This window comes from Mus caroli, unplaced genomic scaffold (genome assembly GCF_978045245.1).
Source record: "Mus caroli unplaced genomic scaffold, Mus_caroli_1 scaffold_9, whole genome shotgun sequence".
Taxonomy (NCBI): domain Eukaryota; kingdom Metazoa; phylum Chordata; class Mammalia; order Rodentia; family Muridae; genus Mus; species Mus caroli.
This window is the reverse complement of record NW_028227264.1, coordinates 11,813,043-11,885,131: the sequence shown is the minus strand read 5'-3', so window position 1 is coordinate 11,885,131 and position 72,089 is coordinate 11,813,043. Positions and strand designations below refer to the sequence as shown.

At 38.2% G+C, this 72,089-nt stretch overlaps 2 protein-coding genes across 3 annotated transcripts; both read left to right on the top strand.

Moving 5' to 3' along the window:
- Window positions 1–7,953: 7,953 nt before the first annotated feature.
- Window positions 7,954–9,693, top strand: Gje1 (gap junction protein epsilon 1). 2 transcript variants are annotated; one of them, XM_021175343.2, is made up of 3 exons: window positions 7,954–7,992; window positions 8,682–8,864; window positions 9,298–9,693. In XM_021175343.2, exons 1-3 carry the CDS (start codon window positions 7,954–7,956, stop codon window positions 9,691–9,693), a joined length of 618 nt encoding a protein of 205 aa, XP_021031002.1. The 2 variants fall into 2 exon arrangements, with proteins under 2 accessions (XP_021031002.1, XP_085699460.1); XM_085843334.1 differs by lacking the exon at window positions 7,954–7,992 and having other exon boundaries at window positions 8,610–8,864.
- Window positions 9,694–17,035: 7,342 nt separating this feature from the next.
- Vta1 (vesicle trafficking 1) lies at window positions 17,036–69,900 on the top strand. The gene is made up of 8 exons (XM_021174648.2): window positions 17,036–17,199; window positions 34,783–34,877; window positions 37,488–37,615; window positions 39,716–39,791; window positions 47,828–47,936; window positions 55,718–55,894; window positions 61,015–61,101; window positions 68,330–69,900. Exons 1-8 carry the CDS (start codon window positions 17,088–17,090, stop codon window positions 68,473–68,475), a joined length of 930 nt encoding a protein of 309 aa, XP_021030307.1. The 5' UTR covers window positions 17,036–17,087; the 3' UTR covers window positions 68,476–69,900.
- The last annotated feature ends 2,189 nt before the right edge of the window (window positions 69,901–72,089 follow it).

Genomic DNA, 72,089 nt, shown 5'->3' with positions numbered 1-72,089 from the left:
CATAAAGATCAGCTACAGTCCTCGTTTTCTATTGCTAAGACAGAGCACATCACTTCCTGCTTTGGAGACTTTTTCTCCTCACAGTTTCTGTTACCTTTGGTTAACCACTGTCCAAAGCTATTACATGGAAAACCTGAAAAGGAAACAATGTATAAGTTTTAAACTGTGAAGCCCCCAGAGTAGCATGACAAAATCTTTCTGGCCTCATCGCTTTCTGCTCTGTAAGCCAATCATCCTTCCATCTGTGTGCCTTCTCTGTGTGTGCTAACTTTGCATTAGTCACTTAGCAACTGCCTCTCCTACCAGATTGACTATTGTGTCAGTATCTCGGTGCTTATGCTCAGAATAACTCTGAAACAGACACCTAACTCTAATGCGCATGCCTGAATTGTTTCCCACAACTCATCCCATCATCTAGGAGCTGAATTGTCCCATGTAAAGAGCACTGAGCACTCTACATATTTTGTGAGAAATAATAACCACATCACAGAACTTTTATCAAAAGATCTTACTACATTTTCTATTTGGTTAGAAGTTATTATGTTCAAAAAAAAAAACAACAACAACAAAAAACCTCTCACTGTGCCTAACTTGTGAATTAAATTTCTTCATAGACACTATGTTTAGAACTGAGTTTAAGAAATAACATATCAAATGTAGGACCATAGTCCAAGAATGGAACTGTGAGGGAATTCTGAGTGCTTGTAAGAAAACTCCAAGAAAACAGGAGTCTATTGACCTCAGTCTCTTCTACCTTCGGAGTTGTTCTTGGAATGTGCTTTCCTGCTTCTCCCTGGCATGGTAAATGAGGATGAGTTTACTTCAGATTGGTCATTACAACTGGCTATTGTTATTTGTTTATATGCTTCTACATTTTTGCCTCATGCAGCTTACCAGACAATCACCTGTAGCTTGTCCATGTGACTGTATACTTTATTCATGTGACTCTCATTGACCCACAGAGTATAAATTGTCTGATGCTCTGAATAAAGTGGGCTATCGAATGAGACTTAAGTCTGCATCATTTAGCTCCATTCTCCTGGGTCCCATACAAGACATAGGTCTAGGTTCTATCTTAGGTCTTAGAGAGGTAAATATCCAAGGACTTAATCTAGGTTCTATCTGTGGTTTCAGGACTCTAGAGTGGAAAAAGTAGACCAACGTGCCACAAATTACCTAAATTACCATGTAGTTAGCTCATAATACTACAAACTTGGTAGTTTAAAAGAATGAATCTGGCATCAATCAAGGGCCTACACCCTATGCTGTAAACGTGGTAGAAAACCAAGCAAGTATGCCTGAGATAGAAAGAAGAGCAGAGATGTGTCCTTGTCATCTGAGACACACCCTCTAAAGAATTCACTCCCTCCCACTATACCCATTAATCCATTTTCAAGGACAGAGATCTCAAGACTACTTAGCATAATTCCTGCTAAGCTTGATAGAATAAGGAATTACCTCCAAAACAGTAGTTGAAGTGTTGTTTATTGAGAAACCAAGTATGTATCTGACAGATACCATTCTAGACAGTACATAATTCACAATTCTAACCATAGCATTTCTGTTAAGAGTTGCCTTATCCATTTTAAGGATGAAGAAACAAAAACTAAAATTTCAACATAGATAGTTAAATAATAGCAATAGCAGGAAAGTGGTATAGACTTGTGTCTTCTGGATTTTTCCTTGGAGTTTGATCATAATCATGAGGAATCCAACAAGGAAGAGTTGCATGTGTTATAAAAGTAGAAACCAGATAGTCGAGGAATAGTCAAAATGCACACTCCCCAGAATGATGGGAAACAGGACCTTCCACTTCAGCCTTAGAACAAGAAACTATTGGCACCAAACAAATAATTGTCAATAAATCTCAAACATGGAGCAAACATCGTACTATGGTAGTAAATTCTTAGGCTCATAAAAGCACAGCATTATGAGATTACTTAGACTGTAGTATCCAGTCCTTTCCTACTAGAGAAATGGAGGCGTACCCCAGAAGGTTAAATCAGTTCCCCAAGATAGCACTGCTGGTTATTGGCCTTTCCACTAAACCATCCCCAATTACATTCCAGAAAATATAAATTATTCATGTAGAAAGACAAACCCAATTTTGGCAGGTCAGAGATTTCAGTGAGATATGAATTGGTTAAGGACCATGATTTATGAATCTAGGCAGCTATCCAGATTGCCTTATCTCAGCTGTCCTTCTGGGAAGCACACTATTGTGAGTACCTAAATTGATCTCTATTCTACCCTATTCAACAGTCACTGGCTATCATGTGAGGGGAAATGTAAATTACTGAGACACAGTGCAAATACTGAAAGTCAAAAAATGTTAGAAGGGAAATGTATATTGAGATTATCTCCCCTTGTTTGCTAGATACAAAATTATCCCAGATAATTCATGACCATATTCTGAAAGATTAAATACAAATCATGTCTATTTTAAGCAAACCATCAGCATGTTTTTACACACACACACACACACACACACACACACCCTAATATATACATAGCCATTCATTCTTCATTTAAGATTTTTTGTTATGTGTGTCAGTATTTTGCCTCTATGTGTATATGTGCACCGCATGCATTCAGTGCCCATGGAGGTCATAAGGGTGCATGCGATCCCCTGGAACTTACACTGGGCTGCTAGGAATTGAACTGGGATCTTTTGGAAGAGCTGCAAGTTGTTCTTAACCACTTAGCCATCTCTCCATCCCTGACCCACACATTCTTATATCCTTTTAAGTTCTTTGATTTCAAGGAACACCATTTTCTCAGATATTCCAAACACCTCACACAGCAGCTGACACTGTAAGTGCTCAATGATTACTGAATGAATGAAAAAGATTACAGAATAATCACAAACACACACACACACAAAATAACATGGACAGACAGAAAAACACATTAACAACTTACTTTTCAAGGAATTTGGGAACTAATAATATTTATTTAAGGTGAACAACATGATGATTTCATATTTACATTTATTGTTAATCACAGCAAAGCTTACTAGTGTATCCATGCCTGCCTATAAGACTGATGTGTGCTAACAAGTTACCCTGTTACATGTGTTTAACTTCTGCATGTTTGTAGTTACATTGCTATTAAGTCACCTTGTTAACCTTGCAGAATAGACATTGTAATCTTTCTTTCCACTTTCCCTTTCATTTCCCCCATTGGCAGCCACCATCCTACTGTCTATATATTTGACATATAAGCTAACTATACATATTATTTTTAAAATTTTTTTCACGTGAACACCAAAAAAAAAGGCAACTCTTGTTGTCACTATTATGGAGTAAAATAATCAGACATTCATAATTATCTCTCTTTTCTGTAGCGTCTGTGTTAAAAATACTTTTCTTCCTGTTATAACGGATTGTACAGTTTTATTTAAAATATGCTTATGAAAATACATCAAGGTAATGACATAAATGTAGCCTCCTAAAGGAAATAACATTTGAATAAGATCTTTCTGATCACATTTAGAAATGCACATATATTGAGCGAAATTGTCTTTTTTTCTTCATAAAAAGATAGTTATAATGTAGTCTAATATGTCTAATAGCTATATACACGTGAACACCAAAAAAACCCAACTCTTGATGTCACTAGTAGAGACTATAACCATTACGCATTCATGATCAACTCTCTTTGCTGTAGCGTCTGTGTTAAAATACTTTTCTTCCTGCTATAACACATTGTACAGTTTTATGAAAAATGTGCAAATGAAAATACATTAAGGTAATGACATACAGTGTAGCCTAATAAGGAAATCACATTTGAATTAGATCTTTCTTGTCTCATTTAGAAATTCACATCTATTGAGATAAACTATCTTGTTTTCTTCATAAAAAGACAATTAAAATGTAGTCTAATATGTCTAATAGCTATATACATGTGAACAGCAAAAAGCAATTCTTGTTGTCACTAGTACAGAGTATAACAATCAGGCATTGACTATTCACACTCTTGTTGGTGTGTTACCACTTTCTGGTTTGACTTCACTTGCCAGTCTTTAGTGTTGCATCCAAAAATTCTTGGCCAAAGCTATGCCAAGAAGCTTTTCTTTGGCAATGTCACAATTTCTTTTAAGATCTTCCACCCATTGTAAGGTTGTGTATTTCTCAAGACAAGGTCCCTGACTTCTTCCTTCCAAGTTTCTTACTCATAGTGAAGACTTCTATTTCTACACTGTATTTGCTTGGCATCCGCTGAAGATTGACATGTGTAAAACCCACAGATTCTGTATTCTGGCCCACTGGTTACTACAGATATTGTTAATGCCAATTCATGCTGCTCTTTTAACTATTAACACTTTGAATACATTTTGAAATCAAGGAATGTATTGCATCTGGGTGTGTTTCTGTTGCTGTGGACTGTTTTGGTATTTAGTGCGCATGGTCTCACATTTCCATATTTGGTTATTTTTTTAGTCTTACTGAGATTACACAGAATCTATACAGCAACTTTGGTCATGTGGATATCTAAGCACTATTAATTATTCTAGTACCTAAATATACGTCACCTTCATTTATCTCCACCATTTTTAATTCCTTCATTGGTATTTCGTATTTCTCACATAATTTTTATTTTTACTAAACATATTTTATTTTCTCACATAATATGTCGTGATTCCAGGTCCCCTCCATCTACACTCTCCAGTTCCTCCCAACTGCCCCTCCCATCTGGATGCATCCTCTTTCTGTCTCTCATTAGAAAACAAAAAGACTTCTAAGGGATAATAATAAAACATTATGAGATAAAACAAAAACTAATACATTGGAAGTAAACAAAACAGACAGAAAAGAACAAAATAAAAGGCACAAAAAACAGACATAAACACAAAGATTGAGTCATTTGCCCACACAGAAATCCCACAGAAACACTACACACACACACACACACACACACACACACACACACACACCTATATGGTAAGAGAGAGAGAGGGAGGGAGAAAAAGAGAGAGAGAGAGAAAGAGAGAGAGAATCCAGATAAATAATAGAGGGATGACAGTTAGATGCTATTATTATTTTTCAAAAAGCTCCAACATGAATTATAAAACAAAGAATGTCCAATGACATCAAGTTCATTTTCTGTTGTTCATCTGGTGCTAGGTTATGTAGGCTCATTACTTTTCTTAGGGATATTTATCACCCTGCCCCGAACCAAGTTCGGTAGAGAGTAGTGGTCATGTCAGTTAGACAAAAGATTGCTAAGAATCTTCAAAGCATGGTCTCACAAAAAGTATATTTCCACAAACACAAATACATATAAGGACAGAAAAGTAAGAATTTAAGATGTTATATGACTTATTAAAAAGCTAAGCTACTGCCAGACAGTGGTGGCAGACACCTTTAATACTAGCACTCCAGATGCCTACGTAAGCAGATCTCTGTGAGTGTGTGACCAGTCTGGACTACACAGCAAGTTCCAGGACAGCCAAGGCTACATGGAGAAACTTTGCCTTGAAGAAACAAAAGAAAAAAAATAGCTAAGTGTATAAATTTGATACACACATACACAGAATCAGGGGTGGGGGAATTAAGAATGTAACAACAGAAGCTCTCTGGCTTAGCAGGTTACAGCACTTGGTACTCTTGTAGAGAACCTGGTTTCCCTTCTCAGTACCCCCATGACAGTTAACAGTAGTCTATCTCCAGTTCTGAAGGGTCTGACACCAGTTCTAGCCTATGCAGGTGTCAAGCATGCATGTGAGACACATACATATGTGCAGAAAAACATTCATATATATATAAAGAAAAAAAAAAGACAGTAGTAGGTAAAGAATTGCTAGTATGGGTTAAAGAGCTAAATCTTGGTCAAATTATAAGACTATTTGTTCCCTGGTTTTTTCCTGATGGGAAGCAGTTAAGAAAACACAACCACTGTTTTCCTAATAAAAAAGGAAAGATGCTTTCAGCCAAGAACAGAGTACAGAGTTATAGGCCATTGAAGAGCTACAAACCATAGCTAGCTGTGGAACTGGGAACCATTTCTGTTAAGCAATAAAGTCTCCAACTGGCAATATTTTCCCATGTGCATTCCAAACTTGTGCAGCAGTGATGGCTGAATTCTCCTGCTCTTTCAGGTGGGGTGGAAGAATTGATAGATCACAGGCCTGCTTCAGTGTTCTCTGTGGGTGGTGAATAAAAGAAGACATTTCCCTTTGCATCTTCAGACTCTAGAATAAAAAGAGTAATCTCTAAGCCACATCCAGGTATAACAGCTCAAGTCTGCTATTAGACAGGACATTTAGCATCCTGGCAAAATGTTGAAAACAGTAAAAGAGATGTAAGTATCTGTGGTAGAATATTTATAATAGAATATGAATTTGGACATATTTTTCCTTATTTTAGTACCCATACCTCTGTCCCATGACTTAAGATGAAACAGTAGAAGCTATTTCTCACATCTGGGTTATTATAACTTGCATTTCTTAATTTACCATTAGTAACCACCCACTGATCAGGTGCCTAGGCACTGCTTAACCTGTGTTTTTAATAACCTGCATGTAAATAAACCCACATGAGCACCCAATAAACAACCCTACCAAGTGTTGTCATCTGTGTGAGGCCCTCTCCCAAGAAGTGCTCTTATCTGGTGAGTTTAATATTCCTCTGGAGGGTACGAGTAAATATATAACATTTATAGATCAGGATGTTCCCTTTGTGAACCAGTAGTCACAGAGGAATGGCAGTGATTCACAGATGACACTGTATATATTTAATGAAACATTATCATTTATTTCTGTCCATAGATAGAATCCAAAGCCGGATATCCTTCCCAAAAATAACCATACAAGCTTTTACACTTCTCTTTCTAGAAAGGAATTAAAGTATACCTATATTTTGAATCTGAAGACATAAGAATATGAGCTAATTTTCTAACCAATCATTAAGCTGCTCGTTTTGGTTGTTCCTCCTAGAACAGCACTGTTACTCAAGAATGTAACTGTCTTTGCCCATTGGTTATAATTCTATATAATGTCATTTCTCTATTGTTAAAAAAAAAAAAAAAAAAAAAACAAGCAAAGGGCCTGGAGTTAACCTTCAGAATATCACAAGAGAAAAGAAGATGAGTAAAAGAAATAGCAATGAGCCATCCCAGGCTGTGCATTGCTCCTGCTCTGGAGAAAATAACAGCATCTGGTTTAGATAGACATAGTTACTTGTTTAGGTCCGTACTGTACCCCAGCACCAATAACCATAGCTAGTGGACAGGGTATCTATTAAAGAACAAAAGGAAAAGGTAGATTGTTATGATTTAAGCTAGACCCTAGTCTTATCTTGATTATCACCCTACATATGACTCTTTAGAATAGAGACCTAATAGAGACATCTTTTTCCACATCCCTTGCAAGTATTCAGCAGAGATACATATAACGACTAATATTCAGCATTGGAATAATTATCATAAGCCTGTATTTACAAATTCTTAGACCTCCTAGAAATGAGCAATATATTCTGAAAGTCAACCAAAAAATATCAGAACTATTTCCATGCACTTTAGGACACACCATGTTAACACTTTAGAGTACACGGTGTGCCAATTTACATCTAAGCAATTCTCAAGAGACTGTAGGGCCCCTGGGTGCTCAGGGCATCTGTCTGCTGGCCTGCTTTGCTAGCACTCCTGGCTGACTGGCAGACTTTGCTGATCTTGCAAGTCAAGGGATTATTAGACTGACCACATGCCCTCTGCTTTTGTTTCCTTGTTTTTGTTTTGTTTTGAGATGGAGATAGGAAAGTTGACTAGGGCCCCAGAGATCTATGACGGAAAAAAAAAGAAAGGAAAAGGAGGAGGGGAGAGAAATTTGCAGACATAGGTGGTTTCTGTTGAACAAGTCAAGAGAGAATGTAAAAGTTTGGTTCTGGTAGAAGCAATCTGACAGCATAGTTCAGCAACAGCCCACGGGGATGCCAGGATAACATCTCCTGAAAGATGTCTCTAAATTACATCAAGAACTTCTATGAAGGATGTGTAAGTAGCAAGCAAGAAAATCAATTGCATGAGTATTTGTCTGTGTATTTTAAATCAATTGGCATGTGTGGCGATGAATATATTTACTGTACATTTACTAAGAAAATAAAATAACAGCCATCTGCTGTAAAATATTCTGAATTCTAAATTACAGGTAGATTTAACTCTGAGGTACATTCATCAATTGATGCCTTAAAGTAGCTTATACTCTTAATTCAATATTAAGTATAAAAAAAAAAAAAAAACACTTGCCAAAACTAAATAAATACTGTTCTGGCATTATGATAGTATAGTGTTCTAAGTTTAATGTTGTATTTGTCACCTAATCTTCCAAAAGAGGAAATCAGACATTCTAAGATCCTTATGGTTTTATTTTAAAGGGATTACAAGAGAAGGAGGTATTCCTCACATTCAAAGCTGTTTAAAGCATTTCTAAACTTACCCATGTTATTGGCAGTAGATCACTATTTGATGTCTGTACTTTATAATTTATGAGTAAAGTGGAATAATGATGTCATAATGAGGGCTTAACCGTGAACTTGACCATCTCAAAGAGTCTATTTTGCTAAAAACGTCTCAGATCTCAACCTTTTAAAAATTCTTTTTAAAATGTGATCATGAATACATCCTCCCAATTGTCCTTTCTAAATGTTTGTTTCCAACTAATTTTTCCCCTCCAAAACCAACAGGTTAAGCCTCCAACTGTGATCGGCCAGTTCCACACTCTCTTCTTCGGCTCAGTGCGGATGTTCTTCCTTGGAGTGCTGGGCTTTGCTGTCTACGGGAATGAGGCTTTGCACTTCAGCTGTGACCCAGACAAACGAGAGATAAACCTGTTCTGTTACAATCAGTTCCGGCCAATAACTCCCCAAGTAAGCTTTCTGGCACACACACAAACATTGACTCTCCAATACTCATAGTTTCTTCTTCTATAGTTTTGAGAAGTGTATTATGTTTTTATTGAATGGATAGTTCAGAAGATGTAACAAATTGCTTCTAAATCCAATATTCTATTATCCATCAGCAATATGTAGCATAAAGGCATTAATCAGCTACTATAATCAAGTACTTTACCATTTCTTTACCAGAAACCAATGATAATAAAATATGATTTCCAACCGCCATTATGTTTAAAGTTCTAAAATCTTGTCAGCACCAGTATATTTGTTCATCATATTTCATTTTTATAAGGTATTTGCAAAAATGTACAATTTTTAAATTAGCCCTGGATTAATTTGTCAATACTCCATGTGTCTTTGGTTTTTGCTTATTTGATTTGACTAAAATAGTTCTGGTATGCTTTAGGTGTTCTGGGCATTACAGCTAGTGCTTGTCCTGCTTCCTGGAGCTATTTTCCACCTGTATGCTGCATGCAAAAGTATCAATCAAGAATGCATTCTTCAGAAGCCCGCGTACACTGTGATTTACATCCTCTCAGTCTTGTTAAGAATCAGCCTGGAGGTGTTAGCATTTTGGCTTCAGATTCACCTCTTTGGCTTCCAAGTGAAGCCGATATACTTGTGTGATACTGAATTGCTTGGTAAAAAACCAAATATTCTAAAATGCATGGTTCCAGAGCACTTTGAAAAGACTATTTTCCTCATTGCAATGTACACATTTACTGTGATCACGATGGTATTGTGTATTGCTGAGGTTTTTGAGATCATATTTAGAAGATCATGTTTTCTCTTTAAACGATGACTGGGTTGATTGCCTATTATCATGCCATAGTTCCTATCAATCATTTATACTTAATTTTCCCATCAAGTATTTCAATTCCAAATGTTCTTTAAACTTTAATGTGTCTATAATTAATGTATACTAGAAAATAGGATACCAAGTTCTAAACTAGGTATTTTTGAGCAAATATTTCCTCCTATTGTAATTGTATAACTTATTATGAAATAATGTACATGTAAGCCTAATGATAGCTCTTTTTTTTTTCCGAGACAGGGTTTCTCTGTATAGCCCTGGCTGTCCTGGAACTCATTCTGTAGACCAGGCTGGCTTCGAACTCAGAAATCTGTCTGCCCCTGCCTCCTGAGTGCTGGGATTAAAGGCGTGCACCACCACCACCCGGCGATAGCTCATTTTTTAAAATACTAAATGTACAGGCTTCTCTCATGTACAATACTTTAAGTGATCACATTATTTTTGGCCAAAGAGACTTCTTATGTAGGTCAAAGACTGGAAAATTGATATTCAGAGATGATATTTATGTGCCATGTCACACAACCAAACCAGAATTTAGCTCTTTCCCTACACACTGAACCATGTGCCTTTAACTCCAAAGACATAATTATCTTTGCATTTGTGTAAAATGTACCTTTAAACACAAAATATAAATTAATTAAGTCATATAATTTAAACACTAACTCAAAGAAGACAAGCAATTGAATTTTTAAATATTAAAACCCATATTGTTTTGCTGAAATCAATATTAAATGATTATGGAGATAGAATAAATTAGAGTTGCTATGAATAACACTGTGTATGGCTTCCTTGTTTTTTGTTGTTTCCATACATCCTCTGCAACAGTTAACCTTCAAATTAAAAAGTACTGAAATGGAAATTTTGTTTCCATGAAACTATAACTCCTCAACAGTTTTGGCCTCATGCCATAGGAGATTTTACAGAGTATCAGAGTACTTCTTTCTATTGCCTGTACTATCAACAATCATCCTCAGCTTGTGTCATTTAAATCCTGTATGTCCTAATGCTTTATGCTGGCCAGCACTTTGGTAGGGAGCCACACAGAGTCAGATACTGAAATTTTGGAATTTTTATTAAGCACTGTTTAGCTTATACTTGATATTTAAAATTCTGTATTAGGATTTTAAAAACCATTGATTTAGCTCCACATACAAGCACAGAAGCAAAACCAACTTTGTTTCACTGAACAAATAGCTCCTGAGGACCTATTATTTAATACGTACTACATTGCTAGGTCAAATTTAAAAGTAAAAATTGGTAAACAAAGGAGGTCACATTCTATTGTCCAATGATATATCTAGAGAGTAGTGACCTGTCATAATGAAAGTAAACTGTAAGTAAAATAAAAATAAGGTGTTTAGTGTCTAAATATTTCAGAAAATCACTGATAAATTTATAATAATCTAATGGAATAAGGAAGACAAAACATCAGAAATTAAAATATACAATAATCGTATGATACTGAAAACAGAATTTACTGGAATTTGTTTAAAGAATTAAAACAGTGTTTGGAAGCCTATAAAAATTTTATATTATGTCACTAAAAATTTATCTTCTCACTTTAAGAAATTATCAAAACAACTAGCTAAAAAGATTAAGTGGGATAAGGATGAAACTAAACACACAAAACATAGAAAGATGAAGATGAAAGTTAGGAGAAAACGGGTTAAAAGAAGCTTGCTAAAACTATTACGTTTTCAGTTACACAGTTTTAGATGATGAAGGAAAATAAATCAGCCTTATAATAAATGAAAAGGGATAGACAGCAACGTGATTATAAGAGTACTTGACTAATTAACAGTAAGTTTGGTGAGATGAAGAAAGTCTTTGAAACCCATATTACTTAGACAGGAGAAACTGATAAAATTCATAAAATTACAAATATACTTAAGTCTATTTTTAAAGTTCAAATTCAAGTCCCTTCCATAAAGAAAACTCCACATCCAGACGGCCTCTGGTGGAAATCGTCAGATGTCTGAAGAAGAGCGAACACTGCAACATCTCTTTAGGAAGAAAGAAAAAGGAGCCTCCTAGCTTCTTAAGCATGATTGTGTTGGGATGATTGGAAAATATTTTTATTAGCAGCTTAATTTTGTATCATAATTTTGGTGTCAAAATTCCCAGCAAAAAAATAAGCAAATGTAAGCCAGCTATGTATGTACAGATTAAACAGGTTGGGTTTATCCTGGAAAGTAGAGACATTTTATAAACACTCAAAGGAAATTGATGTGCTTGACCTGTAGTAAAAGAACAAAGAAGAAACCACATAGCCGTCTTAGCAGATGCCAATGAAAGAATTTGATTATATTTAACAGTCATTCCTGCTAAAATAAACAAAATCAAACTTTTCACTTAATATAAAAATTACCTAAATTTGATTACATGTATGTATATATATATATATATATATATACACAAATACATATACACATACATGAATGAATCTTTGGAAACACCACATAATATTGAAAGAATGAAAAATTTTCCTCATGATTTCAGCAAGAGAAAAAATTCCCCTTTTACTGTTTTGGTTTAATTCGAACTGTAGCTCATTAAAGCAAAAAAACAAACAAAAAAAAGTATATATGCTGAATGATTTCTTCGATAAATTTAATAAGACCAAAGTAAAAGATGTGCAGATATACAGCTTAGAAATCATCCCCACTCATGCAGCAGTACATAGAAAATTCTATTTTAAAAAAACCTACAAGAATAGTGAAATGCATCAAGAAAACACTGTAGCAACAAAAATCAGTAACAAAATACTTAAATGTGTAGAAGTATTACCTTTTTGAATAGACTAAAAGGCAGGAAACACACAGGGGGAAAAATCACACAATATTTGCTAGACAGGTATAAAAACAATGTAGCAATCCTGAAAGAATTTTCTAAAAAAAAAAAAAAAAAAAGCATGGCATAGCCATAATTATGTTGATAGCCTTAATCACTTAGAACTTCTGATACTGACTCAAATAGTTCTATAAGCCCAATATAATTTCAGCAAATTTTTATAAATATCTTCAAGTGGTTTCTAAATTATATGTGAAAATACAACTGAAAGCAAGTGATAGAATAAATTTCCTAAAAGGGAAAAATCCATAAAATCCATGATTTCAGTACAGTAAGCACCCCCCTAAAAACAGCAAGCAAACAGACAAAAGGTACCATTTCTAATAGAGAGAAGAAAAAAATGACCTAACGCATCTCTCAGAAAATCGCATAGAGACTGAGACTCAAAGAATATTAGCATAAGTAATAAGTAAATAGAGACAAATCAGGTTGCTGTAAGCAAGCCAAGAGACTTCAAGTCAAAATTTAAAAAGACAACCATTATATACTAGTCAAGTGACCCAATAATGATTGGACAATTTTAAGTGTATCAGTGCACTTGCTGAATATTTGAGCCTCTAATTTCATAAATTAAACAGTTACGTGCATTAACGGTCAGACATATGCTGAGACAATCAATACCCCAGATATCAATACCCTATTTTTAGTCTCAAAAAATCCACCCAAAGTAAAAATTAGCAGAGAAACTTCAGACTTAAATTGTATCACAGACCAGTTGGAATTAATAGAAAGTTACAGAAAATTCTACCCAATGTATCTGAAGTATACATTCTTCTACTCCTCCTACAGAACTTTGTCTATCATAGCACATATTATAGGTCATAAAGTGAGTCTAAATAAATACAAGAGAATTGAAATAATTCCTTGTATCTTGTGAGACAATGGAATAAAACTAGAAACAACCACAAATATTTAAAGACTGAACAACACACTCTAGAGGGAGCAGTGAGTCATTAAAGAAATCAAGGAAGAAACTTTAAAGTTTGGGGAATCAAGTGAAAACCACAGCACAACTTACCAGAACACTGGGACACAGATAAGACAGTTGTTATTGGAACATGTGAAACTATATAGTGGAGAGTCTAAAGCTGTGAATGCCCACATTAAAAACAAAATTCAAGGAGATCACTAGTAAAAAAAAAAAAAAAAAAAAAAAAAAACCTAGGAGTATCCTTCAACCATTCTAGGAGAAATAGAACAAGCTAAACCCCAAAGAAGTAGGCACTGAGAACCAATGGAGGGCAGTGCAGGAACTAATGAAGCAGAGGCTACAAGAGTACCATTATATCAGTTCAAACGAGTGTGGTTCTTTGAAAAGGTACAGCAGACTTAGAAAATTCCAGTCAAACCAACCAGAGAGAGAAACCACAATTAGAGACGTAAAAAAGGTTGTTAGGGGACCATCCAATGAAACTCATGGAATCATTAGAGACTATTTCAGAAACTATCTTCAAAGAAAGCAACTGAAAAATCTAAAGGAAACAGTTTCCTAGGTATATATAACTCACCAAAATTAGACATAAATTAGACAACTTAATATTTGTAAGGTTATTTTATTACTTGACAAAATCAAATTGTTTGGGGAATAAGGTTCCAAGTATTGGAAAAGAAAAATACCCTTACCTTTATTACACGGAACAGAGAGGAAATCAATATGCCGGCTTCATGAGCAATGCATAGCACTTTACTACCTGAACTCAGAATTCACCTCATGTCCCACAGATGTTACGCAAGATATTACTCTAATCATTTGACTAAATGATGCAACTTGAGACACTCCAGAAGAGTGAGTCAGATCTCGTTATGGATGGTTGTGAGCCACCATGTGGTTGCTGGGATTTGAACTCAGGACCTTTGGAAGAACAGTCAATGATCTTACCCGGTGAGCCATCTCTCCAGCCCATACTTTTGGTTTTTTGAGACAGTGTTTCTCTGTGTAGCCCTAGCTGTCCTGGAACTTAGTCTGTGGAGCAGGCTGGCCTTGAATTCACAGAGATCTGCCTGCTTTTGCTGCCTGGGTGCTTGGGTTAAAGGTGTGCACCACCCCAGTCCAACAATGAAATTTTTAAGCAGTCATTAACAGTCTCCCAACCAAAAAAGTCCAGGACTAGATGGCTTTAGTGCAGAATTCTATCAGACCTTCAAAAAAGATCTAATACCAATACTCTTCAAACTATTCCACAAATAGAAACAGAAGGAGCACTACCCAATTCATTCTATGAAGTCATAGTTACACTGTTTATTTTCCCTTGGAAATGAAATGGTTTCTATCTAAGCAGGAACTTTTCACAATTTCCTTTCATAGACGACTTCATAAAGAATTTCTTATACTTCTATCATGTTTAATGTTCCAAATAGATTTTTTAAATGTGGTTTAGTGCATATTACTTTTAGCTTCAGAAGACATTATGTATACTTAAGAGGCATTTAACTATTATAAATTATTTTGATGACTTAAAAATGTCAATATTGAGTTGTATATTTTAAAATAAATTTTATTAGTTTAATAAAAAAAGAAAAAATGATGCAACTTGGATATGTACGTCAGTTTTTAATTGCTGTAACAGGATATAGCAATGATAGATTTCTTCTAATCAAAATGAGCCCTTGCCGAGTTTAAAATAAATGAATGAATAAAGGCAAAAGAAAATTAGACAACTTAAAAAAGTTTGCAACCAAAAATTAAAATGTAGCAATATGTTTTCAAAAGTTTGTCCACAAAGCAAGAATGAATGAATGAATGAATGGATAAATAAGCTAGTAATGTTTACTACTAGGTGTTCCTCCACTTCCCCAAGACAAGTTCCTGGCTGTCCTGGAATTCCCTCTGAAGACCATATTTTCCTAGACCTCAGAGATTCACCTACCTCTGCCTACAGAATGCTGGGATTAAAGGTATGCACCACCATGCCTGACACTATTGAATTTTAGTGAATCTTTATGGAAGAACCTATAACAATACTTCTCAAGCCATTCCATGTATAAAAAGGGAAGCAACACTACCAATTTCATTCAGTGATACTAGTATTACTCTAGTGGTAAACCACCCAAGGCAAACTCTATATACCAATATTGGCGATGAAAAAACAGGAAAGTTCAGCTGGGCGGTGGTGGTGCACGCCTTTAATCCCAGCACGTGGGAGGCAGAGGCAGGTGGATTTCTGAGTTTGAGGCCAGCCTGGTCTACAAAGTGAGTTCCAGAACAGCCAAGGCTATACAGAGAAACCCTATCTCGAAAAACAAAACAAAAATCAATCAACCAACCAAACAAACAAACAAACAAAAAACCAGGAAAATTCAAATGAAATGTAAGTCCTTAAGGATGATATTATGCAATGGAGAGGTGGCAATAAATAAATAAATATCACTGCTATAAAGAAAAGGTGGGGTGTGCTATAAAGTCGGAAGTGCAGAATCTCCTGGACTCTATCTTGTCAAGTAGTAAGACAGACTAATATTTTCCCAATGTTCATCATCTTCCTCCATTAATCAACTTGCATAGTTCACTAAAACAAGCACTAGCTATATCAGAGAAAGTATTCAATTCTTATTAGTTTGCATGTGTTTACCTTTCAAGTTTGATAAGGACTGTCTATTCAGTCCAATATTTGGACATGCAAATTTTAATTTAGTATTTAAACATAGTATTTCTCATATAAGAATTTAAAACTTCTAAACTAAAAGCAATGGTTGTTTCCAGTTCCAATCTCCTTTAAGTACATGTTTCCAGTATCTCTTTACAGTTTCTAGAAAGGCTATAACGTGTACTTCTGTGTGTGTGTGTGAATGTATAAAATTTTATTTTGTGATCATTTGCTCTATTAAAACTAATGACACCTCCACCCCCCACTCCACCACCACCCCCCCAAAAAAACCCACTGTGGCCCATCTATATGCATATGACTGTAATCTCTAGTTTAAGCCCTAGGTAAAGGATTTCAAGTCCAAAGCTTGGTTTGGCAATTTAGTGAGACCCAGTCTCATAAAAAGAAAGAGAGGGGAGGGGAGGGGAGGGGAGGGGAGGGGAGGGGAGGGGAGGGGAGGGGAGGGGAGGGGAGGGGAGGGGAGGGGAGGGGAGGGAAATTTGAAAGCTGAGAAGAGAAATTTGAAAGCTGAGAAGGTAGCTTAGAAGTATATACTGCTTGCCAGAATATTCCCAAAAAACACACACGCATGAGATAAAAGAGAGGGGAGGGGAAGTTTTCCTTTCTCGCAGTTAATGTCCTTTACGTTATTTTCCCCTTTCTTCTCTTTCCTTCATTCCATGCAAACAAACAAACAAAAACAAAAGTTAAATTTAAAACCTCTATCTCCGCTTACCAGCAGAGAGCGCTGGAGCCGTGTGCAACACAGGAGACTCTCATTCTCCAAATAATAACTGCCTTAAGCCAGGCAGTAAGTTTGTCTCCTTCGGGCACCCGTCGCGGACAAGCGTCTCAGCAACGGACGCGTGGGTGAGAATTGCCCGCTCGGAGGCGGAAGCGGAAGTATCTGTGACCGGCGAGTAGGAAGTAGCGCTTCCGGGAGTGGAGATGGCCGCGCTGGCCCCTCTGCCGCCGCTGCCCGCGCAGTTTAAGAGCATACAGCACCATTTGAGAACGGCGCAGGAGCATGACAAGCGGGACCCCGTGGTGGCCTACTACTGTGAGTCCCTCCGAGTCCCCGTTCTCCCGCCCGGCTGCGCCCCGCGCCTCCCTCCGCTCTGGAGGCCCGCCCCGCCCCCTGGCTTCAGACCTGAGCCTTGACCTCTGGCTCGCCCAGGAGGACCCCAAGTACTAGACTCCCTCCACGCCGGACCCCTGTCTCTCCAGCTTAGAGCCTCGGACACGCCTCCCGGCTCTTCTGTCTTCTGGGAATGAGAACCTCGATAGGCATAGGTTTCCCAGACATGGGTGGGAAGGGAGACTAATAGAAAACATAACGAAAACTGTAAATTAATCACGAGAGCTTTCAGGTCCCTTCCAAAACTCAGACGGTTCAGTGAACAGTGTCTACTACTGAAATGTTGAATTTGACTGTTCTTGACATGTTTTTCGTACTCCTCATTACCACCAGTAAGAATTTGGAGTCATCCTTAGCTATCCTGAAAGTTAAGAAGTTTAATGCTAATATTCCTAGTTTGAGATGTATATACTACTGAAGAGGGCACAGTTTGAACTCCGTTCAGACATGCAGAGTTGGTGAAGTGGGTAGGACTAGTAGTTTTATGTAAACTATGATTTGAATATTATACTCATATCTTTGTTGCAAGAAATGACTGTACTCTGAGTTTCTAAAGAACTTTCAGAATACAGAAATGATGTGTCCTCTGTTGTGGACATCGTTAGCAAAAATCTGGACCAAGTCAAGCCTTCCCTTGTGGACATGTGTGTACCTCATTTCTCAAATGTGTGTGGATGTCCCCCTACCACCACCAATAATTGCCCTTCTCCACTTGATTTAAGATCTGAATTCCCACCTCTTCCGCAAGCCACTCGGTGACTATACTTCATTTTTATAAAAATCATACCAGTATTGTTCCCACCATGCTTGTTCTTTTGATGATCTTCAAACATATCCTAATTATTGAGCCTTTTTACCTATTGACGAGCATTCCTAAGTACTGGGAAAAAATAAAAAACCCATCTCCGGTGGTCCTGGGACTACTGAGAGGAGGGGCGTTTGAACAGTACTTATGCATTTTATAAAGTAAGTCAGGAACGGGCATAGAAGTGCCACGGTACTCTAGAGGGGACCTCATTTTCCTGTGTTCAGAAACACATTGCTCAGTTGACAGTAGAAGCCAGACCTTTGTGCACAATTGCTGAAGAATATACCTTTAAAAGGAATAGAAGTCTGAAGGTCCACAGGCAAGTTTAAAAGAGGAGGAGTGAGGATATGGAGAGTATAGAGCCAGAGAGAAGTTGGTATACAACAAAGAGGCTGACTCTGGATTGTGAACCAGGGCCCTTTGTTTCCCTCTAAGCTAATCCTTATTCATGAACCTGTAACTGCGCACCTTTGTCACTACCCAGGATCTTTTCCTTCCTGTGTCATTATGTTCATTCCTGCCCTTTGTTCTAAGCTTGTTTCCCCTGTTTTCTTTGTATAAAACAACAAAAACCAACCAACCAAACAACAACAACATCAACAAAAAACAAGAGAAGTGCTACTCATGTCAGTCCCCTAAAATTAAGCCTTACAGCTTCCTGTCATAGGTAAACTTGAAATGGGAGTCCACTCTTGTCCTCACCTTTTTGCCTGCTGTCATCTGGTTTTTATGGGTGTTTCTATTTCAGTAGAATTACTTCTCCCTAGTCATGAATGGGCATTTTTATGACAAAGTCAGTATGGCTGTAATGCAGTTTCTGTTATGAAACCTGCATAATATCCATACAGAATGTAAGGAGTGACAGGAGGTATGCATGTACTCACATTTGATGTTACTGAAGTTTTAATTTTTGCTAACTTGGTGGCTGTGGATGCTGTCTCTTTGAAGTGATATTTGCAATTCTCTGAGACTTAATGAGGTTCAACATCTATTCACATGCTAATTAAGCAAGTGCCTTTCTTTTTAACTGCCTTTTGTTGCTTTTGCCCAGGCTTCTATTGAAATGTCATTTCCTAATAATATATACTAATCCTTTGTTGCATGTATTGCAGCTATTTTCTCCCAGTTCACAGTCTGGTTTTTCTTCAAGAAGTCTTTTTTCCAAAATGCTTAATATAAATTGTCTGTCAGTAGCTAGGATACATTCCAGTTTGCTAGGCCTTGATTTCTTTTGTGTTCTCACTTGGGATTTTTCTTTCTTAAGACTATAACTGGATCACTTATCAACTATAGAAACTTTTGTTGTTGATGCTATTTTATTATCACTATTGTGAAGTTTCTATTACATGTGTGCTATCCTTTTCCTTTTAACTGTCTTCTCTTAAAGCTTTCATATATTTCATTTGTGGTATGCTGAGTAAATCCTTAAGGCCTTTTCTTCCACATATCTGTTGCTTAACACAGCTATTGAGTTGACATCAGCATTCATTTTTTATTTCTGAGTACTGTTTGTTTTCAAATCTTTCTGCCCAGTTCTGGTAGTTTCTTAGTACTAAATTCCATCTTTAAACCTTTTAAGTTACATTCCTACACACATAACCTATATGCTGTAAAATCCAAAAAGGCTATTAATGTCACCATGATGACACAAGTAAAAAAATTCTCACTGAGAAATACTATCACGTGCTCCAGACTATTGAAATATATAACTTTCCTCCCAAGCCAGAGAGTTGGGTTCTGGGGAGATTGCTTACTATGCAAACATGAGAGAGAACTGAGTTCAGACCTCCAGCACCTGCATAAAAGATAGCATGAGTCTGGGAAGCGGGACCTGTAGAGACAAGGAGCTTACCTTCTGCCATATGACCCAGCCAGTGGGGATAAACTCCAGGTTCAGTAAGAGACCTTGTCTCAGAAAATAAGGCGGAAAGCAACCGAGAAAAACTCCCATCTTTTATCCCTGCCTTCATAGATGCCTGCAGAAGGATATACACACAAAATTATCTGCAGTCTCTGTGTATAAAATACTTATGAAACAAAACTATGTATTGACTTGTATCTCTAGTACAGATACTATTATAATTAGGAGTTTCTAAGAATATGACATCCAAAATACGTTATGTGTGTTATATTTATTACTGAGTAATTTTTAAAAAGTGATTCCTGGACTTAATAGGAATTCTCTTATTTTGTTTGGTTGTTGTTACCTTAGTAGTCTTACATTTCTAGGTTGCTTGCTCTTTTGTTCTCCTTTTAAATCAGAAGTTAATGCTAAAATATATATTAGATTATTTTTGTCCCTCTTTAGCAGTACTAAGGCATTTATTGTTTACTTGCTCGGGCTATTTAACATACTCATTGTAAAATAGTAAATACACCATAATTGAAAAATCTGTCCATTCCAAGAATGAATCTCATAAGTTTGTGTTGTGGTGGTGTGGGTTTTTCAAACATAGTCTATAGCTCTGGTTTCCCTCCAACTCAGCACAACTCACCTGAGTGCTGAGATTGCAGGTGTGAGAGCCCACGGCCAGCAAGTTCATTTTTAATTATGAGTTTTTCTCTTGAGGTCAGTTTTGATCCATGTGCAGGTGTAAGAAATAATACAGAGAAAGCCTGTTGTTCCCCAAAATGCCATATGACATCTCAGCCAGAATATTGAAATTGGTACAGTCCACCAATGTTTTTCTCAGATTTCCAAGTGTTACACATATTTATTTATGTGTATATACACTTAATTCTAAGCAGTTTTGTCAGTATTGGTTCCTATTCTTATCATCACAGTCTAGACACAACAGCCTAAGAATTCATTTCAGAAAGTATGACCTATTGGCAGTAAGGTGTTTGGCAAGAGAATGTCTAAACAGGATTTGTCCTTGGAATGCACTTGGTTTATTCACACAGATTCCTTATAAAATCGTGATAGTATCGAAGTTAAATAGGCATCTTCCCGAGTGGTGGACAGTTGTTTAGGCAGAAATGCTGCTGCAGGGTTCCAGTGCTGATTCTTCTCCAGCAAGGACTCTGAGAAGCGCAAAGCCTCCACCCACATCCACCATAAAGTCCTTCAGTGGTGGAGCACTGTAAGGATGGCACTTGATGGAAGTTCTGGAGGTCCTTGAAAGCATAGGCCAATTGCTAGGACTGACAAGTGGGCCCAGTGACAGAGCTGGAATGTTCAGTGGTCACCAAGGCCAAGGCCAAAGTCTCACAAAGTCTGCACAAAGTCTCAGGTCCTTTTACCAGTGGTATCAGCACAGAAGCTAGAGAAGCCATGTTTTGGGAGCAGTGTGATCCTAGAGACAATCTGGTAGCTTTGTGCTCTCAGGGCTCAGAGCTTGGGACTGGCTCACTAGCACATCAACAACACCTTGGAGTCATGTCATTAAAATATCAAGGCCTGTTCTGTGCTAGGCTCCTGTGTTTAAGGTATCTGAGCTGCCCGGTAGCCTGCCTAGAGCTGGCTTCTGAGGTAAAGCTCTTAATAGAGATGCCTAATTGCAAACTCAGTCATCATATTATTTCAAGTCACATAAAATGGTGTCTAAGTTACACAAAATGGTTTATATATTCCTTACATCCATCATGGTACCCTTTACCATATCTACATTGTTCTCCATGTATGTATGTATGTATGTATGTATGTATAGGCATATAATCTTTTATGTGTTTACTACAGCTTAGTAATTTAACTGATGAAGGACATTCAGGACATTTCCTATTCATATTATGAATAAAGCTAACAGGTCAACAAGAATTTCTCAGAGATAAAAAAAAAACTGAAATTGCAATTCTTTTATCATCTTAATTCCCACGTACAAGCAGTCTGAATAGCAGTGGTGCTGGGAATCTAAACTTAGATCCCCGTGCTTGCACAAGAACCTTACCATTGAGCCGTCTCCCCAGCCCCGATTCTTACAGATGTGAGATCCCTGTGACTAAGTGGACAAACTAATGAGGACAGAGTACTAGTTATTAACACTCAGCTTAACCAGGGTTCCCACTTGGTTTTTATATCAGCTTGATCTGAGCTAGAGTCATAGAGAACTTCAATTGAGAAAATGCTGACATCAGATTTGGCTGTAGGCAAGCCTGTAGAACATTTTCTTGGTTAGTGATTGATGAGGGAAGGCTCAGCCCATTGTGGGTGGTGCCATCCCTGGGCAGGTGGTGGTGGGAGCCTGTGGGGGACTTTTGGGATAGCATTGGAAATGTAAATGAAATAAAAACCTTAAAAAGAAAAAAACTAATGAATGAGCCCCACAAGTCAAATAGCTTTGATTTCCCTAAAAGATGCATATATATATATATATATTTGAGTTCTATTTTATTTTGTTTATGAAAATGTAAAAAAAGAAAAACCAAGCTGGAGGGTTAATGGGGGGGGGTTGTTTTCATAAGTCAACTGGTCAAAAGTTACTGCGCTGAATAAAGTTTGAGAACTAAAAAAAAGAAAGAAAGCAGGGTAAGCAAGCAGTGAGAAACAAGCCATTAAGCAGCACTCGTCTGTGGTCTCTGCATCAGCCCCTGCTGCAGGTTCCTGTTCTGTTTGAGTCCCTGTTCTGATGCTTTTGGGGATGAGCTATGAAGGGAATAAACCCTTTCTTCCCCGAGTTGCTTTTGGATATGGTGTTTCATCACAGCACTAGTAACCCCAACTAAGATAATCTGTAATAAGTATAAGTTAAACCAGTACCATATGTTAATATAAAAATTGAACTTGGTGCACGTTCAGTGGCATAGCTAAGTGAGTTGGCACAAACGTGTTGAAGATATTTTGGGAAAATTAAATATCTGCAGTTAAGTGGTTCCAGTTTGGGTAAATTCATGTTTAGGAAAAAGTCATGAATATTGCTTTAAGCAGAATTCCATCAAATATATATGATATATATCTTTTTTCCGTTAATAAAGCCAGAAAAGGTAAGAGTCCCTACAAACAACCGACACTGAAATATTTTGGACACTGCTAGATCTGCTCCTGTGGGTAACACTAAGTGCAGGAAGATCTTAACATTCTCGTTTGGTGAGCATCACCACCTACACCTGTACTCCTGGCACTCAGGTGAGTTGAGAGGAGCAAGAGTTCACAGCCAACCTGGGCTACATGAGAACCTGCCTCAGAAAAGCAGCAGTGCTAGGCAAATAGCTCCCTGTTTAGCAACTGCTAGCACATGTGGGGCCCAAGTACTGCACACGCTTTGCTGTAAAGGAGGTGTAAAATTTCAAAGCACAGAGTGGTGTGTGTGTGTGTGTAAATATATCACAAAAATATGTAAATACATATGAAAATAGTGACTTCACTGGAGAAATTATTGTTTAAAAAATGGCAAAGTACATTTTATAAGATGACAAGCTATGGGCTGGTGAGATGGCTCAGTGGGTAAGAGCACCCGACTGCTCTTCCGAAGGTCCAGAGTTCAAATCCCAGCAACCACATGGTGGCTCACAACCATCCGTAACGAGATCTGATGCCCTCTTCTGGAGTGTCTGAAGACAGCTACAGTGTACTTACATATAATAAATAAATAAATCTTTAAAAAAAAAAAGATGACAAGCTATATAAAAATGTAGAACAAAGAATAAGCAATAGCGTGTTCGTATATGTACGGCATTTTTGCTTCTGATTGCTTTTTCACTTTCTCTAAGTTGACATATTTCATATTGTAAAAATAAAACCATTAAAAACTGAAATCAAAACTATTAAAAGGCATAGGCAGTGAGGAGCCTCAAATGCTAATCAAAAATTAGCAGGGTCTTTTTAAGTCTCCCCACCCCCTTTCTTTAATAAAACCAGAAAATATTTGAGTCCTCACTAACAAAACTGTATTATAACAATTTTGACACCACCAGATTTGATACTATAGGCGGAATCCAGAAAGATCTCTTTTTAAGTTCACTGTAACTAAAAATATGAACATTCCAGTTTGGCTTTTAAAGATTCCTCTAGGGGGTGGCATTGTAAAACCATACACCTTCAGTGACCTTAAAAACAGTTTCTTGGGACTCCCTTTGTTTATGTGATCACAAAAAGATTAAGTAGTTTTTCCAGAAGTTGTGGATACATGCAACAGTTTCAGTCAAATATGATATAACATATTAAAGCAGAAATGTTTTTTATTCATTTTTTTACACCCCAGATTTTATTCCCTCTCCCCCCAGTTCCTCCCCCACATCAAACCTCCTGACTGTACCACATCCCATACCTCCTCCCTCCCCACCCCCATCTCCATGAGAATGTCTCCACCCCCCCACGCCCCACCCACCTGACCTCTAAACTCCCTGGGGCCTCCAGTCTCTGCTGTATATATGTGTTGGGGGCCTCATATCAGCTGGTGTATGCTGCCTGGTTGGTGGTCCAGTGTTTGAGAGATCTTGGGTCTGGGTAGGAGGGAGTCCAGGTTGACTGCTGATCCTCCTACAGGGTTACCCTCCTCCTCAGCTTCTTTAGCCTTTCAATCACAGGGGTCAGCAGCTTCTGTCCATTGGTTGGGTGCAAAAGCATCTGACTCCTTCAGCTGCTTGTTGGGTCTTCTGGAGTACAGGCATGCTAGATCCCTTTTTGTGAGCGCTCCATAGCCTCAGTAATAGTATCAGGCCTTGGGGCCTCCCCTTGAGCTGGATCCCACTTTGGGCCTGTCACTGGACCTTCTTTTCCTCAGACTTCTCTCCATTTCCATCCCTGCAGTTCTTTCAGACAGGAACAATTATAGGTCAGAGTTGTGGCTGTGGGATGGCAACCCTCTCCATCATTTGATGCCCTGTCTTCCTGCTGGAGGTGGGTTCCTTAAGTTCCCTCTCCTACTGTCAGGCATTTCATCTCAGGACCCTTTGAGTGCTGAGAGTCACTAACCTCCCAGGTCTCTGGTACATTCTGGAGGGCCACCCCCAACCTCCTACCTCCTGAGGCTGCCTATTTCCATTCTTTCTGGTGGCCCTCAGGGCATCAGTTCTTTCCCTCACCCAATACCAGATCAGGTTCCCCTCTCCCCACACACACACCCCTAGTCCCCCCTCCCTTCCATCCCAGGTCACTCCCTCCCTCCTCCTTACTTGTGATTGCTTTCTTTTCCCTCCCAAGTAGGACTGAGGCATCCTCACTTGGACCCTTCATCCTGTTGACCTTTTTGAAGTCGTCTGTAGACTGTATCTTGGGTATTCTGACCTTTTTTTTTTCTTTCTTTCTTTCTTTCTTTCTTTCTTTTTTTTTTTTTTTTTTTTGACCTTTTTGAAGTCGTCTGTAGACTGTATCTTGGGTATTCTGACCTTTTTTCTTTTTCTTTCTTTCTTTCTTTCTTTCTTTCTTTCTTTCTTTTTTTTTTTTTTTTGGCTAATATCTACATATTAGTGAGTACATACCATGCATGTCCTTTTGGGTCTGAGTTATCTCACTCAGGGTGATATTTTCTAGTTCCATCCATTTGCCTGCAAAACTCAAGATGTTGTTGTTCTTAATAGCTGAGTAGTATTCCATTGTGTAAATGAACCACATTTTCTGTATCCGTTTTTCTGTCATGGGACATCTGGGTTGTTTCCAGCTTCTGGCTATCACAAATAAGGTGATATGAATATAGTGGAACATGTGCTTCTGGGCATGGTGGGCATCTTTTAGGTATATTCCCAAGAGTGATATAGCTGGGTCTTCCAGTTTTCTGAGGAATCTCCAGACTGATTTCCAAAGTGGTTTTACCAGCTTACAATCCCACCAGCAATAGAGGAGTGTGCCTCTTTCTCCACATCCTCACCAGCATGTGTTGCATTATTTATATTTGTGCAGGCATAAGGACACCCATGTTTTGTTCTATATTGTAATCATTTTAGTAATTCGAATATTCTCCTTTGTTTAAATAAAGCTCTTCAGAAAAAAGCTGGGATTGCAGGAATACAGTCTGTGCAACCCCTCAACTTTAATTTCCTTCTTTGCCATCCCAGAGAATTCAAGCCAGTTGGTACTGCTTGCTTTTCATAATAGTTACATTTGACTGCTCAGAGGTGAAAACCTGCATCCTTTTTGAATAGCAGCAGACTATCTATAATAGGCTTCAGTAGATATGCTTGCTAAATTCTACTTCATTTAGCTGTTACGGGTTACTTTTTTTTTATACTTGGGCTTATCAAGTTTTGAGGAGGGAGTGCTTGTGTTTATTGAGACTCAATTTATTACCATTTCCTTTTGAAAAGAGGGCTGGACATCATGGAAGAGCAATTCTTTGTTGACAGGACTACCTGGCACATTTTAGAAAGTTATTGTTAAGTGGCTACAATTCCCCCACACTGCACTCACTGGGAAAGTGAGTAATGTGCTTACCATACAAGCATGACGACCCAACTTTGATTGCTAACACCCACATAAAAGCCAGGCAAGACAGAGTTCCTCTGTAATCCCAGCACTCAAAATGCAGAGACAGGTGGATATCAGGAACTGATTGGGCAGCCAGACTATTTAATTCGAAAGCTCTAGGTTCAGTTAAGAGACCTTGGCTCAAAAGAAAACAGAAAAACAAACAAAAATGTGGGGGACATTGAAGGTAAACACCGAAAATTGCCTTTAATATTTATATGCACGTAACTCACAATGCTCCCCCATGTTTTTCCTGCTCCCTCTAGAAGCAATAGACAGTACTGTTTTGCCACCTTTGAGAAACATATGTCAAAATAATGCATGGGTTTTGTTTTGATTTTGAGAAACTTTCTAATACTTATAAAAGAATAAAGAATCACTCACCCTCCTTCTTACAGTCACTACACATACTGTTTGTGTGAAGTGACTAAAATGTAACACGGTGTGCAAATGCACACCTGCAGTCTTCTGTAACTTTATGTGCCAGCTGACATCCTTAGGCTTCAGTTCTTTTGAGGGAAAAAAATGCTTGATTATGTCCGAAGGGAAGGTTATGAACCATACAGCTCTGAAGTGGGACAGTGTCCAAATGGAAGGGCATCCTGAGACACAGGAGCCTAGGAGCCACACACTTCTGAGAGAAAGCCTTCCCAGGAAGCAGAGATGTTGCAGCTCCATCCTGATTTTTATGATGGTTGTGCTTCTTTATATTCCCATTCACGGTGCATGAATGTGACCCCCACAATCACCAGCATTGGCTGGTTTTCCTCTTAGCCATTCTGATTGAGATAAGGTGAAGAACCCTCAATGTAGTTTTGACTTACATTTCCACAATGAATGACAATGTTGAAATGTTTTTATTTGTTGATTAACCCTTGAGTAGTTTTGAACAACACGCATTTGTTCATTGATTTCTTAGATTTTTTAATATTCTATATATCCTGAATATTAATTTCCCAGATGTATAGATAGCAAAGATTTTCTTGTGTTCTGCAGGTTGTCTCTTGTTTGGTAATTACTTTGCTGTGTAATCTTATGTAATTAACATTTGTCAATTCTTGATATTCTTCTCTAAGCTATTTTGAATCCTGTTCTTAAAGTCTTTGCCTATGCCTCTGATTTGAAGGGTTTCCCCTGTGATTTCAAGGCTTTAATTGGGAACTTGGATCTATTTTCAGTTGAGATTCAGAGCCATAGAGACAGAGATTGACACTTTTACATCTGACTGTCCAGGTTCCCAGTACAATATGTTTAAGAGTCCATCTTGTCTCTGACATACAGTTTTTGTACCTTTGAGAATCAGATGGCAGGAAGTGTTCATTTTATTAGTAATCTTGGACCAAAAGTAACATTAGCTTCACAATATTTTTTGTGGTGAACTACTTTGATGTTACCACTTTTAAATGATTGTGGAAATGCATGATTCTTAAATACTCACTTAATGCTAGTTTTCTTTAAGTTACTATTACTCCAGATCAATGGAGTCTTGAAGAACATATACTTTTGAGTCTTCTATTTTTAACTGGAGTAAGTCATTTGTATTACTAATTACTAGTGTGCTTGAATTCAAATACTCTTACAAAAACCCGAAATGTCAAATACAACACTGATAGCAAGAATATCTGACTCTTTGACAGATAATTGGGGTACTCTTTGGTGTGGTAGGGGGCAAGAGTATGTGCGTATAAATGAGTGTTTTTACCTGCCTGTTTGTCAGTGTAGCATATGAATGCAGTGCCTTCAAAGGCCAGAAGAAGGCATCAAATCACCTAGAATTGAAATTACTGAGTGTTGTGCTCCTCCTTGTAGGTGCTGAGAATAGAACTCAGAACAACTGGAGTGCTCTTAACCACTAAGCCATCTCTCCAGTCCTCTCGAGCATTTGTTTTGTGTAAGAATTCTGTCAGTCTCTTAATAATATTTATAATATAATTAATAAGTATTTCTTATTTATTAGTAACCATTATAAATTTGCATTAAGGCATTATAGTCTGCCATCATACATTATATAACTTTACACATAAAGTATTTATTGTTTTTTTCCTGCCTTTTCCCTATAGTTGGTATAGTGTTCATACATATGTCATATACCCTGTATTTTTATGTTACTTTTTATTTTATATTTTTTATATTTTTACTTTTAACCATTATTCTATAAAGTGAGAAGCCAATTTTTCCTGTGTTTGACCATATAAGTACCATTTTCACCAGTCTCCTTCCTTTTTGAATGATGGCATTCCTTTTTCTCCCAGAACTCTGTCTGCCATTTCCTTCTTCATTCCATGCTGAGATTACTTCAGCCTCTGCTGCAGGAAGTGAGCTTTCACCTCAGCCTTTCTTTTTGACAGATGCACTTGCAGTATACTGGACTTGACAGTTTGTTTTTCCTTCCACCTCCTTTTGGAGGCCTTTCTGGCTGGATCCCTTCATTTGGAATCTAGTCACATGTAAGCTAGACACCTGACACTTTCCTGGACCAACAGAGGCTGGCTTCTAGGTTGTTTGTCTTTCTTCTTTTCTTAAGATTGTTTTCTCCGGGTTTTATTTTGATGCTATTTCTAAGGCTCATTAACACACACACACACACACATACACCCTCTTCTTCCCTCCTTCCCTCCCTCCCTTCCTCTCTCCATCTCTCCCTCTCTTTTGCTCTCTATGGTTATACTGTACTGCTAATCATATTAAGTAAATTTTCACTTTGGATGAGTTTTTCTAGGTGTTACATTTGAGTCCCTTTGTGTATATTTCTCTTTTTCTTCTCTGTACTAGTTTTTGTTTGTTTGTATTTTTTTTAAATGCTTTAATATTAGTTCCCTAGTATTTGATTGTCATCTGATATTTCCTTCATTTTAACATCGCTTGATCTGTTTGAATTGTTGGCTTACTGCTTTATTCGTCATATTTTCACACCTGTATGCTTAGTAATTCTTGCTTGGACATAGGACACTTTGAAAAGATTTGATCTGGCCAACATTCAAGGTATTTGTGGTTCCTTGGATCGTCTGTGCTTTGTTCTTTTGTTTGTTTCCCAGTAATGTCACCATTGTTGTTTCTAGTTCTGTGTGGAGCATGGGTACAGTAGCCTTTGGAGAGGATGAATAAAACAGGTTTTTCTTTAGGGACAGGTTAGCCCTATTACTAAAGTGTGGTTTTGGAGTCTCCTGAATATTCTGGATAACTCTCCAGGACTCTCCACGGTCTAGTTGGACCATAAATGTATTCTAGCACACTGTGTATGCTTGAGAAGAGGTAGACACGTAGCCTTTGTGCATTCTTTGGCCCTGTGGAATTTCCCCCTGCACAGACCTGTAGTAGTGTTCAGCCAACTTCAAATGTTTGGCTGTACAAACCAATGAACTTCTTTTTGTATAGGTTCCTCCAGGTCATTACTCTGGCCTTCAACTTAAAACTGCCTCATTCTCCCTGAACTCTTTGTTGTTGTTGTTCTTGTTTTTAATTTAATTAATTATTTATTTTACTTATTCACTTTATACATACTGCTTACTGCAGTATGTCTGGTCTCCTGGTCACCCCCTCCCACAATTCTCCCCCCATCCCCACTCCTTTCTCAAGACAGATAGAGGGAGGGAACTGAGTGGGAAAGGGGATGGGGGCTCAGGATCAGGATGTGGGGATGGACAGGAGGGATGGACAGATGGCCATCAGAATGAGTGGAAATCTGCAACTGACAGGGGTGGGGAGGTAGAGCATATCTCCAGGAAGACAGAGAGCTGGGATAAGGGAAGCTCCTAGTGAACTGTTTTTCCCAGTTCAACCAGAAGACGTGCTGTCCTTGCTTGGAACTGTTGTCCTTCCTCTGGAGTTTAAATGTGCTCCTGCACAGTGCTGGGCTGATCTTAGGTGTTCATGCTTGTGTCTTTTCTCTAGATACCATGGATGGTTTCTGCTGTTAGGAAATGTTTTTTATGTATTTTGTTCAGATATCTTTCTAAGGCCTAGGCTGGCCTTGAAATCATTCAGTTTCACAGGCCAGCTTTGAACCTGGCAATTCTCTTGCCTCAGCCTTAAAAGTACAGGTCTGCTCCCCCCAGTGTAGCTTGTGATGTCATGCAATGCCTGCTGTGCATCAGCACAATGCTACTCCCGAATCTTACATGTGAGCATTGGCTGATTTAGTACATATTTTAAAACCTAGGTGTATTAATTCATAAGTAGTTGTATCATGACAGGAGCTTCAAAATCCTTGTTTGATGAAGGGTGAATATACACCCATTATTAGACATTCATTTATTCTGCCTTCCTTGTTTATTCTTTTGTTTTGATTTGTGTCAAACTTTGTATATTGTCAGGGAAAGAGATTGTTGCTGCAGTTTTACTTTGGAAAGTAGTAAAATTATACCTGCTATAAAACAGTGCACAGAGCCAGGCAGTGGTGGTGCACGCCTTTAATCCCAGCACTTGGGAGGCAGAGGCAGGCAGATTTCTGAGTTGGAGGCCAGCCTGGTCTACAGTGTGAGTTCTAGGACAGCCAGAGCTACACAGAGAAACCCTGTCTCAAAAAACAAACAAACAAACAACCCCCCCAAAAACAGTGCATATAATTCAGTGTTTGACTCAGTAGTTACTGCACAAAGGATAATACTGAGCATATAGCAGGTACATACTTGAAATAGTATAGTATTTTCAGTTTTATTTTTTGAAATAAATTTTGTTTTTAAATGTCAATATATATTCTAGTATTCCAATGCCATGTTCTTTTAATATAATATTTTAATATAGTAAAACCTTATTTTTCACTGGGGTGTGTGTGTGTGTGTGTACATATATATTAAAATTTTATACTTACATCATGTTAGGCATTTTTACATTTCTCTTGGATAAGCAAGATGTTAGAATATTTATGTTCAGAGTCTGAAACCTTGAATAATGCATACTTTCATGATTAGTGAATGTTTCTCTCCTGAATGCCTCACATTAAACTAAAGTTGGGATGGAAAGTACTTAATCCTTTTGCAAACATACCTCATTACTCATCATCACATAATATTTATTTATAAAAACAAACAAAAAGAGACCATGAATTTGAAAAAGGGTGGGGTGGAGGTGTATGTGGAAGTGGGGAAGGCTGCCATTATAATCTCAGAAAACAATTAAATTATCCATCTCTCTTGCCTAGAAGAAATTCCAACATGAAATATCCTTGTAGACAATGTTAGCTACACACATTTGTTCTACCTTAATAGGTGTTTTCAGTGTTGCACATTAATTTTTATTGCATTTCTGTTTCTCTTATGAATTGGTTGTCTCAGACATCTCTTTGAAAGTGATCCTTTTTTCATCCATATGGCAAAAGATGCTTTCTAATATTCTTTCATACAGAGATTTAAGGTTTTTGGTTTTTTTTTAAATCAGTATTGGAGAATGTATCTTCTATTACTTATTTCAAACTTCAAATTGTAAGACACTTAACTAATACATAAATGTTAAATCAGAGTCTGAGAGGATCTAGTGAGTCCCAGGCCAGCCTGACATGCATAGCAAGATTCTTATCTCAAAAAGCCAAAAGAAAAATGCATTGTAAAATTAAATATGGTTGCAAAGATAGCTGAAAGTAGAAAGATAATTTAAAAGTGGAAAGATTCTCAAGAACTGGAAGCCTGGAGTAGTGCATATAGTTAAGTGTTAGAAGAACAGAGTATTGCATTCACAGCTGTGCTCGACAGACTTCCTTCCCCTGTGTGTATCCGCTGGAGATGCTGGAGATGCTAATTCAGTTGTGGAATGGCAGTGTGTGAGCAGAGGTCCGTCAGTATGCCGCTTTACATTTGAATTAGATTGGGTTGCTTATTACAGAGGATTCAAACTAATGATCCAGTTAAACAAGGATTTACTCCCTGATTAAAAGAAAGACTTGTTAGCAGTACACATTGTCGGTGAATCTCCATGAAGTTACTAGGGCCCCGAGCTAGTGTAGTTTCAGAGCTAGCAACTAGCACATTGCAAAGGCTGCATATAGTTCAAGGTGAACACGAGAGTTACGAAGTGGTAGTGTTCTAGATGGCAAGGAAGAGATGAAGGAAGTGAGATCTTTCCCTGCCTTTTATGGCTGGAGAGAGACTTTATGAAAGTTGCTCCCAGCAGTTTCTGGTTCTGTAAACTTAGGTTTAGTTCTTATATAAGGCCGTACTTTTGTTTTGAGCATAGCAAAAAGATGGGAAGCTGCCATACGAGAAGGCACCCAGCAATCTCTGCTATAGTAGTATCCATGTAACCAGGAAAGTTTCAGCAGTATCCCAGATGGACAAGGAAAGACCCTGAGATCCACAGGTCATTGCAGACATGATAATATTGGGTGGCAGAGGACACAAGCAGCCCAAGAGAGTTGGGAAGACACTGGAGAGAGAGTAAATTAGATAACAGCAGAATTTGTAAATCACAGATAGGCAGTGGGGGGGGGGGGGGGCGTGGATTTAAAACATAATGGTTACCTGAGGACTACAATCCTGATGCCCTGAAGTGATAGCACGTTTCAGGACGAAGCGGGGACCAAGGAAACATTCACACTCGGTGGATGTTAATTCTAAAGCAGTATGTGAAGAAGAAGCTTGGCCTAGATTAGGGCCAAAAAATATTTGATTGCTGGAAAAAATGGTGTACAGTTTGTCACATTTTTCTTCTACCCTGAAGGACTAGAAATATGTATTGAACACCAATCTCCAATAATATTGTCTATAATTTATTAACTTTAAATGAATGTATAAAAGTAAATATTTTAGAGGACTGAGTTATACAGGTGCTTGCATATATCATAGAAATAACTATATAGTGGTACTTTGTTTTAAACACACCTTCAAGTATCTCTAGGTGAAAATGGCACTAGGGAGAGCTACTTCTCGTTTTTCTCTAACCCGAGGAACTTTCAGATATGTGCATGGGAAGTACAGTAACATAAAATTAATTGTAACAGTTAACTTTTAGAACTGCCTCAGTGTGTGTTTGCTAGAAGAACCCATGTGTGCTGTGAAACAGTCCTGTAATCTCCAGGACATGCTGAGTTTGTAGAAGGAGGAATTGCAGACTTTGTGTGTATGTTGATCCTGTAAAGTCACCACCATAAAGATTTCTAGTTCTCCACACTGGAAACTGTTGAAACTGGGATGTTTGATAAAGAGGGCTTCAGTTTTAGCCTTATCTCAGACGCTTTTATTAGTTTTTAAAGAGGTTTATTTATTTAAAGGGAAAGAGTACATTGAAATAACTGAACCAGCTCTTCCTATCAACTTCAGCTCTAGCCTCTGATGGCACCACCCTAACCCAAGTTGTCTATCAGCTCCACTAACTTGGCAAGCACTCTTTACATGGAATTGTATTTTATGTTGCTTTGTCTTGTCGAGTCTTGTCTCTTAACGCTTTGACTCACCAGTTAAATTATATATCCTTTTGACACTATAGGACTACCTAGTTTTTTATTTGTTTTTAACATGTTGGGAAAAGAAGGCCTTACTTGTAAAGATGTATTAACATGATGCCTGTCTTGCATTTTTAGGTAAGATTTTGTGTTTTTTTTATAAATAAAATCCATAAGAAATCTAATCTTTATTTTAAATTTATATGGATTCTGATTTTCTTACTAGGAAAAATATTTTAAACATTCAGTCACTTAAAGGTAATATTTAAAGTATAAAAGTTCAGGTGCTTCCCATCTCAAAAGCTGGTGCTTTTAAAAGTCCAGAAAGCTGGACCAAAGGTAAAGCCTAGAGCCAAGAAAGCAGTGTGGTTGGCGTGTTTCAACAGGCAGAACTGGAGACAAGAATACTGAAGATCGGTGTTCACAGTCTTGCTGTGTGTTCTGGAAAGGGCGTGTAGGAGAAGACATATTCAGCTGCTAAGTTGTGAAGACTAAGACAGTTCACACACCAGTTGCTAGGAACAAGAGTGGTGGTTCCTTAGCTTGTGTGCTCAGCAAAATGCCGAGTTGTTTTTTCTACTCAGGAGATGATGCAAAGACTCTGGAGCCTCAGGGGCAAAAAAAAAAAAAAAGAAAAAGCCCTGCTGTAAGCACAACTCATAGTGTCCTAGTGTCCAGTCAGCAGTGCTTACCTCAAGAACAGCAACTACACAAGATGGTGAGATAGATGTAATGGAAAAAAGAAAATGCAAAATTATCAAACAGCTAAGATTGATCAAAAAGCTGTGGGCTTATATGTTTTGCCAAAAATCAAAGCTGTTCCCCAGGTCCAGGTCTGTAGACTGTTCACTTATATCCTAACCAATGGAAGTTATCCTTAAGAATGGGTGTTGTAAATTTCTTAACCATGGACCTAATTAAATATCTGATGAATTTTTTTAAAGTATAGAAATTTAAAGCCAACATGTGTTTTTCTCTTCTGTGTAGGTCGTTTATATGCTATGCAAACTGGAATGAAGATTGATAGTAAAACTCCTGAGTGTCGTAAATTTTTATCAAAGCTAATGGATCAGTTAGAAGCTGTAAGTTACACACTACTAACTTATTATCTGGCTGTTTTATATGGCATTTTATTTTGTATGTTTGTGCATGTATTTTCTGTTATTTCAATTCTTCCCCTAACTACACTTAGCAATGTCACATTCTACCTGGAGAAAAATGAGTAATCTTAAAAGCCCACACCATATCCAGGGGAGTCTCAGGTGTAAAGCAGGCCCACGTCCACATTCCCATAGATGGCTTTCTGCTCATCCTTTCATAAGTAGCAAGGCCTTCGCTGCCTTCCTTCACATAATCATGTGGAGTGTTGAGTGAAGAACTCTTAATAGCTCTTACTGTAATAAAGTGGGCTATTTAGTGAAAGGAATCATGAAGAAAGAGGTACCAATTGCTTATTCTCTTTCCCTTTTCCTTGCTGGAAGCCACATACCTTCCTCTACTTGTTGGACAGTGGTGGAGCAGCTAACACCTCTGACCCTTCGGTAGGGTTTAACTTCACAGGTTACTGTGCAGATCGATTGAGGGGAAATGGAGTTGTTAAATTGGATGTCATTGAATAAAGAATGCAATGCCAGCCATGAATAGTCTTAGTAATCAGGGTTTACTCCTTTGCCCTGCTCTCCAGGTGTTATGGCTGGTTTGTATTGGCACTTGACGTAGCTTAAGTCACTGGAAGAGGGAAACTCAGTTGAATTGCTTTGATGAAATTGGCCTGTGGGCGTGTCTATGAAGAATTGTCTTGATTAATAATTGATGCAGGAGGTCTCAGCCCACTGTGGATGATACCATACTTACTTAGGCAGATGGGTATGTAAGAAAACTTACCGAAGAGAACCAGAGAGCAAGCCAGTTACAAACATTCTTTCATAGTTTCTGCTCTAGATTTTGCCTTCAATTCCTGCCCTGACTTTCCTTAAAGATGGATTGTGACCTGGAAATGTAAGCCAAATAAACCTTTCCTCAAGTTGCTTTTGGTCATTGTTTTTATCACAGCAACAAAAACGTAGAGCCCAGTTGTCATTGGCAGCCATAGATATTGTGCCCTCCCTCTCTGACTTGCTGTGGCTGTCTCCTGGTTTCTAGTGTGGCTTCCATGATTGCAAGGTGAATTAGAGTGCTATGGCAGAGGTGCTGTTGGGGAAGATGGGGAATGACTCACACATAGAATTTGTAAAATTCCTCCTTTCACAGGCATCCGTACAGAATATGTCTCTTTCACACTAATAATAACAACTAAGATAAAAATTCAGGATGAGCAGAACTCAGTTCTTTGCAATTCATATAGTCACATTTATATAGGGACTCACCTGGAGTTTAAATGACATCAGGTAAGTTCATTCATATGAATGCATATCTCTATGATACATTGTTTGCATTATACTCTAAAGCCATCAAACATGTTGTGGTTTTATCAGAATTTTTTGCTTGATGAGAATAAAATGAAGTGGTGTGTTCTCATGAATTTTTTTAGATCTAAATCTGGTTTTGCAAGTCTTTTTTCAGCTTGAACACAGTAAATTGTATTCTGTGAGCATTTGAGTGGTTTTTTTCTACTGTTTTTTCAGAATCAGATTAGTCAAAATTACCTTAAATTACAACATTACATATATCACTTCTGATCTTTAAATTATTCTATTTTAATTTTTAAAGTTTTACTTTAGCTTGCTTAGTAGCCAAGCCTGATATCATGAGTATGCGTGTATGCACACACATGAGTGTGTTTGTATGCATGCATGTGTTCCACATGTGTGTAGTGCCTGCAGAGACCAGAAGAGGGCATCAGATCCCCTAGAACTTGAGTGACAGATTATTGTAAGCTATCTTGTGGGTGCTGGGAACTGAGCCCATGTCTTCTGCAAGAACAGTAAGTGCTCTCAATCCCTGAGTTACCTACCTCTCCAGTCAGACTCTAATAGAAGTAGTGTAATAATATGCTTGCCTGAATCGGATAATCTCAAAAGAATTTTATTTCAATAACATGGTCCTAGATGAGAAAAACAGAAGCTCTTTTGATTGTAAATATTTCAGATTGCTATATATGCAGTGGAGGGATATGCAGACTAAAAGTCTGCATAGCTGAAGTTCTGTTGACAGGGACTGTACATGTTTAAGTATAAAATAATCTGGTAATGAGTTTGTCACTGTATACTGATCAAATAGATTGCTGTGAGCTCACCTTTAAACTGGTTCTGAGGCACTATTTTAGGGCACAGAAGCTTCTAGTCTTCTTTTTATATTTGATACAAACTGAAATGGGTCAAAGTTAAATTTTAAATTATGTGCTTGAGAAGTTTCTAGTTCCATTTTAGGGTAGTTGTTAGGGACTTGGTAATATTTAGGAGGTTTTGATTCTTCACCAGTACACGTGGCAATGTTGTCTTTTATTTTTGGTTGTTTTTATCTTTAGACCTCAACTGTACCTCTACATTTTCATCCCTGTGAGGGAATCGGGCTTTGGTTTGAATACAGGAGACTGGTGTAGACCCATTTTTATTTTTATAAGGTTTACTGTTACAGCTTTAATTGAAATGAATATAAAGTAATTTACTTAAAATAATTATTAGAATTACTTGTGCATAAGTAGACCCTTCTGAGAATACAAATCATGAGCTATATGTCTGATTTTATTTTAGCTTAAAAAACAGTTGGGGGATAATGAAGCTGTTACTCAAGAAATAGTTGGTTGTGCCCATTTGGAAAATTATGCTTTGAAAATGTTTTTGTATGCAGACAATGAAGATCGAGCTGGACGATTTCACAAGTAAGTAAGCACAGGAAAATACGAATGCTTTTACAAGTTTGTCTACCTTCTGACCAGAGTTACACAACTTCTAGTTGAATTCTTTCTGACCACCCAAGTAACGGTTTATATATTGTGGAATTGTAAATCCACAATGATTTTTTAGGTTACAGATGTGGGCCTTTCTACTTAAAGAAAATAACTTTTGGACCTAGCTATTTCAAACTTATTTCTCAGTAAATTTATCCCAATTAGCCATTCTTTACATTTAGTAAAAATAGTCAAAACAAGTTTGTCTTGATGGCAGTAAATTTTAAAAACATTCCATTGTAGCTGGGTGTGGTGGCACATAGCTATTCTGAGACCAACAGAGGTTGCGTGGCAAGACACTGCTTCAACAAGTGTGAACACAAAAACCAAAAAAGAGTACTATACCAACCAACTTAGCTGACTCATTAGTCATTATTATAATAGTTAAAACCACATTAGTCATTATTATAATAGTTAAAACCATGGAAATAGACTGTGGTCTGATAGAGAGTCAGGCCATGCTCGACAGTCCTAAAAAAAAGCAAACTCCACAATAAAACCTTGCAGCATTTACTTAGAGTGTGTTAGTGCCTTCTGATAATACTAGCAATTGATTCCCATTGTGTTCTTGGAACAGATTTTATTTTAAACATTAATTTCAGTATTTTTAAAAGACTTTTTTTCTTTTTTTTTTAATGTTACATAACCCTTTATTTTTTTAATATATTTTATTATGTATTTTCCTCAATTACATTTCCAGTGCTATCCCAAAAGTCCCCCATACCCTCCCCCCTCTCCCTCATTTCCCTACCCACCCATTCCCATTTTTTTTTTTTTTGGCCCTGGCGTTCCCCTGTACTGGGGCATATAAAGTTTGTGTGTCCAATGGGCCTCTCTTTCTAGTGATGGCTGACTAGGCCATCTTTTGATACATATGCAGCTGGAGTCAAGAGCTCCGGGGTACTGGTTAGTTCATAATGTTGTACCACCTATAGGGTTTCAGGTCCTTTTAGCTCCTTGGGTACTTTCTCAAGCTCTTCCATTGGGAGCCCTGTGATCCATCCAATAGCTGACTGTGAGCATCCACTTCTGTGTTTGCTAGGCCCCGGCATAGTCTCACAAGAGACAGCTATATCTGGGTACTTTCAGCAAAATCTTGCTAGTGTATGCAATGGTGTCAGCGTTTGGAAGCTGATTATGGGATGGATCCCTGGGTATGGCAGTCTCTAGATGGTCCATCCTTTCGTCACAGCTCCAATCTTTGTTTCTGTAACTCCTTCCATGGATGTTTTGTTCCCAAGTCTAAGAAGGGGTACAGTGACCCCACTTTGGTCTTCATTCTTCTTGAGTTTCATGTGTTTAGCAAATTGTATGTTATATCTTGGGTATCCTAAGTTTTGGGCTAATATCTACTTATCAGTGAGTACATATTGTGTGAGTTCCTTTGTGATTGTGTTACCTCACTCAGGATGATGACCTCCAGGTCCATCCATTTGCCTAGGAATTTCAAAAATTCATTCTTTTTAATAGCTGAGTAGTACTTCATTGTGTAAATTTACCACATTTTCTGTATCCATTCCTCTGTTGAGGGGCATCTGGGTTCTTTCCAGCTTCTGGCTATTATAAATAAGGCTGCTATGAACATAGTGGAGCATGTGTCCTTCTTACCAGTTGGCACATCTTCTGGATATATGCCCAGGAGAGGTATTGCTGGATCCTCCGGTAGTTCTATGTCCAATCTCACCTGAGGAATACCGAATGGCTGAGAAGCACCTGAAAAAATGTTCAACATCCTTAATCATTAGGGAAATGCAAATCAAAACAACCCTGATATTCCACCTCACACCAGTCAGAATGGCTAAGATCAAAAATTCAGGTTTCAGCAGATGCTGGCGAGGATGTGGAGAAAGAGGAACACTCCTCCATTGTTGGTGGGATTGCAAGCTTGTACAACCACTCTGGAAATCAGTCTGGCGGTTCCTTAGAAAATTGGACATAGATTTTTTTTTCTTTTACGGGTACATGACTACATTTCAGTGTATGTTGGTTGGTTGATTTTTAATTTAAATTAGAATACCCTTTCTCTTCCAGAAACATGATCAAGTCCTTCTACACTGCCAGCCTTTTAATAGATGTTATCACAGTGTTTGGTGAACTCACAGACGAAGTGAGTATATGCTTTTTCCTGTCTTATAGCTGATGACAAGTAATGACACTTGTTATCAGTTTTCTGATTGCATCATTTATTCAGAAAAGCATGTCTGTCAGAACAGTAATAGAAACAAAAAAAAAGGTATTTTTTTTTTCTAAATATGTTTTGAAAATCAAATGAAATACTTTCCACACAGGATAGCAATACTTTGAAAAATACTCGATTTTTCACTTAAAAAAAGGAGAGAGATAGACAAACCAGAAAATAATGTAATTGAATATTTAAGAGCTTAAAGAAAAGGAATGGGGGGGCAGAAATTACAAAATTGTTCCCCAGAATTCTATTGATAGCATGTGATAGTTCCTTGAGAAAAATAAGCGATGGGCAGGAGAGACAGCTCAGCAGTTAGGTGCCCTGGCTGCTCTTTCTAATGTGAAAGTATAGATAAAGACATGTCCGATAAATACTACGTGACCAGAAGGCAAGTAGCAATAACAAACAAAGTCAACTTTAAAGAACGTATTAGTGATGGCAACACAAGACATCTCATAGTAGTCAAGGGTCGCTTCATAAAGAATATTCACGTGCTTAAAGATTGTTCCCATGTGTAATTGTACATGTGAAAATGTACAGTTACAAGTGTCTGGATACTTAATAATAGGATTTTCAAATTACATGAAATCCTTAAAAGTGTATCATCATTGTTGGAGATTTTAAAAACCTCAGTCACTGACTGTAAAAAGCAAACAGTTTCTTTAACAATCAGTAAAATTAACCAGACAAATAAGGACTGGCCCTGAAATGTTTAGAATGAAGAAAAACCAGACCTTTCAGACTTTGCTTGGTGGAAATGTTAGATGTTACAGCTGCTTAGTGGAAAGAATTGGCAGGTTTTATAAAATTAAACAGACTCCCACCATTTTACCCAGCAATTCCTTTTCTGATACTTACCCAAGAGAAATAAAAACATATGTCTAGAAAAAGAACTTGCTCATTGAAAACTTACTTATAACAGCCAAAATCTTGACACAACATAGATATCTACATCTGAATAAATATTAAACAAACTTGTGATGTTACTCAATATAATACAGAATCAGCAACTTGTAGCCTAGAATATAGATAAAACCTGTAGATATGCTGATCAAAAGAAGAATCAAGTGGTGTACTGTGCATGGTTGCTTGTATATAATGTATAGCTACAGACAAGTTCATTGTAATAAAAAAAATGAAAAAATACTTTTAAGGTATTTTTTAGGGAGTCAAGAGAAATGGATCTCGAATGGGCTATAAAAAGTTTTGCTTAGTTGTAAATTATATATATTGAGAAGTTTATGGTTTACACTGGCATCTCTTAATCGACTCTATAATGTATATACTTAACATTTGTACATCTCAAATTATATATCTTATTGCAAAAGTTTCATTATCGAACTATTTCTAGACTTATTTGGAGTGGTTATCCAGCAGCTTACTCTGCTTTTGAGCAAATGGGTAAATAAAGAGGGAAGCAGGTCTGTCACTGGAAGACATTAGCCCAAGAAGAGAGAGGCGGGTGGATTGTATTGCAAAATTAAAGGATCTTAATTCATGCTTCTGAATATATTGGTTTCTATTATAATATTTGTGCATATGTATACATAGTATGATTTATGTATGTAGTTAGCAAGTTTTCCTGAGTACATATTTACACTGGGTATGTAATATGTGCAAAAACATATACAACCCAGTTCCTATTTCTCAATTTCAAGACAGTCTAACAACAATGAAGACCAAGAAGCAGAGAACACCCTGAGTACCTGATTTGTTTTTGAATACCAGTCTTTTCTAACATGAACCAGTGTTCTTATACCAATGACTGAATGATAATTCAGGTCACAAAAATACTGCATTAGGTTGGACCTTCTTGTGCTAACAAGTTATAATGTGTGGGCATAATTGAGAAACCTAGCAGCCTCCTTAAAAGGACCCTGTTGTCTATATAAAGACTTAAAGTGAGCCTGGCACACACCTATGATACTGCACTTCGGAGTTGAGGTAGGAAGATTATAAGTTAGAGGCCACCCTAAGCTGTGTTGAGACCCTATCTCTGGATGGATAGGTGAGTGGGTGGGTGGGTGTGTGGATGGATGTATGAGATAGAAAGAGACAAAAAATTGGAGCATCAGTGCAAGTCTGATAGTGATAGACACTAACCTATGTTTACAAATCAATGGATGCATAGTGCTAAATATAATAAAACAAGTGATGGAAGAAAAGTTCTTTATAGTACTAGACTCTGTTAAGTATCTTCCCTCAGATTAGTTAATATCTTCAAAGGGAAAAACAGTAAATTCAAAAGGAAGAATATGGACTTTTTAACCAGGATGTGAAACCTGCCATCCCTAGTATTGAAGCACCTAGAGGATCCTATTCAGTATTAAATAGTCTATAACATTGCTGCTTAAACTGCATAACATGAAGCAAGCATGAAGAAACAGCCAACAGTTCTAATCAATACACAGTTTATAACTGCTAACGATTTTTATGTTAGGGTCAGAAAAAAATAGCCTTTATAGATTGAAATTAAATAGACATGATTACTATGATTACTAAATATGACTAAATAATGCAGCTTCTTAGATTCGACCTCTGCTGTGTAGAGAAATGACTGCAGAAGACATTGTTGGCTCAGTTGACAAGGTGTTGTGACTATAAACCACACAGTACTGTTGTGTATGAGTATTCCTGATCGTAATTTCTGCTGTATATGAGATTATCTTCTGTCTGAAGGAACAAAAGATAGGAAGACAGTATCTTAAACAGTTGGAAGATGATTACAAGATATGTGGAGTATCTTGACTAGATATAATGTATCTACATGATATAGTATATACTGTTATTAAAACTTTCCTATAAGTTTAGTAAAACTATAGTATTCAATAGTTAACTTTGCTGTGAAAGACTTTGTTTGGAAATCTAACTTAAATGTACATTCCAGTGCTATAATAATAGAGTAGTTAAATCCAAATATGTAGATTGAATTGTCATTATTTTTTGTATTAAAATTTTGCTTTCCTCTTCAAAATCTTGTTTTGTGAGATTATGGTAGCTTTATGCAACTATAAAACTCTTGTCTAAAGCTGTCAAGAAATATATATAATAAGTAATTATAAGTACTCTAGCATACAGTTGTTATTATGCTTCTTTCTCAAGTATTTCTTACTATATTTTATTGCTCCTGGCATTATATAGAACACCTCTTGTTTGTATGATACATCATAAGGACCAAAGGTAAACATGCTGCAGGCACTAAGAGATTATTACTCTTTTTTTTTTTTGAACTTCTATTCATAACTTGGGGATTTCATAAATATTCTCAATACTATCTACTGAAACCTGTCAGAGTATGTATTCAAGTTTAATAAATTTATATTTATTAACACAAAAAGTGTACTGCCATATTTCAACGATTTTTAAATGTGGTTTCTTGATGCCCAGCTTGAGGATTGTTACAGTAGTTGATAGAAGGAATGAATTCCAAGTGTATCAAGTGATTCTTTCACACATTGCTTGGTACCTTTTCTGGACAGTAGCAGTGCAGCCCGGACTGGGAATCACTTTCCTGAAAGACATCAAATGATAGCTCTAATTGAGAAACTGAAGGTAGAAGTAAGAATTGGCAAGTAAATTGATTCAGTGAAGGCCTTGCTGAGAATCAGGCTGTATTTTAGCAAGCCTGGAAGCTGTAAGAGAAAATCCCAGGGTCCAGGAGGAGGCAAATGATGCGGGACCCATGCTTTCTCACCAAGTGCTGTCATGATTCTGAAGCTACTGTTAGCTACTCTTCCCTGGGCTGGAGGTAGCAAGGGCGATACTGCGACTGAATTGAAAATAAAAAAAGGAAGATAGTAGAGGATAAGATGAGGAGGGGAATTCAGACTTAGTTGATAAAAATTGTCTTTATTGACACAGTTGCTGTTTTCAGTATAGCAGACCAGGATTGAATAGGGAAAGCAGACATTGAATAATCAATATTAGAGGCTGCTTGCTCAGACCAGAATTAGTAGTGGAGGGCATGACTGTAAGCAGTCATATTGTGATTGTATGCCTGTCATAGACCGATAGAATTGGATGATGTCCACATGCCTGAGAGCTTAGCCGTGAGCGGCTATCAAGAATGGTGTTGCATGCCATGTGTGGTAACATATAACAAAACCCAGCACTCAGGAGGCAAAGGCCAAAGGATCAAGAGTTCAAGGCCAACCTAGTTTAAGTTTAGTACTCAGAAAAACAGCAAAATTAAAAAAGAATTGTCATGAGAAGGAACAAACTTAGTGAGGGCATCAGAAATGGAGCTGAACATTAAGACTCTAAAAGTGTAGAGTAGTGGCTTATTGCCAGTTGGAATACAGCATTGAGGTGTGTGAGATCATTATAAGTTTATTAATTTAGAACTATAAGGAACTTATTTCTTCTAATATGAAAATATTCTATAATAAAACAATAGGGAGGATTGGGGAATGGGGTGGGGGTGGCATGTAAGGAAGGCTACAAGCCTACAAGTGAAATGTTGGGTTAGACGGTTTAGTATTGAGGGGTTTGGAAGAGGTTTGAACAGAAGTTGTAAATTGGGGACGATGTTGTATGTCGTTAAAACCATCATGGACCAAGGCAAATATTATAAAGAAAACGTTTAAATTGGTGTTAGCTTACAGTTTCAAAAGTTTAGTCCATTATCGTCATGGCAGGAAGCAGACAGGCATGGTGCTAAACAGCTCAAAGCTTTATATCAGGCAATAGCACAAAGAAAATGCAAACCTGGACCTGGCCACCCTAAGCTACAAACCTCCTCCAACAAGGGCATGTCTCCTAATCCTTTCAAATAGTTTATGCCTGGGGACTAAGCATGCAAACATGGGTCCCGGGTGCCAGTCTCCTCATTCAAACCACCACACTGGATAAGAGAGTGGAGGCTAAGTGGGAAAGGAAGGATATCTAAGAGCTAGGTGGTGGCAGTCTAGGCCTTGCATAACAAGAACAAGCAAGGACTTACTGCAGTGTCATCAGGGTAAAAAGAAAATGAGGAAGCCTAGAGATCCAGTAAAACAAGTGCAAATGGAGATGAAAGCAGTGGGAGGGACAGAGCTTGTCTCAGGGTCCAGAAAGCAGTGTCTAGTGAGGGCGAGCACAGAAATGCTCAGAAATATCTGACCTTGATAACAGCAGTTAGCATGAGTGATGAGGATATTTGTAATGTCAGATCTAGTAAGTTCAAGACAAAAAGTCAAGAAGGAAGAATTAAAGGCAAGTCAGTGGAGCTTTCCCGAGTGAAGCTGAATGTGCTGAAAATAGACTATATTGGCTTTTTCAAGTTGGCACCTTTGGCACTAATGTGGTTTTTGTTTTTAAATAAGTCTCTTTTCATTCCTTGTGTGCACGTAGTTCAAGACCACCTGAGCCAGCTTTGTGTTTTCCCTCCCAGTCCAGGCACAGAGGGCGAGTGCAGGCAATGAACTGAGAACGCAGTGGGAACCTTTGCGTCTGCTGCTGACCCTACCAGCTAACATTTGCCATTGTCAGTGATTTTCATCAATTCAGTTACAAAACAGGAACTTGGGGCCAGGGCAAAAGTAAAAGCTCCTTTTACAATTCCTGTTTCCCAGAAAGGATGTCTTCCTCAGCCAAAGGGAGCGACTGGATTTTACAGCTATTGACATCTTACTCGCCTCTTTAAATGCAGTGTATCATCAGTGTTGGTTATTTTTACTTCAACAGTATGAAATGTGCATTGACTCGTTAAGCACTGCCAGAAATATCTGCGAGATATTATTTATGCCAAGGTTTTGGAAAATAGGGAATAAAAACAAAGTTTTTTCTTTATATGCTATGGGGAATCTTTATATAATTATAAAATAAACCCTCTTAAGCTTAAACTAATATTTTCATAAAACTTAACATATTTAGTAAAGGTACCCAGAAGGGTTTAAACTTCTCACAATATGAAGCTAGGAGTGAATCTTATAGTCATATATATACTAAATCTACACACAAGGTTAACTTCTATAAAATCCAATTCATGTTTTTGCAGGTTTCCTTTTTTTTTTTTTACTACAGCTGTTATCTTAAACATGCATTAAGTAATTGACCTTCAAAAGTCATTTCCCTGTAGTTCTTCTGTTTGCATCTGAATTGCAAATTGTATCATGGTCATGATTGTTGTAGCTTACAAAATCATTTCTAATAATGTACCTGGCTTTATTACTAAAATATCATCACTATTGATAGCTCTGTAATGATGAAATGAATCAATCCTAAAGGAAAAGGTGAAGAAATAATGCTGTGGGTTTGGATAAGGCCTCTCCAAATATCCAGGTTTTAGAATGCTCATTTCCTCACATCCAGTACATGGAAATGGTAGGACCTTGTAGAACTATTTTAGGCCATTGAAAACACGTCCACCAAGGATACTGTGGGACCTGGCCTTTCTCTCTTGTTTCTTGATGGTAAAGTATGTGGTGTCCCTCTCCAGTAGAAACTATCAGTAGAACTTTGATGCCAGTTACTGTTGGCCTTCGTGTTGGAGTATATGTAATGTTTGTGCTGTCTCCTTCATCCTGTCTCTCTCAGCAGTTAGCATAGTGTCTGCCGTGAGAAGATGACAAATAATTATTAACTTCCTGCAAGCCAGGGATGAGCCTGGAGGAGAGGAGACATTAGACTACACAGTGACGGTAGTAGGAAAGGGAGAGCAGAGCATCGTGAGGAACAGTGCCTCTCTGGATTGCAGGCAATGGCATGGATGAGACTGAAGCAGAGATGTGAATGGGGAAAGCTTTGAGTGCCATACCAAAGTGTGGTTTTGTTCACCTGGTCCTATAATGCCTCAGACTTAGAGGAAGAAAAGTATAACTTGCTTGCTCTACAAGGTGGTTGTGAGGACCAAACAGGAAAATATATAGAAGTGTTTTATAATATAGGGAGTGGTATATAGTGTTTGGCAAAAACTTGTTTTGGGTTTCTCTTATCCACCTCATTCATGATCTTCTTACCCAAAACAGACTGATTTTCTACTCATCCCGATGTCTCTTTATTTCCACCTCTCTGATGACACAGACCTTTCTTTCTCCCCAGTCTCTCCTGCCCTTCTCTACACCTTTTTATGTCATGTTTGTCTTGGAAGACCAAACCAAAGTAATGTTTCTACTCCAGGGTTTAATGTACTGCTGTCAGGTTTGACAAGGGGAGGCTGGGAATGACCTCTGAGCTTGCCAAAGAGGAGTAGGTTATTGGTGACATCAAAAAGAACAAAAGCTCCTGTGACAAGGTACAGAGCATGCCACCAAAGGTATAAAGGGGTAGTGTGTGTGACTGGACAGGCAAGCAAGCAAGCAAGCAAGCACACAGGCCAGTGAGCTAGACAAAAAAACGGTGAGTGTGGACAGCTGCTTTGAAAAGCTAGTTAAAGAAATGGAGCAGAATGCGGTCACACCTGGGGAGACAGGGAGGAGGGAAACCAGTCTTTGGGCTGAAGCAGGAAAGCGCTCCAGGCTCCTTAGTTGAGTGGTGTTTTGGGTTCCTCTTTAGACAACAGAATGAGATTCTCTGCCACCCCTGCTTAAGAACTGAGGTGGTCAAATCAAGAACTTAGGTAATACATGACAACATAGAAATTAAAATTAACCACCATATTATTTTTATCGTGTAAGTCTTATTTTCAGTTTCAAGGATATATATATATATATATATATATATATATAGAACCATTATCGGTTTCTTTTATATTTTATCTTAAAATTTCATTTAACCAATTTCTCTAGGTACCCAAGAGTTAGAAATTTTGCTGGCAAGACACACATATGCGTCCCTTGCAGACTTTGTGATGTGATGTGATGTGATAGTGTTCTAGTGAACATACCTTCTCATGGCGTTTGCCAGTTCCTAACCACTCAAGAATGAGCAATAGAATATAGACGACCAGACTCTTAGAAGGGTGGCTTAGGACGTGTTAAGTACTTCTCTTTTTTAATTTTACCGTGGTCTAATGGTGCTGCAAATATATTCCCTTTTAGAATGTGAAACATAGAAAGTATGCAAGGTGGAAGGCAACATATATTCATAACTGCTTAAAGAATGGGGAGACTCCTCAAGCAGGCCCTGTTGGAATAGAGGAAGAGAATGGTATGTATATATTAATCCTAAGTTTTAGTAGTCTTTAGTAGAAATGTTTTAGTAGAATCTTAAGTTTTCAGAGATTTCAAAGTTTTCAGAAGGTCCTAGCATTTTTTTTCATCTATAGTAATTAAAAAACCAGGAATTTAGGGACAAGTAAGATTAAGGCTTTCCATGTTCTGTCTGTTTGTGTTAGCTAAGCGGCTTGGCTGACTCCTATATCTGCCTAGATTTCATCCCTGCATAGGAAAGTTCCCAAACTCCAAAGAATATTGTCTTAGTGCTATGATATTTTTATGTATTTATTTGATTTGTCGTGTATTGGCAGGAGAAGGGGGTAATACTTTAGGCTTGTGAATTTCATATACTTGTAGATGTTCAGTTCTGCTGTTACAATGGAGAAGTGACTGGGCAGTGAGCAGACAGGTATATGTGGTTATGTTCAGTATCATGTTACAGAGCATACAAAAGTGGGAAGTGGAGTTCTCACTTTCATATACTCATCTTCCTAGGGCCTACCAAGACTCAGAGAGTAAATACATTAGCTTTTGTTTAGCTTTACAGACATCATCATTTTATGAATTTTCAAACAGATAGGATAAATGGATGAATGGATGGATGGATGGATACATGCACACATAGATAGAGCCTCTGTTTTTCCCATACAGTTTATAAAATAGTGTTTTACCCTTGACTTATGAAAAAAAAAAAAGAAAACTATCTACAGGAGATTTTTGACATTATTACATAGTAAGTTGGTTTATAATATTTAATAATGAAAAATATAAACATCTTTATCTTTACTTGTCTTGTCAGTTAATATGGGATAAAAAAAAGAAAGGAGAAAATGTTTCTCACTTTAAAAAAATATTAGACATATAGTCAATAACTTAAAATAAAATAAATTAGAAGAGAATAGCACTATTCTCTGAACTGAGTAAAGTCCGAATGATCCTTGCTTTATGAAGTGATTTGGGAACATGTGTGGAGATCATCATTTATTATAGGATCATTAAGCTTCTTAAAGGATTAGGTAATATATACTTTAAGCTTGTGAATTTCATATCTAGTATGTTCAGTAAGCAAACAGGTATATGTGTTTATGTTCAGTATCTTGTTAGCTAGTCTAACTTACTTTCTCATTGTATTGAATAGGGTGATGAGACTTTCCAACTTTGAAATAACTTTTCATTGTGACTAAATCTCACTTGTCATGATGTTTTTTATTACATAAGTGAATTCCATTCATTGCTATTATTGTAATTATGTTTGCACTGATGATATTTATAACTAGAATTGACCTAGATTTTTTTTTAAGAGGATTAAAATGTTATACATATGGACTGCCTCAGGAACACTGTATCCCCAGCTTCAGATCTAGTTCTTCAGGCCTCTGTGGCCACCTACACTACTGGGACATATATGACACAGACTCATGTACAGATAAATAAATATACTTTGTAAATAAAACTTGAAATTTTCTCGTCCATTTTTTTTTTATTCTTTGGAACAGTTTAAATAGGCTGGCAATTATCTGCTCTTTTAATTTTCTGTGTAGCTGGGTGTGGTGGCATTGCCTATCATTTAATTCTACCACACTGGAAAACTGAGACTAAAGGATTTCTCTGAGCAGAAGACAGACTGACAGGTTTATATAGCCAGATATTACCTCTAGAAAATTAAATAAACAAAAAAGTGTGTGTGTGTTGGGGGTGGGGGGGTGAAATCCTCTTTGACACTATTCTTTGACATTATTCTTACTAGGACTACCTAGTAAATAGATTTACACTAATGAAATAAATACTTTTTTTCAACTCATTTTATTAACCTCCAGATGTAAATGTGGTCCTCCCATTAACTCTAAGTTATAGTTCTCTACAAAGAGAAGCATACCTGTACAAGGTTGCATGTATGTATCAACTGACAAATGTGACAAAGATGCTGAGCTTCTGTGGCTCCAGGGAACATTGCGGGAGGTGGGGCAGAAAGAATGTAAGACCCAGAATACCAGGAAGTTGCTATGAAACAGTCCCACCTAGAAAGGGCTACATAAAGAAAACCAGAACATGGCATGTTAATGAAGAAGAGGGAAAATTTTGCAGAGTGTTACCCCTTAGACAGGAAAGTACAGGTAGGTAATGACTGCTGTGGTGGGTTGGATATGCTTGATCCATAGGAAGTGGTACTCTTAGGAGGTGTGGCCATGTTCAAAAAAATGTGTCACTATCAGGGTGGGCTTTGGAGGTCTCCTTTTATGCTCCAACTCTGCCTACTGAAGAAGAGTACTTCCTCCTAGCTTCGTGAGGATGCCAGTCTGTCCTGGTTGCCTTCAGATCAAGGTACAGAACTCTCAGCACCATATCTACCAGCATGCCGCCATGCTTCCTGCTAGGAAGATAAAGGACTAAACCTCTGAAACTATAAACCAGCCCTAGGTAACCTTTCTAGGAGTTGCCTTGGTCATGATATCTCTTCATAGCAATTGAAACCCTAACCAAGACAGAAGTTGGTACCAGGGACTAGGGCATTGCTGTGTTAGGTCTGACCATGTTTTTGTTTGTAGGAATGTATTTTGGGGGGACTTGAATTTTAAAAATTTGTGAAATACTTTAAGTGGGACTTAATGGGCATAATTCCTAGAAGGAATTTGGAAGACATTGGTGCTGAGAGTGATTTGACCTCTGGAGACCGTTCTTAATGATTTTTGATGAAGAATGTTGCTTTTGCCCTTGTCTGAAGAGTCTACCTGAGACTAAAGTAAAGAAATTTATATTAATTGTATTGACAAAGGAAGTCTCAAAGAAAGCCCAGCATAGACTTAGCCCTTTGGTTTACTCTCATGAAGAGCATTTGATCAAGCATAGCAAGCTTAGAAAGGAAAAATACAAAATGTATGGTTCAAAGTAAAGGGGCACAAAGAGGTAGAATGAAACCAAATCCTATTCTTAGGGCAAGCTCCCACCCAGCTAAACTTGAGGGGGGGGGAGGAAGAGGAAGAGGAGGAGGAAGAAGAAGAAGAAGAAGAAGAAGAAGAAGAAGAAGAAGAAGAAGAAGAAGAAGAAGAAGAAGAAGAAGAAGAAAAGGAGGAGGAGGAAGAAGAGGAGGAGAAGGGGAGGGGAGGGAAGGAGAGAGGAATGAATGAATGAATGAATGAGAATGTTAGGCTTTATTATAACCTAGTTGTTTTCATTTGTATATAAGATGTATCAAATTGACAAGGAATAGTTATGCCTGTTCTTGGTTTTCAACCTGATTAATATCTATAATGAAAGGTTAGGTCAAGACATGTTGGTATATGCCTTTAATCCAAGAGACAGAGGCAAGCAGATCTCTTGAGTTCAAGGCCAGCCTGAGACAGAGCAAGTTCTAAGTAGAGAAAAGCTTAAGTCCAGGCATGCTGTTACATGCCTTTAATCCCAGCATTCATAAGACAGAGGCATGCAGATCTCTCAGCTCAAGGTTAATCTAAAGAACAGGTTCCAGGACAGCCAAGCTTAGGCAATAAATTAGAAAACAGAAAGGTGGTGATGATGTAATCTAAGAGAGACATGTTCCAGCTCCAGCAAGCAGCAGAACTTGGGAGTTTTGGTCACAGGCTTCTGGCTTCAGATTCAAGAATAGTAGGGACTACTGGGCCAATTGATGCTGGTTAGCTGGAACTAAGAAATTAGCAGTGATTAAGAGACCAGCATCATTGAGGTGAAATCTTGTGGAGTGTTTTCTGAGAGTACAGAGAATCTGTGTTCCAGAGATAATCAAGGTTGTACTTCATGCATCAGCTGGACTTGGTAAGGTGTAAGAATCACCTATGGAGAGTAGCTAAGGCTTGGTTGGCACTGTGAGAGACCAGAGACTGCCATTGGTGAAGGTGCAGCCTCAGTTGCAGTTGACGGCTCAGGACTGAAGGGGCCATGCAAAGTTGAAGTTTGACAAAATGAAGGGAGCCTGTGAGAGGCAGTTGGTAAAGACTAGTTGCAATGGAAGACCCCAGTGTATTGGAGCTGCCAGTACCATGGAATGACCGCCGAGAACAGCAACAGCAGTGGAGTGGAATCAATCAGAGCCTAAAAGGCAGAGGAAGTGACCCAAGCCTTTGGAGGAGCCCAGAAGATCATGTGTGGATCCCAGACATTTGAACAAGTAGCTGTGAAGTTGAAGTTGCCTTGGCTACCCCAAGATATTAGATATGTCAGAGTTGTGGGATACCCATCAAGGAAAATTTGCTAACATGGAGTGGAACTAACCTAAGTGACAGCAGTCAACAAGAATGGAAAGGAGTTGGAGATCTGAAGTTGGAGACCTTGACATAGGACATGGAGACATAGAATTTGGAGTTTAACCAGCTGGTTTTGATCTTGCTTTGGTCAAGTATTTCCTGCCTATGATATTCTGGAATGGTAATATATATCCTCTGCCATATGTTGGAAGTATCTGAGCTGCTTTTTTATTTTGATTTTGTAGGGGATTATAGTTAAAGAGATTACATGAATCTCAGAAGAAACTTTGAACTTTGGGCTTTTAAAAATTGATGAGTCTGTGATTCACTGTGGGGATTTTGGACGTTGGACTAAATGTATTTTTGCATTATGCTTTGGCTAATTATAGCATCAATAGGCTCATGTGTTTGAACAAGCCTCTTGGGGGCTAGGAAATGGAATATAGTGGTTTGAATATGCTTGACCCATCTGGAGTGGTATTTTAAGGAGGTGTGGCCTTGTTGGAGGAAGTGTGTCACTGTGGGGGTGGGCTTTGGAGGTCTCCAATGCTTAGACTCTACCTGCTAAAGAAGAGAGCTTCCTCCTAGCATCCTTTGGACATGATTCTCTCCTCATTGACTTTGAATCATGATGCAAAACTCTCAGCTCCTCCTCTAGCACCATGTGTGCCTACATACTACCATGCTTCCTAATATGATTGTAATAGACTAAACCTGCTCTGATGAAATGTTTCCCTCTCTAGGAGTTGCCTTGGCCATGGTGTGTCTTTAAAGCAATGGAAATCCTAACTAAGACAACTGTTGACAGAATTAATCTCTTGCAGGGATGAGCCTATCATTGATTCAGTGCAAAGTGGTCAGCCCTGTTGAAAATTCTGTATTTTCTTCAGTATGTATTTTTGGCATTTTTGTCAAAAATAGGTGTGTGGGCTTTGGGACCTTATTTCTGGGTTTTCAGTTCATTTCGATTGACCAATGACTGTCTATCTCCTTCTCCCCCCCCCCCCCCTTTTTCTCTGTTTTCCTAATATTATGCTGTTTTATTACTAAAGTTCCACAATACAATCTGAAATGTGTAGTAGTGATATTTCCAGCAGTTCATTTATTATTCAGTTATTTTAACTATCCTGAGGTTTTTGTGTTTGCATATAAAGTTGAAGGTCATTCTTCTTGTTGTTGTTTAGTTTCTGTGAAGCATTGTGTTGGAATTTCAATGAAGATTTTTCTTAAATGTGTAAATTATATTTGGTAGGATAGTCATGTTCACAATATTAATCCTACCAATCCATGAGCATGGGAGATGTTTCCATCTTCTGTTATGTTCAGTTTCTTTTTTCAGTGTCTTAAAGTTTATTTCATACAAGTCTTATACTTGTTTGGGTAGTTATCCCAGTATATTTTGGGGTGCTATTGTAAAAGATACTGTTACCTTGATTTTTTTTCCTCAGCCTAATTATCATTGGTGTATAGGAATATTACTGATTTTTGTGTTGACTTTTTTTAAATCCTGCTACTTTGCTCAAAGTATTTATCAGCTGTAGAAGGTTCCTAGTGGAGTCTCTATCATCTTTTATGCATACAATTGTATCTGCAAACAAGGATACTTTGCCTTCTTCCTCATTTATATCCTTTTCTCTCCTTCATTTGCATTATTGCTCCAGCAAAACTTCAGGTACTTTATTGAATAGGAAAATAAAGAATATTCTTGTCTTGTTCCTGATTTAGTGGAAGTGCTTTGAGTTTCTCTCCATTTAAGTTGATGCTGGATATGAACTTGTAGTTATCTTACTATATTTAAATATGTCCCTTTTATCCCTAGCCTCACAGTACCTCTACCATGAAGGGATCTTATGTTTTGGTAAAGGCCTTTTTGCATATAATGAAATGATGTGTTTTGGTCTTTCAGTCTTGTTTATAATATAGTTTACACTTATGGACTTATATATGTTGTTTGAATATGTGTGTGTATATGTATGTATCTCAGGATGAAGCAAACTTGATCATGGTGGATAATCCCTCTTAAATTCAGTTTGCATGTATTTTATTGAGAATTTTTATTTTGAGTGTGTGGCTTTGGCATTAGTTTAATAATGGCTTTATAAAAAGAGTTTGGAAATGTTCTTTCAGTATCAGTTCTATGGAATAATTTGAGGAAATCTGATGTTAGTGGATCTTTAAGTTACTAGTATGAGATGTCTTCACTTTTTTGATGTAGCATTTTGTGCTATGAATTTGCCTCTTAGAACTGCCTACATTGTTCCCTTAAGTTTGCAAATGATCAATTTTCATTTTCATTTAACTCTAAAGTATTTTTAATTTCCTACTTCATTACTATCCTGACCCAATTTACATTCACTAGTGAGTTAGCTTCCATAACATTTTATACTTTCTGCTATTTCTTCTGTTGTTAATATCCAACTTTAGTCCATGGTAGCCAAATAGGATTCAGTTCTTCTAGTCCAAGCTGCTGAAAAGAAAGTGTGCTCTGTAGTGTTGGGGTATAATGCTCTGTAGATGTCTGTTAGGTCCATTTGATTTATGATGTTACTAAACTGTAGCATGTCTCTCTTTCATTTTGTCTGGATGGTCTATCTGTTGATAAGAGATTGGGAGTTGGTTTCCCAATATCAATGTGTGAGGGTCAGTATGTAATTTGAGAGGTAGTATGTTTCTTTTATGAAATAAGATACCCTTGTGTTTTGTGTGTAAATATTTAGAATTGTAATATCCTCCTGGTGGGTTTTTCCTTTAAAGAATATGTAGTGTCCTTCCCTATCTCTTCTTGTTAGTTTTGGTTTGAAGTCTGTCTTACCAGATATTAAAATGGCTATATGTTATTGTTAAGAAAAGGATTTCAGTATATTTGAAGTATTGATATATTCACAAATTGTCTAGAAAAGTGCTTATCTCAATGTAGTGATTTGATTTATTTTTTTAAATAATTTACATTAAAGGTGTATATAATTAGACAAATACTCGGAAATTTGATAGAAAGCAAAATATTGCATTTTAAAATTTCATAGATCTAACTTTGTTATTTTAAATTACAAACTGAAGGTAGCTCTCTCCATAAGTATACTGTCAAATTTTAACTGTCTCATGTTTGTTTTCAAAGTCAGCTAATGATATTATTTTAAAAGTGTAACTTTCCAAATATATTGAAGTATATGATCACCTATTATAGATATGTGAATTAAAATTTCAGTTTTAAACTTTGTTTATTAATCTTTGAATAATAGTAATAAATAATCATTTAATAGCCTACATATAGCAGATAGGGAATAAAAGACAATTATCAAAAAACAGTCCATTTTTGATGGCACAAATGTGATCTATTTTACCAAAAATGTCCTAAGTTTTCATTTGAAATTTGTTTGGTTTATAGAAATAAACGTATGTGTAAAGAATGTATAGACCTGGTGGACACTGTCCGAAAGAAATGGTATTCATTGTCAGCCACAAACTTTTTAAAAGATTAAAAATTTAAAAATGTAACAATGATTTTAAAAAATAGCCTGCTTATTAGCTACATATAGGTGGAATTGCTTCAACATTTTCCATGTGTTATATACAGATGTTGAAGAAAATGAAGATGTTGGCGCAACCTCTCTGCCCACTCAGCCTCCTCAGCCATCATCATCTTCAGCATACGACCCAAGCAACTTGGCACCAGGCAGCTACAGTGGCATACAGATTCCTCCAGGTGCACATGCTCCAGCTAATACCCCTGCAGAAGTGCCACACAGCACAGGTATGAACACAGTACTCTGTTCCCATTTTCATAAAAACTGCAGAGTTCTGAAGCTGCACATAGCTTAATGAGTAAGAGCACCCTCCACAATTATGAGGACCTAAATTCTGGTCCCAACACCCACATGAAAAGCTGGCCATGACCACATACACAGCTATAACCCCAGCATTTGGAAGTGAATTGACAAGAACATTGCTGAGGCTTGCTAGCTGGATCCAGGCTTTTTGAGATATCTTACCTTAAAGGAAGACAGAGAATAGCAGAACACAGGAGATCTATTGTCCTTCTCTGTCCTCAGCACACAGCCATTCATACACACTGCATATACATAGACCACATACAAGCACCATATCCACATATATGCATACACTGCATATGCTCACACTTACGCCACACTCAGGCTTACACACACAAAATGTTTTTAGGAAGGAACTCCACTGATACTTGGTCCACATAATGATGTCGACTATTGCTATGACACTGCGCCCTCACATCTTGGGCTTTTATTTGCCAGCCTCACTTCATCAAAACCTTTTAGATCATCTTGTATGGGTTTCATAATTAGTTAGAAATTATTTTCACCATTAAAATAGCAACTACATTTTTTCCTCCCATTTTAAAACTTAATGTTTTCTGTATATTGTTAATATATTGCTTTTATTATTGACGAAACTGATTGTTTTATCCCCAGTCTTTGTTTAGTGTTATTCATCTGGCTTACAGGCTCTAGGGTATGTGTCATGACATAGCTAGTTCAGTCAGTGTGAATTTGTTTTGTACATATATTTCATAAAACACTGTTTTAAATATTTTATAGTCTTTGGAAACATTCGTCGTTTCTAATCTAGAGTGCTTAAGCAAGACCAGCTACCCCAGTGAATCTGCTGGAGGGCAATTCTGGTCAGCACACACCTGACAGAGTAAACACTGGCATTCTTTCAGAAGCAGCGTGCCGTGCATTTGAACCAGACCCCAGTGTCTTCTGGTTCCCACTAGACTATGAACCTTCCAGAGCCCACCTGGCATCTACCTCCCTCACCCTGTGTTTTTTTCTCTCTAGGATGAAGTTAGTATCATGCCTATTTTTCATGCTTAATTATTAAAAGAGAGGAAAGCATAAAATTGACTGGTACTTAGACATGACACAAAAATAAGCATTCTACAGATTCATGTCTTTTCCTTTTTTTCCTGTTCTGCCATCTGTGCCAGAGAGACAGAGCTGTCTGTGACAAGTTAATGAGCATTCAGAATTATTTTGTGAATCAAGACAAACGTCATATGTCAGTGTAGAAGTTTGGAAAGATTACCTGAAAGGTACTTCTGTAGAAACGGATGTGAACGCAGCTCTGGAGTAAAGTTACTCACCCTGGATCCATACGGACCTGGTGTGTGTGTGTGTGAGACGACAAACCACACTTTCAGTTGGAGGACTGTTTAATTGACCTATATGAGATTAACATTTTGTATAGTGGAAGCATTAAAATCTTGATAGCTTCGTGTGGCCACACTGATAGTCAGAACTTATTGTTGAGAATATTCATGGCAATGATAAATATTAGAAGGTGGACTCTAGGAAGTGTTCTAGTATGCACAGTGCATTTTGATCTGTCTGGCTAACTGAGACATGTGCCAGTTGTGTGTTCAGTCTCCCTCTCCCTGTTCATATGTGTTTAAATGTAGCATATTTTTATAACCTGATTACCCCTTCTTGCCTCCTCTTTCATTCATCAAAGAAGCAAATACAAGTAAAGGCTTCTAAGAAGCATACTCAATGAAGAACCGGGATTTGAACTCAAGACTCTGGCTCCATTGAGTTAGTTAGGAAAGTGCCCCCTCCTGTCTGTGTCCCTTGTGTGTGATCCTTGGAAGACAAGAATCTATAAACCTTTTCAAATCCAAACCTGCTTTCTCAGTGACATGCCTCTATTTAGTTCTCAATTTTTGATGCCAGATCTCCTCTTAGCTCCATTTCTGTTTTTTCTGTTACATTTACTCACTTGGTAGCTGTCAAATAAAAGAAAGCAATAACATTTTTAGTTTATAAACATAACAGATGTTTCCCCTCTTGTTCCCTTTAAGAGTGATTTACCTTCTCTCATGTAGTAGGTCCAGGATACACTTTTATCAAAGGGAAATCCTTCAGATAGCTGAAAAGAATAGTGTGTACTCATTTACAAGCTTTAGTTCTTCCACAGAAAAGCAGTGGGTGCAAGGAGGGCAGTAGTGCTTGTTTGGCAGGGTTTGCCCCTGTGCCTAACCACTGAGCAGAGAGCACATGGAGATATTAATAATGTTCACTACGTCTCTTGAAACTCAAAATGTGTGCTTCTTGTAGGCTATATCACAAAGGGCCTTAGCAGAGAAGTAAACTCGATAAAAATGGTACAACTGTTATTACTGCCAGCCTTTTTTTTTTTTTTCCAGAGACAGAGTCTTACTATGTAGCCCTGGCTGGTCTAGAACTCTCTATGTAGATAATCTGGCCCCTAACTCACATTTGTCCTCCTGTCTCTCTCTCAGGAGTACTAGGATTAAAGGTGTACACTACCACACCCAGCCGCTGCTAGTCTTTTGACCTCTCACCTACTACACTGCAAACCTGAGCTTTGTGAGGAACTGGAGGGAGAAGGCGTTACGCTCTTGGATTCTGTGAGGTGTCATCTGCTTGTTGACAGCCTGGCTATGTTTTTCTCTCAGTGCCATTTCCCCTGGTTACCTGGAGGATCAGTCATATCCGTTCTCATACTTTCTTACCTTTGCTTCTGGTGGTCGTTTTAGGTTAGTGTAGCTGTGTCTTCCTACCTTTGCTGGGCCTCTTAACTCCACTCCATTTCAAGGCTCTGTTGGAAGCTGGGAGACAATCTTCCTTAGCTTCCTAATCAACTCTTACGTCTCCCTACTCAAGAATTTCTATGCCAGTTGGCCAGTAGAACAAGATATTACTTATCAAAAACTGTTAGTGTGTTCTTGAGCATGTTTAAATGTCTTCTATGCTGCATAACTGTGGCCCAGAAGTTACTTTCTGACACAGCATTTTATTACTGAGTAACGTAAAGGACTTAGTGTGCAAACTCCCTGCTGTCTTCCAGGAGTGCCACTGTAAAAGGATCACCTCACTCCAGCATACTACAGTCTAAAAGTTGCAATCATTGTGTAGATTGCCCAGAGTGTCCTACCCAAATCCAGAACAGAAAAAAAAAAAAAAAATAGATTAGAGCACCTAGTGGATAAAGGTGTAACCTAAAAAACATTACCAACTTACCAGGTATTTTTGAGCTTATGTCATCCCAGTATTCTAGGCTCCTGCTGTCGGCAAAAGGCCTTCAAGACAAACAGGAAGAGATATGTCCAGACTATCCTGCCTCGGGCATGGATGACAGCTGAATGACTAGACATAACTTAGTAAGACTCATATAGCCTTTTAAAGCCTTATTCACATGAACTATTGCAGGGGAACTGAGCAGCCTCTGTGAATCCTACTGTGTTCTTAATGCAGCTTGTTCATAGGGTTTGTACACATAATTACTCAAAAGTTACCATAGACTGCTGGCCAGAAAGTGTGCCCTCCCATGAAGGACTCTGTTGAAAGATGTAATCTATGGATGAGTATGAGTTGCTGGGGAAGGAGCGCTGTTACCTGCTTGGAGGATTTGCACAGCCATGTGCAGCCACTTAAGATATGGCGGCTGAGAAGCCCTCCTAGGCTTCACAAACAGTCCCTCTCAGATCTCCTGACTTTCTCACATTCCTCTTTCAGTTTGTTTTGTTTTGATGTCTTTTGAGACAGAGTCTCACTGTGTGGCCCTGGTTGACCTAAAACTGAAAGAGATCTTCCTGCCTCTGCCTCCCAAATGCAGGGATTAAAGGCATGCACCACCATGACCTGCTTCTTAACATCCTTTTTAATGTTAACTTGGTATGTGCTTTTAAAGGTTTGTTTGGAAAAGTATGTCAAATGCTAATTGCTTAATATTCTTTGTTAGCACTCATCAAAATTAAGCAAAAACTCACCGAATTGTGCAGCATAAATTTCATGTCTCCTGGCCTTTCAGTTATAGGTGCGTCCAGAGTAGTTCTGTATGTCGTTTCTTTAAAAGCTGGGTTGTTTTTTAAATAGTGCTTTAAAAAATAGAAAAGAAGGAGCATTGTAAAGTCATTAAAAAGAAAACAAGGATTGGATTGTTAATCTGGAATTACAGCTGCTAAGACATGAACAGCAAAGCAGACAGAGGTATACTACATAGAACTTATTTTATTTGCAAGACACATGCATACAGAATTTTGAGTTTTCAGAGATCACTTGGCTTCTGGAATTAGTCAGCTTGTCTTTATATACTTTCCCTGCTGATGAATCAGTACAGTCTTTTGTACGATTTCAGTGCATTTTACTAATGTTTTTTAGCTGACTAATAGTCTGTACCTGGAGCATAGCACTAGATATGAGATATGATATGAGAGCTTTGACAAGTCTTAACAGAAAGTCAAGCTAATCACTCATTTACCTGTAAAAATACCACCTTAAAAATACATTAGCTGGATAATTCCAGCATTCAACTTCACGCAGTTATGAACTGTATTTTTCTGCTGACTTAAATCACAATTATGTCTCTTTGACCTCAGGGTACTTAGAGGCTAAGAGATTAGAAGATAGGAAGGGAGTCTCTTCCTTTAAAGATACGTGGCAAGCTTGAATTAAGAAGCAGTTGACCACTTGGTCATATCTGTGGAAGTAATATGATATGGGATGAGCAGCTCATTGTTATGTTTATAAATATGAGGATATGTATATATATTACTTATACATCCATATATGTAATATGTAACAACAATGAAAAAGAAACAGTGGATTTCAGAGAGAGTAAGAGAGTGCATAGGAAGGGTTAGAGGGAGGGAAATGATTTAGTTAAATCTTAATTTCAAAGAATAAAAAAAATTGACCCACTAGTCATGAAGCTTAACACTCATATTTTCCAGTTTGTAAAATAAGTTCAAATTAATGCACCAGAATCAAGGTTTCAAGAAAATGTTGAGATAGTGAAATAATTGCCAACCCTTGACTGCTTTCCTGATATTTAATTGGGGAATGAAGCACTTTGCGTATCTCTGGTTTTGATTCCCAGGTGTAACGAGTAATGCCGTCCAGCCTAGTCCACAGACTGTCCCAGCTGCTCCAGCCGTTGATCCTGACCTGTACACAGCTTCCCAGGGTGAGTCAGCTGGCTGGCTGGAGGCTGCATTGTGTCTCTCCTTATTTGGGGTGGTGTTTGTAACTGTTCCTTGAGTATCTAGGTTATTGAAAACAAGCTTTTTTCACTGTGTCTGCTAGAATGTCATGGGAACCAGGATTCTGTAAGTTAGTCCCAGGGACCCAGATCCAAAGATATTCCATTCTCCTTTTCTCTCTTTCTCCCTCTCTCCCTCTCTCCTCTCTCCTCTCTCCCTCTCCTCTGTCTCTCTCTGTCTCTGTCTCTGTCTCTCTCTCTCTCTCTCTCTCTGTCTGTGTCTCTCTCTCTCCTTACCCTGACTGTTCTCTCTTTTTTGTTTCTGTACTTTTGTTTCTCTTGTTTGTCCTATACTGGATGTAATGACACTGATGTCTAGCCACAAGTACTGTGGAAGCTTATCGTTACTTTGCTTCAGCTCAGAACCACTATGTATTGTCTTTTATTTCCTTTCTACTTTTCTGCCTCTGGTTAAATTTGAGATATATCTTAACTTTTCATTCAGAGTTTAACTCTTCTTATGGCTCATGTAAAACCAAAGAATGGCCTTAACATAAACACATATACCAAGTAACAGAATAGTTTTCAGGGAAATTATCTTAGATCTATGCATCTCAAGTTAACCTATTCTAAACAAAGGAGCCAAAAAACACATTGGAGAAAGGCACCTCTTAGGTAATCAATGCTGGGGAATGTGGATATCTTACAAAAGGTTAATGTCATCCCTTCCTATCTCCTATAAGAAATCAAACCAAGATTGTTAGAAGACAAGACTTAACATTTGGGAATTATTGGAGCAAAACAGAGGAAGTGCTTAGTAGATGCTGATAGACCAGTGACTTTATATCTGATGACTCCTAAAGGACAGAAAATTAAAGCCAAAGTTGACAAACAGTATTAACTCAAAGGGAAAACCATCCGCAGTGAAGTGACAGCCCTTAGGATGGGGAACATATTTCCTAACTAGTCAACTGTTAAGCTAAGTAAAAATAAAACAGGGATGAAGTCATTTAGATGGAGAACAAAAAACTTCAAAAACTTTTATTCAAAATAACCACATGTCCAAATGTAGAAAGGGAGTCATACCCCTTGATGTTTATCCAAAGAGGTGGAGAACCTGACCACACAAACCGCTGTACCCACTTGTTGATGCCATCCTTATTCAGAAACTGAGAAACAGCCAAGATCTCTATCACTAATAAAGGGATAAAGTGAGGGCCACAAGCCTCTTCCGGTCAGAAAAGCACCGGGTAGCTAGGGCGCAGGGTCGGCTGACACTTGCCAGCTACCCACAACACCCACCACAGGATCTTAAGACTTCTGGTGAGTGGAACACAGCTTCTGCTCCAATCCAATTGCACGCAGGACCTGAGACTGCATTAGTTAGGGAAGCAGAAAACCGGCCTGAGTAGGACCACAGGCCTCTTCCGGCTGGACCAGCACCGGGTACCACCAGCTACCCACGACCCCCGCCACAGGATTTTGAGACTGCTGGTGAGTGGAACACAGCTTCTGCTCCAATCTTTAAACAGTGACAACGACAACAACTAACCCCAGAGATTACCAGATGGCGAAAGGTAAACGTAATAATCTTACTAACAGAAACCAAGACCACTCACCATCATCAGAACCCAGCACTCGCACTTCGCCCAGTCCAGGGCACCCCAACACACCGGAAAAGATAGACACGGATCTAAAAGCATATCTCCTGATGATGGTACAGGACTTCAAGAAGGACTTTAATAACACACTTAAAGAAATACAAAGGAACACTGGTAAACAGGTAGAAGACAGTAAAGAGGAAGCACAAAAATCCCTTAAAGAATTACAGGAGAACACTGCTAAAGAGTTACAAATCCTTAAAGAAAAACAGGATAACATAATCAAACAGGTAGAAGTCCTTAATGAAAAACAGGAAAACACATCCAAACAGATGATGGAAATGAACAAAACCATACTAGACCTAAAAAGGGAAGTAGACACAATAAAGAAAACCCAAAATGAGGCAACACTGGAGATAGAAACCCTAGGAAAGAAATCTGGAACCATAGATACGAGCATCAGCGGAAAAAGCATTTGACAAGATGGGGCTCAGAACTGAACAAAGAATTCTCACCTGAGGAATACCGAATGGCAGAGAAGCACCTGAAAAAATGTTCAACATCCTTAATCATCAGGGAAATGCAAATCAAAACAACCCTGAGATTCCACCTCACACCAGTCAGAATGGCTAAGATCAAAAATTCAGGTGACAGCAGATGCTGGCGAGGATGTGGAGAAAGAGGAACACTCCTCCATTGTTGGTGGGATTGCAAGCTTGTACAACCACTCTGGAAATCAGTCTGGCGGTTCCTCAGAAAATTGGACATAGTACTACCGGAGGATCCAGCAATACCTCTCCTGGGCATATATCCAAAAGATGTCCCAACCGGTAAAAAGGACACATGCTCCACTATGTTCATAGCAGCCCTATTTATAATAGCCAGAAGCTGGAAAGAACCCAGATGTCCCTCAACAGAGGAATGGATACAGAAATTATGGTACATTTACACAATGGAGTACTACTCAGCTATTAAAAAGAATGAATTTATGAAATTCCTAGCCAAATGGATGGACCTGGAGGGCATCATCTTGAGTGAAGTAACACAATCACAAAAGAACTCACACAATATGTATTCACTGATAAGTGGATATTAGCCCAAAACTTAGGATACCCAAGATATAAGATACAATTTGCTAAACGCATGAAACTCAAGAAGAATGAAGACCAAAGTGTGGACACTGTGCCCCTTCTTAGAATTGGGAACAAAACCCCAAGGGAAGGAGTTACAGAGACAAAGTTCGTAGCTGTGATGAAAGGATGGACCATTTAGAGACTGCCGTATCCAGGGATCCATCCCATAATCAGCTTCTAAACACTGACACCATTGCATACACTAGCAAGATTTTGCTGAAAGGACCCAAATATAGCTGTCTCTTCTGAGATGATTCCGGGGCAAACACAGGAGTGGATGTTCACAGTCAGCTATTGGATGTATCACAGGGCTCCCAATGGAGAAGCTAGAGAAAGTACCCAAGGAGCTAAAGGGATCTGCAACCCTATTGTTGGCACAACATGATGTACTAACCAGAACCCCGGAGCTCTTGTCTCTAGCTGCATATGTATCGAAAGATGGCCTAGTCGGCCATCACTGGAAAGAGAGGCCCATTGGTTGTGCAAACTTTATATGCCCCAATATAGGGGAATGCCAGGGCCAAAAGAATGGGAATGGGTGGGTAGGGAAGTGGGGGGAGCTATGGGGGACTTTTGGGATAGCATTGGAAATGTAATTGAGGAAAATATGTAATAAAAATATTAAAAATTTAAAAAAAAAATAAAGGGATGAAGTGTCAAATACCTGGTGATACAATATCCTTCCATGTGAAGTGCAAATGAGCTACCCAGCCTTTTAAAAGAAGGAAAAGAAAAGAAACGTGTCTATTACTGAATGGAAAACCAGCCCACTGTCTACCTAGTCGAGTGTTTCTCTAATCTATAAGTGGTCCACAACCGTGTATTTATATGACCCCACATTGTCTGCCAGGAGCTGGGATGGGTTTTTATAAAGACAAAGAGCAAAAGTTACGGTGTATGAGTAGAGAGCCAAAACTAGAATATCAGCATAGCTCCACAGTGAACCTGCCATTGCACCTACTGCCTGATGGGCTTCTTATTCAATACAGTGCTTGCTTCAGGGCCTGAAGAACCAAAGCAACAGATGCAAAAGGGCTACGTACTGCCTCATCCCTACTGGGACACAGAAGAGGAAAGAGAGTGGAGGCAGGGAAAAGATCAGTGTTCATCCGTTGTGGTGAGAAAAACAGGGATGAAAGTGGTAGAGAACAAGAACTGCACTGCTGTAAGAAGTATTTATAAGGATTTTATAAGTTAGTCCAAGTTCATCAAGTACACAAAACCAAAAGGGAACCACACAGTGGCCTTGGGGATCGCAGTGTGTCGGTGAATCACTGTTGCTGGTGCTGGAAATGGAAGGGCTTTGCTTGTGTGCAGGAGGTTATGAGAAAATCTGTCTGCTTCTCAGTTTAGCTGTGAACTTAGAACTATGCTTAGAAGCTATCTGTTGTCAGAAAAGTAATGCAGACTTCTGTGTTGACTCCTGCTCTCATATCATCTGGACTTCCTGTGCCCCTCCCCATTCCCTACTCTACTTTCTTAGTGTTTAATAACGACCATGTTTCAGGACTATACCTGTGCTAATGTGTAAATGCATTCATATTAATGTAGAGAAGGGAGTTTGTGACTGACTCCACAGAAGAAAATGGAAAGCCAAAAAATTTCAAAATCTAGCATGGGTTTTTTTTTTTGCCTCATATATTATTATATGAATTAAAACTAATTTCAATATTTTTTGAGTCTTAAATGTCACAGTATCTGAAAAATATTGAATATTGTCATTAAACTCAATTACAAAATATTGGAATAATGAAACTACCTGTATCCATGGTTCACTCCTCTTACCATAATCGGCATCTTTTAAAAATGCCTTTTTATAAGAATTTAGAACTGTGTTTTTCTCTTTTCTCTGCCTCTGTCTTGAGTGGCACATTCAAATCAGTAATGGAGTATATGCTACTGAGATTAGACAGAGCCCTTGACATACTAATTTGTAAAACTACATAAATTGGAAAGTACATTTTGGAAATATTTCTGGTTATAATCTACAGTGCACATGGTCCTGCTCTGAAGGGGAGAAGCACTCTTATAATAGGGTAGTCTTGGTCCAAAGCCATCTTCTGAGGATCACAGACTACCTGAGAGAGATGCCAGGTTAGACACACCCAGGTTATGCCACCTGGGGCCATGTGGTGCTTGCTCACCTGTGCTGCCTAAAACAGCTTTCATTTGGTACAGTGAGACTGTCTTTATGACACTGAGTACAAAGTTAGCTCCACTGGCATTAAACTCTCTTGTTTTTGTCTTTGCTATTGAAATTTTATATAATAATTTTCAAGAATCATAAGTAGGTGGCAAGATTTTATTTTTAATTCATATTAAAAGTTGAGTCCTATATTTCATTGTGGGTGACTTAATTATATTTCTTAAATTAAGGAAAGCCTGATGTGTTACAAAAGTAATTATTTGTCATGGCTTGGTTAACTTCTTTAAATTGTTGAGAAAAAAAAAAGCCATGTTATATGTCTAGAAATTTTGAATATGAATCTACATGTTGATTTTTACCATCTAGTTACTATCTTTTATATATGAATTAATTGATGCCTTATGGGTCTCCATAAGCTTTATATGTTTGTATTTTGGGTAGTAATATTTCATTTATGCTATTAATATTGAGATGATTTCATAAGAAAATAAAATTTGCTTTAGTTTTACTACTGGTAGATAAGTTTAGTTTATGAGAATAAAAGTGTCACTCTCTTATTATTCACCCTTTCTCTTATTAATGAATGAGGCATCAGCAAAACAAAGCTAACTAACTGATACTGTAAAGATGAGGTTGCTCTGGGCGCCAGCTCCTTCCAGTGGGCGTGGTACATAGCATTTACCTCTCCATTGACGTTTACTAAGATGGGAGGAGAAGCTGTCAGAGAGGAGCTGGGCAGAGTTAAGGTACACTCAGTCTACAGATTGTTCTACTGTAAGAGGGTGTGAATATCCAAGTGGTCAGAGCCTTCGTTATTTGGAAAAACCATTGAAGAATCTTGGAGCTGTTTTCAAGCAAAGCATAAACTGAAGTGACCTGACAAAACTCTGAACAGAAGTGAAGGTTAGTTAGTGTTCTTAGGTTTTGTTGGGGTGGCGAATAACAACTCCACAAACTACTGAGAAATGGTAGTGGATTATGTTGAATATTTAATTTAAAATTGTAGTTTTACTCATGTGTTGATTTGAATTACTTTTAAAGCAAGTGAGAAATTCAAGGAAATTAAAGAATTTTTTGGTAAAATGAGACTGATGACTTTAATGTCTTCCTAATTCAGTGGTTATTTGGAGGCTTATTCCGTGTAGCACCCTGCAGTTACTGTATGGAAACTCGTAAGCACATTGTCTTAACAATTTGGAGTTAATTAGTATTTAACTGTTCATGAGTTTCATTTAGAATGTGGGGAATTACTGACAACAAAGGCATCCTTTCCATACTCAATGCAGTGAGCCACGGAGCTGGTAGCACCAGCCGCTTCACACAGAGAAATACTAAAAGTGCATTACTTGTATCCGTGCTTGCTTTGGTAATATTCATTAGGATTTAGTGTGAGCCAACCTATAGTTCTACCTCTTTACTAGGAAATGTCATACTTTGCTATTTCCATCAGTGGCCAAAAAAAAAAAGAAAGAAAAACCATTTAAAAATACCCTGTGAATCAGTACAACCTTTAAAACACCCAGAGTAGTAAGTCACCTGCTCATCTCTCTGTGCTTCTGCCTTCTTGTCAGGAGTGTGCCGTACCATCCTCAAAATCTCAACACCTGAATGAATGAATGAATGATAATCTGTTTTTTCCAAAGACAATATACTATGTCTGCTTTTTATCTTACCATAGAAATTCATATATAGAAGGACACATATATAGATTAAATGAATAATGTATTTCTACCAAAATTATTTAGTTAGTCTCTTGCATATTACTCATCTGTAAACAGAAAACTGATGGAAATAAATTTTGGAAAATTGTTTTATAATGATTGTTTTCATGTTTAGTTGTATGTTTTAATGATAAAACTGTAGAGGTAGCCTTAAGTGTCTTTTTCCATGGATGAAGCGAAATGAGGAATATTTTAATGCTTAATAAAGGAACCATGTTCTGCATGGATTATGTCCCCCCCCCCAACACACACATACACTTTTATTGGAGGAGATATTTATATTCTAGCTCAAATGAGGGCTGAAGGGTTTAGTCTGTTTGTGGTGTTCCATGAAGGGAGCCTCAGCAGTCTAGGGAAATACCAAGCTGCTCTTTGTGTTTCACACAACCAGATGTTTTGGTTTTATTTCCCTTCACAGTTAATTTACTAAACTACAGACTTCTGGTTTATTACTTATTGATAGAAAATTATATGCATATGAGTTATTTTTATTAGTAGCAAAATGAAGATTGGTCTTTTTCCATAAGTATAAACACATTGTTTTGAAATAGGTACGTAAGTAATAGCACACCGTGATGTAATCTGTGCTGTGTCTGAATGTGCTTCTCTTAGGGGATATCCGCCTGACCCCGGAGGACTTCGCTAGAGCTCAGAAGTACTGCAAGTATGCTGGCAGTGCCCTGCAGTATGAAGATGTGGGCACTGCTGTGCAGAACCTCCAGAAGGCCCTCAGGCTGCTGACCACAGGCAGGGAGTGAAGCCTCTGTTCACGGAACCAAGTGTTTTCCGCATAGAGAACTAACAGTCCGTTACACTTTCCTCAGCCTTTCAGGAGCATGGGATTACAGAAGACCTCAGTTCCCCTGAGTAAGACAATGACTCCTGTGTGTTGCAGAAGCATTTACCAGCTGCCTCAGCCAGTTGTCATTGAGTGTGTAGAGCTGATGTTAGCATCAAACCCTGCTATGAAATGTCCCTGTAGAAAATCATGTTGGGTATAATATGCTTTCTTAATTTATACACACTAAAGGAAGTTTTTGAAAGATCTGTAATATTTGGACAAACAAACCATATTATGTTGCTTTAATATTCTAAATTAAACTTTTAATAAAGATTACCAGAATATTCTGGGTTGGAGATCCTGACTTTTTCTTCCCTTAGGATTTGCAAGGCAAATGTGAACATCCAAAAGTGGTAAATGATAAGAGAGATTAAATGCAGTTTATATTCCTGTTTAAATATAACTGTAAAAAAACATGTGGAGTGATAGAATCACTGTACTGGAAAATCACACTGGCTTCCCGGGACTCCTCCTGCCCACTGGCAATTACAGTCTATTGCTCTCCTTCATCAGCAGCTGATGTATGTATGAAAACGTGAAGAAAAGGCTGTATTTATTAACACAGGAAACAGCAGGCCATGCTTTTCAGAGTTGCAGAGTTATATGGGTTATGTTTATTACTGTCTAGCCCTTTTTAAAATGACTGAAAATCTAATCTACTAGAGAGAAAAAGTCACTAACTCGTTATTTTTTGTGTCCATTTTCTGCTCATCAATATAACTGTGCACAGTTTGATAGAACAGATGTACATAGTGACTGAACTGTCAACATCACAAAGAATCCACAGAGTGTATCTCCTGGAAAGTGCTCTCATGAAATGAACATGACTCTGGCTCAACATTTGCATCTGGAAATCCAGTACTCTGGTATGGGTCTATAGAATATCAGAATTAAAACATGACTTCGGTGGTCAATCTTCCCAACAGGTGTAAATATAATGTAGCAAATTTTATTGCCCACCTAGACATGTTTGCTCATTGGAATTAAAATGGCCACTTGCTGTTTTACTCCTAGTTGGCAAAGTAAATGGAGGTAAGGAAACAACTATGAAGTTCACTGATATAAACCAGATCTCCACTGTAAGATGAAAGGGACACCACTGGAGTTTCCTATAGAATTACATGCCATGTCATGTGTAAGGTGCTTAGGACTCAGTAGCATTTTTATGGATTAGTCTTTTGGATACTTTAAAATTACATAAGATATTAATGATAATTTGTTTTCCAAGTATCAAGAAATGTTTTCTTGCATGAGGGAACTGAACTATATTTAATATCTTCGTATATATCCCCATAAGTTAGGGCATATTTTCTGGTGTAAGAGGATAAACACTTTTTACTTACTTAGCATGTATTTATGAAGCTGCTGCTTTGTGCCTGGTGGTGTTCTTTCAAGAGGAAATGGCAGAAAATGCAGTCTGCCTCAGTTTACATGCTAAAGGAGAGGAATTGGCCATTCTTAATAAAAGTTGTCACATATTGTGTTTTTGATGAGTGTTTCTCAAGGATGCTTGTTAGGGATGTAGTTTTCAAGTACTACCTCAGCTGTGGCAGGCAGAAACTCCAGGTAAGCTGCAGCCTTCTGTGCTCTGGAGATGCTTTGTCTAATGACCCTACAGCTTGAGTGGGTTAGTCCTGTCTAGATCAAAAAGAGTGGGCAACAAAGGTGAAATCAATAAAGCTATACTTCCTGGAGATGCAGACTCTGCTCCACAAGACATCAGGAACACCTGGCACTAGTGAGAAAGTTCGTTTACTTCTGAGAATTTCCATGTTGTAATTGTAAATGTTGTGGAGAAACTTAAAGTGTGGGCTAGGAGACTGGATATGTGCAGTGTGTGCATATTTGAATTGGTCATTCAGATAGGCCTCACACAGGAAAACAGAAGTGGTAGCACACAGCCAGGGTGCTGTGTGGTTGATGAGAGGGTAAAATAATGTCACAGAGTGTATGTGGGAGGAAGACTGACTAACCAGAAGGAGCCTTAAGAGAGTGCACGGTTACTATAAGTAACTTGGCTTCGAATATGGAGAGCAGCAGGCAAGTGGTGAGGAGAAATGTGATCTGCTGTGACGATAGCAGTGGTTTTTCATTATTCACTTTATACCCCAACAGTAGTCCCCCTTCCTCCTCTTCCCCCCAGCCCCACCTTCCCAAGCCCATCTCCCACTACTTCCTTCCCTTCTCTTTAAAGAAGGGGCCGCTCCTCCACCATGGGTACCAGCCTGCCTTGACACATTAACTCAAAGCAGGACTAAGCCCATCCTCTCCCACTGAGGCCAGAAAAGGCAATCCAGGTAGGGGAAGGGAGGCCAAAGGCAGGCAACAGTCAGAGACAGCCTGTAATGACTATTCCTGAGTATGTATGGAATGAACTACAATCCAGAATTGGAGGGCTCACCTGTGATCCAGATCATGAGGCTAGAAGACACAAGTATTTGACCTGGATCTTGGCATGGAGATCTTCAGGCAGAGTGGCCATGAAAAGCTTAGACCCAATCAAGATAGTACATGCCTTTAATTCTAGGAGACTAAGGCAAGGAGATCTCTGAGTTCAAGGTCAGCCTAGGACAAATAAGTCCCAGATCCAGGCATGGTGGTCATACCTTCTGCTGGAGGCCTGCATAAGGATATTGGAAAGAGGAAGATTCCATCTTCTTCACCTGCTTGCATTTACTTGCCAGCACATCTGTAGGAATCTACTTCTACTGTAGACCAACTGAAACAACTAGCCTCATGGGACTGAGCAACTACTAAATTTCTGGACTTCCCATTCACGGATGACCATTGTTGGGGTAGTTGGACTACAGACTGTAAATCATCACAATAAATTTCCTCAATATGGAGAGACATTCCATAAGTTCTGTGACTCTAGAGAACCCTGACTAATACACACACCCACTCCAGTTGTCAGGGGAACCACATGAAGAAGAAGCTGTACATCTACAAATATGTAGGGGGCCTAGGCCCAGCCTATGCATGCTCTTTGGTTGATGGTTTAGTCTCTTTGAGGCCCACAGGGCCTGCTTAGTTGACTCTTTAGGTCTTCTTCCTTGACTATTCTGGCTTGCTCAATCCTTGCCCCGACCTCAGTCCTCCGCTCTTCCACAAGACTCTTCACCTAATTTTTGGCTGTAGGTCTGCATCTGGATGAAGCTTCTTCTCAGGAGACAGGCTAGGCTCCTGTCTGCAAGAATAGCAGAGTATTATTAATAGTGTCATGGGTTGACTCTCTCCCATGATCCCATGGTCTAATGTCAGGCCAGTCATTGGTTGGCCATTTCCTCAATATCTACTCCCTCTTTAATTCCTGCACATCTTGTTGGATACATTTTGAGTTGAAGGTTTTGTTGATGGGTTGGTGTCCCCCTCCCTTCACTGGAGGTCCTGCTTGGCTACAGGTGGTGGCCCCTTAAGTCTCAATGTCAGCAGCTGCTTGGAATCTCAGCTAGGGTCACCTCAATAGACTCCCAGGACCCCACCCCCACCCCCACCCCAGGTCTCCAGCTTATCCCAGAGATTTCACCTTAC

Excerpts from the sequence above, each read along its gene's own strand:
- Gje1 (XM_085843334.1), top strand. The coding sequence starts at position 8,610 with ATGAATACATCCTCCCAATTGTCCTTTCTAAATGTTTGTTTCCAACTA. Across the intron at positions 8,865-9,297 it reads TCCGGCCAATAACTCCCCAA|GTGTTCTGGGCATTACAGCT; the intron begins GTAAGCTTTCTG and ends GGTATGCTTTAG.
- Vta1 (XM_021174648.2), top strand. The coding sequence starts at position 17,088 with ATGGCCGCGCTGGCCCCTCTGCCGCCGCTGCCCGCGCAGTTTAAGAGC. Across the intron at positions 39,792-47,827 it reads TTGGTGAACTCACAGACGAA|AATGTGAAACATAGAAAGTA; the intron begins GTGAGTATATGC and ends ATTCCCTTTTAG. Across the intron at positions 55,895-61,014 it reads AGAAGTGCCACACAGCACAG|GTGTAACGAGTAATGCCGTC; the intron begins GTATGAACACAG and ends TTTGATTCCCAG.